The 70,305-nt window shown below is 44.7% G+C and overlaps 2 protein-coding genes, 1 long non-coding RNA gene and 1 pseudogene across 5 annotated transcripts in view; 3 read left to right on the forward strand and 1 right to left on the reverse strand.

Moving 5' to 3' along the window:
* The window catches only part of LOC122095987, a 5,641-nt gene extending 806 nt beyond the window's left edge, over positions 1-4,835 (forward strand). The window contains exons 2-3 of the long non-coding RNA XR_006145229.1: positions 167-356; positions 4,508-4,835. This is a non-coding gene — a long non-coding RNA (uncharacterized LOC122095987). The remainder of the gene's footprint in view (positions 1-166; positions 357-4,507) is intronic.
* An 18,997-nt stretch (positions 4,836-23,832) lies between these two features.
* LOC122095995 lies at positions 23,833-23,904 on the forward strand (annotated as a pseudogene).
* Positions 23,905-28,239: 4,335 nt separating this feature from the next.
* Gucd1 (guanylyl cyclase domain containing 1) lies at positions 28,240-42,238 on the reverse strand. Of its 2 annotated transcripts, none has more exons than XM_042666174.1 (6): positions 42,011-42,238; positions 36,051-36,135; positions 34,999-35,164; positions 33,500-33,591; positions 31,276-31,517; positions 28,240-30,708 (listed from the first exon to the last, which is right to left on the reverse strand). In XM_042666174.1, the coding sequence occupies exons 1-6, from the start codon at positions 42,051-42,053 to the stop codon at positions 30,614-30,616; spliced, it is 723 nt and encodes a 240-aa protein (XP_042522108.1). In that variant the 5' UTR covers positions 42,054-42,238; the 3' UTR covers positions 28,240-30,613. The 2 variants fall into 2 exon arrangements, with proteins under 2 accessions (XP_042522108.1, XP_042522109.1); XM_042666175.1 differs by having other exon boundaries at positions 28,240-30,705; positions 42,011-42,236.
* A 767-nt stretch (positions 42,239-43,005) lies between these two features.
* Positions 43,006-57,089, forward strand: Snrpd3 (small nuclear ribonucleoprotein D3 polypeptide). Of its 2 annotated transcripts, XM_042666177.1 has the most exons (5): positions 43,008-43,114; positions 43,460-43,461; positions 43,832-43,973; positions 54,603-54,795; positions 56,877-57,089. In XM_042666177.1, the coding sequence occupies exons 3-5, from the start codon at positions 43,848-43,850 to the stop codon at positions 56,936-56,938; spliced, it is 381 nt and encodes a 126-aa protein (XP_042522111.1). In that variant the 5' UTR covers positions 43,008-43,114; positions 43,460-43,461; positions 43,832-43,847; the 3' UTR covers positions 56,939-57,089. The 2 variants fall into 2 exon arrangements, with proteins under 2 accessions (XP_042522110.1, XP_042522111.1); XM_042666176.1 differs by lacking the exon at positions 43,460-43,461 and having other exon boundaries at positions 43,006-43,114.
* The last annotated feature ends 13,216 nt before the right edge of the window (positions 57,090-70,305 follow it).

Below are 70,305 nucleotides of genomic sequence, written 5' to 3' on the forward strand. Positions count from 1 at the left end.
CATGCATGCTAGGTAAGCACACTACCACTAAGCTACAGGCTTTTCTTATTTCTTATTTCCTCCATCCTGGGAGGAGGAGGGTCCTAATTGTAACCTCATGCTGCTGGGCTGAGGACAACAGGCAGAGGCCATGTGTGGTGTGGCTCAAACTCCTTTCTCCTTGCAGCTACGCTCTTTGCCTTCTGTACAAAAGAGAAGCACTCATGGACAGGATTTGCTGAGTCAGCAGAGGATGGGCTCATCACTAGGTTCTGTCAGATATATGACATTAACTGTTCCTGGGGGTCACAGTGCACAGCTGTCAGATGGGGCCTTGCACCTTGGAAAATAAACCTGCCTGGTGCTTGTTTTGCCAGGTAAGATTAGATAAGACTATTTGCTACCTTTTTTGTGTGTAAGTGTACTTTCACTTAAGTTTGTAGTGTTTCAGAGCCAAAGAGCCCTAAGTGCAATTGTCACGTGAGGTTGCTGTAGCCCAGAGAGACATTGTGTGATTATTTTTTATTTTTGTGCCAATACTGGGGCTTGAACTCAGAACCTGGATGCTGTCCCTTATACTTTTTGTTCAAGGTGGCCCTCTACCTCTTGAGCCAAAGCTCCACTTCTGGCTTCTTGGTGGTTAATTGGCAACAAGAGTCCCACAACTTTCCTGCCTGGGCTGGCTTTGAACCATGACCCTCAAATCTCAGCCTCCTGAGTAGGTAGGATTACAGGAATGAGCCACTCATGCATGGTTGGCCATAGTAAATCTGGCGAGAGGTGGAGCTAGTGCTCATAGCTTTACCTGCCCCATTTCCCATTTGCTTAATTCTACATAAAACTTGACACATTGCCTGTCTCCTCAGTGTAGATTTTTTTTTCATTTTTAAAATAAAACCTTATCATACATGTGATATGACCTCATTTAAATCAACTGTCCAGAAAGGAAAATGACTAGAGACAAAGCAAATTCATGGTTCTCAGGGAAGAATTCATGGTTCCCTCACGGGAACAAGGAGCATACAGCTTTTGTTTGAAGTGATGAAACATGTCCCAAAATTAGAATGTGATATTTGCTCAACTCTGTGAATATACGAAAAACCACTTAAGTGCACACTTTATTTTTTATTTTTTTATTTTTTTTTGGTCCAGTCGTGGGGCTTGAACTCTGGGCCTGAGCGCTGTCCCTCAACTCTTCAGCTCAAGGCTAGCGCTCTACCACTTGAGCCACAGCGCCACTTCCGGCTTTTTTCTTTTTGCTTATGTGGTGCTGAGGAATCGAACCCAGGGCCTCGAGCATGCAAGGCAAGCGCTCTACCACTGAGCCACCTTCCCAGCCCTTAAGTGCACACTTTAAAGAGCGAGTTTATCCTTGCACTTTACTAAATCTCTTATCAGAAAAACTCAATAACATTCAAAGAGGTGGCAGATTGTGATTTATCTTTATGCTCAGTTCTAACAAAAGCACTACTCCTTTCAATTTTCTGTGCTCTCTTCCAGACTTTCTACATGTATTTAAAGGAGTTTTAGGCAGAGCTGTAGTCATAGTGATTTTTTTTTTATCCATCCTGTGTTCCTATTCTAAACATTGGTATTCTTAGGATAACAGAATAAAAATCTCCTATTCATCAGGTTGTTGACTCTTTGATATGGAGAAAGCAGATCGGAAATTGGACGGGCAGCTATTGCAGTTGATAAGCCTGAACTAAGACTTGTGGGAGGGTGTGAATGAGGACTGGTACTAGAAGGACACTTGTCAGCTTTAAGCAGGAAAAGGGAGCCAAGGCCTCCATGAGCACAGAGATCCTAGTGTTGCCATCCAAAGATACCTTTCCTTCTCCTCTGTCATTAAAGCTAGAGGCAATGATGGACCAATTAGAATAGAGGACACCAGCTGGGACTGTTCACCTTCATGGTCACTAGCTCCTGATGTTCTTGAGACCAAAGGGATTAGTGCCTGCCAAGAATATAATCCCCAAAATTGAGGTGTTAGAAATTTGACTCCTACCCCCATTGTAGGTGTTATGAGGTAGGGCTTTAAGGTATGAGCATTCTACTCTAATAGTGGATTAATTTCAGTGTCTCAAGAGTAGATTTGTTATTAAATAAGTGGGAGCCAGACATGGTAGTACACACCTGTAATCCCAGCACTCAGGAGTTTGAAGCTGAGGATCACCAGCCTAGGCTCTGGCAACCCCTGTGCCCCTGGGCAGGGCTTTCAGGGCTCCTCATTTAATACGGGCAGCAAGTGATGAGATAGCTCCACAAGACCTTGCTTGTTCACTTGGTTCTTCCCTTGAGGCTGAGCACTTGGGTGGTTTCCAGCTTTGCCTCCTAACAAGTAACAGAGCTTTGTGAATTCATATGCAAATATTTTTCTCCTCAACTCACTTCCTCTAAGGCATGATGCCATAGCAAGAGGTGCTGGCTTCCACACTGTGGTCCTGGTGCCCAGGTTTTGGGAGAGCCATTCCCAGTGCTAAGGTGGCGACAGCTGGGGAAGCGTGTTGGCCAGCTCTGAGTGCTGTCAGAATGTGATGTTTAGATTATCTTTGTATTTAAACAAGATGCCCCATCCTCAAGATTGGCATTTCCTCTGCATTTCGAGTTTGCATGGCAGATCTGTGAGCCAGAACACAAGCCCTACCTTCCTTACCTCAGGACCACCACCCTGTATGTGTACCCATAGGTCTGGTTTGGGTCTAGGAGGGATACTATAGAGAAGAAGGAAAATATCAGGCCTTAGATTTTTCCCTCAGAGAATATACAAAGCCCTCATGGTGGCTCGAACAGAAGCAACAGCCACCCTTGGTAATTGCAAGATGAAGAGATTATTGATCATTTACTCACCAGGCCTGCCTGGACCTTTGGGGGGTTGTAAGCTAGAGTATCCTTCTCCTTCTTCCTGCTATATGTAAACATTCCTAGAGCTCCCTAGTAGAACTTGCAGTCTGGGTATGAACTGGTTTCTGGGCACAAAAAAGCTGTTGCTGCAGATCCAGACAGCCCTTCATGCACACAGAGGCCCTCCCTCGACCTGCTGGCTTAGGGTTTTACTAGCCCTAATTAAGCACACAGCATTTACTGAATGTAATAATATCCACATAACTTCTTAGGTTCTCTGCAACCTATTAAAGTTATTGAAAAATAATATTTGTCTTCCTTAGCCAAGAATCATCCAGCCCTCAGTTTTAAGGGTGTGCAGTAAAAATTGTAGCAGGTCTTGGGGAAAGCAATATGTTTTTTGAGCTCTTACAGTGGTCACACTGTAAGACAAGCTAAGGATACTTCTAGAACTGTAAGATGTAGCCAGACTAGTCAAAACTTCTCCTGTCCCTCTCACAATGAATCTCTGGGGCCAACTGAAGCTAGAAATGCAGCCATTGCCAACCACTGTTTCACTTGTGCTATTAACCATGTGGGTGAGGTAAGTCTCCGTGTTCTAGTTGAGGAAGGGAGCTACAGTCCCGTGGTCTTAGTGGGAACATATCACAGGTATCTCCCTGTTTTCCATGTATCCGTGCCACCATTGGGAGGGTACCAGAAGGGGAAAAACTGGCTTCATCTGGTACTATTTTCTGTTTCTCCTTTCCATTCCTTTCCTTTGTCTTTCTTTCTATCTATCCTTTCTTTTTGTTTGTTTGTTTTTTTTCTTTTTTATGTCAGTCCTGGGGCTTGAACTCTGGGCTTGGGTACTGACCCTGAGTTTTGTGACCCAAGGCTAGTGCTCTACCTCTTGAGCCACAGCTCTGCTTCCAGCTTTTTGGTGGTAAATTGGAGATTAGAGTCTCACAGGCTTTCTTGTCCAGGTTGACTTCAAACTGTGATCCTCAGAACTCAGCCTCCTGAGTAGCTAAGATTATAAGCATAAGTCATCGGTACCCAGGTATTTTCTATGCTTTTGTTTCAACTACAATCATTCACTTCTTTCCAAGTGTCTAGTTTCTTACTCTCCCCAAATTGATAGACCTTATGCACTAAATAGTAAGACTTGCAAACAAGGCATTTATTACATCTAACTCTTTCCCTTTTTTTTATTAATCTGATGTCAAATTCTCATTCTGTGTAAGAAAACCAGGGATTGTACACTAAATCTGACTCTGGGAACATAAAGAAACTCTGCAGTTTAGTCAGGCCAACCTTCCTTCCTTCACAGTCTTAAGAACTAGGTGCTCATTGTCCCCTGTCCACTCATTACAAATTCCCTATTGACAAAATCCAGGTGTTGGGCTGGGAAGGTGGCTCAGTGGTAGAGCACTTGCCTTGCATGCCTGAGGCCCTGGGTTCGATTCCTCAGCACCATATAAGCAAAAGAAAAAAGCCAGAAGTGGCGCTGTGGCTCAAGTGGTAGAGCGCTAGCCTTGAGCTGAAGAGCTGAGGGACAGCGCCCAGGTCCAGAGTTCAGGCCCCACGACTGGACCAAAAAAAAAAAAAAAAAAAAAACAAAATCCAGGTGATCACCTGCCTTCTTAAATTCCTTGCTAGCTGAGTGCTCAATTGATAATTTAACAAATTTTCATTTTTCCAGAGACTACAGACCCGTCTACCTCACTTCAACCATTTCTTAGCTAACTGCACTCAGCATGCCCTCTGTTGTTGGTCTGGCCAAGTGATCTGGAATGCACGTCACAGTGGTGCCACCCACTGGCTCCTCTTACCCTGCTATTCCTTCACAGAAGCACTTCCCCAATGAGTTTACTTCTGGCGTCAGAAAGAAAAGTAAGTTACATGGACTCTTGTGTTTGTGGGTCCCACCCTCCCCTTGTCCATCTGCTTCCTCCTGGCAGGGTCTGCCCCACAGCCTAAGTCTTCATGCTGGCAGCTCAGAGGAAACACTGACTCTCTGCTTTGTTGCCTGGGTGAATTTCTGCGGCATGGACAGCAGTCCTGGACTTGTGGCCACCTCATTCCCCTAAAGGGGATCATATGAGAATTGGACAAGACTCCAGACTTCTCCCTAGAATTGGTATGAAAATGGACTATGTGTGAGAACTCTCCATAAGGCTCCCTGCAGCCTGCAAACCTTTCTCCCTCTTTTTTTTTGCTTCTCTCCGCCCCCTAAAGCAAGCTGTACCAATGCCCTTGGATCATAAAAGACTGCCTTGGGTTTCTGGAGTACGTAGTTTGTTGTGAGATACACCACCATAACTCTGCCAGGAAATCTACACCACCAGATTTAATCTCTCTGGATGAAGATGTGAAAGGGCTTTTTTTTTTTTCATTAAGGTCTCTTAATTGCCTGGGGGTCACCCCTGGGAACCTGGACAAAGGGGTGCTAAGATATATCCCTCTTTTGAGTACTCAGATGGCACTCCAGACTTTCAGTATTCACTATCAGTTAGCATACTGGATATGAGCCTATGGAAAAAGCAGTGGAACAAGGGTCTTAGCTAGACAGGTCTGGTCCTGCATCCATAGACTCTTCACACCCCTTGGGAATCCCTTACCCCGTCATGACTAGTGAAGAAGCTAAGGCATGGAGTGGGGGTAATGTGACATAACTGGCATTAGAGGCATGTCCTCTGTTTTCCAAATGAAACACATAGGAAATGGGTCATACCAGAAGCCTCACAACTTCCTGGGGCTGTGGGTGGCCAATGTTGGCAGGGAAAGGCCAACCCAGCTTAAGGGTAACAGAAAGTTTCCCAGGGTCAGAGTGGAATGACACAATGGTCACCTTTGCAGCCTCTCGGTGGATGTTCAGGCAGGAGGAAGCGGGCAAGTCCTTTGGGCTTAGGTGTTTTCCAGACTCTGGGGAGGGTGGTATGGACACCTTATCCTGGTTTCCCTCAGGGTGCCCGTCCCTCTGCAGAGCCCACACTGTGTGTGTGTACAAGCTTGTGATTGCTTCCCTTTGCTTCTTAAAGCTCACCATGACTTCGGCTACTTTTATGGCTCGAGCTATGTGGCAGCCCCTGATGGCAGCCGGACTCCTGGGCTGTCACGTCACCAGGATGGGCTACTAGTTGCTGAGCTCAACCTCAACCTCTGCCAGCAGATGAATGACATGTGGAACTTTAAGGTGGGTGCCCAAGTCCCCTGCCTCCTGCCTCACCATCTTGCCTGTTGGGCCAGAAATTGCAGTTGCCTGGTTTGTACTCAGATGACCTGCAGAGGGTGCCCACTCCCACCTGAGAGTTCCAGGAATGCAGAGAGCCAGGCCTCTGCTTCCCTCCTGCCTGCAGGGATGAGCCACTGGGCTGAAGGATGCGCCTGCAGCAGGCCTCAAGTTCTCCTCTCATCTGATTTAGAGTGCAGCGCCTCCACACAAATTAATCCCAATTTCATTTGTCCAGAGACTAGAGTGGATTGGCTTCTGTAATCTTTTTTTTTCCTTTCCAGGCATTTGCACTTGTTGAAAGATAAATGTGTGTGTCTGGTTCTGTCTGTGACCAGGCTCCACAAAGTAGGCCTGGACAATGGTAGGAAATGGATCATGTAGAGTAACTGGATCCAGGCCTGGCTCTGCCCATTCTGATTTCTGTAGTAGTTTTTCTAGTTTACATTCCCACTAATAGTGTATGAGGGCTCTTTTTTTCCCAGCATCCCCAACAGCATTTGTAGTTGTTTGTTTTCTTAGTGATGGCCAATCTAATGGAATCTAAGTGTGGCTTTGTTTTGCCTTATTGTTGATGGTACTAGTGGTGGTAGTGGTGGTGGTGGTGGTGGTGGTGTGTGTGTGTGTGTGTGTGTGTGTGTGTGTACATGTGCACGTGTACCAGTATTCAAACTTGAATTCAGGGTCTGGGTGTTGTCCCTTAACTTTTTCTTTCAAGGCTAGTGCTCTACTTCTTGAGCTACAGCTCTACTTCTGGCTTTTTGATGGTTAATTGGAAATAAGAATCTTATGGACTTTCCTGCCAGGGCTGACTTTACATCCCAATCCTCAGATCTCAGCCTTCTGAGTATTTAGGATTACAGAGGGTGAGCCACTGATGCCTGGTTGAATCTAAATTTTTTTGTCTTTTTCTTTTTTGGTGCCAGGACTAGGGACTATCCCTTAGCTTTTTTCTCTCAAGGCTGGTGGTTTACCACTTAGGCCAGAGTTCCACTTCTAGCTTTTTGGGGATAAGTCTTATGGATTTTCCTGCCCAGGTTGGCTTTGCATTCAGATCCTCAGATCTCAGTCTTCTGAGTAGTTAAGTTTACTATTGGGTGCCAATGACACCCAGCAGAATCTAAGTGTAGTTTTTGTTTTTTCTTTTTGGCACAGTACTAGGGCTTTAACTCAAGGACTGGGGGCTGTCCCTTAGTTTTTTTTTTTCTCTCTCAAGGTTGGTGCTCTACCATTTGAACCACAGCTTAACTCTGGCTCTTTGCTGGTTAGTTGGAGATAAGGGTCTTACGGACTTTCCTGCCAGCTCTGGCTTCAAACTGTGATCCTCAGATCTCACCCTTCTGCGTAACTAGGAATGTAGACATGAGCCTAACTAGTTTTGTGGGGGTTTTTTGTTTGTTTGTTTTGGGTTTGGTTTTTTTTTTTGCCAGTCCTAGGGCTTGAACTCAGGGCCTGGGCACTGTCTCTCAGCTCTTCAGCTCAAGGTTAGCGCTCTACCACTTGAGCCACAGTGCCACTTCTGGCTTTTTCTGTTTATGTGGTGCTCAGGAATTGAACCCAAGGCCTCATGCATGCAAGGTAAGCACTCTACTACTGAGCCACCTTCCCACCTGCTATATAGTTTTGATTTTCATTTTTTTTATATGACTAAGGAGGTTGAACATTTTTAATGTATTTATTAGCCGTTTGTATTTCTTCTAGGGGTAGCTAAGATTAACACAGGATTCTACCTAACTCAAAAGTCATAGCCATGACTGACAACCACTTCTTATTAACAAGTATGTAGCGAAATTGCTATATACATCAACTCAGCCAAAAAACCTGAGTTCACAATCCTAGCCCTCTTTGCTTCTTGTTGGTGATCTGGAGTAGGCTGGTCCCTTTTCTAGCCTTAGGCTGTCTTCTGAGATTTTTCTTTTTTTTTTTTTTTTGCGGGGGGGGGGAGGGGGGTGTCCGGTAGTGGGGTCTGAACTCTGGGCCTGAGCGCTGTCCCTCAGCTCTTCAGCTCAAGGCTAGCGCTCTACCACTTGAGCCACAGCGCCACTTCCGGCTTTTTTCTTTTTGCTTATGTGGTGCTGAGGAATCGAACCCAGGGCCTCAGGCATGCAAGGCAAGCACTCTACCACTGAGCCACCTTCCCAGCCCTCTTCTGAGATTTTTCAGACTATAGGATACCCTGTTTGCCTTGTGCCTGCATCAAAGGATTCCATATCATCTCCTGGAAGGTACTGATTGCAGGTCTCAGCAGGCTGTCCTGGACTGTGAGAGTGAGCCTGGCACTCATAAACTCCACCTGAATCAGTGCAGAGAGGTCACACTGGAGGTGCTTTTCTATTCCAATCTGGAACTGTTCTGTCAGCCAGCCAGATGAATTCCTGTCCCATGGCTGCCCCCTAGTGGCAAGAGGTGGTGGCAAGTAAGTGACAGACATTTGTAAACAGAAAAGTCCAAATGTTTTGTTTTCAGATGTGAGTTTGCTGAAGATGTCAAACCATACTTACAGCCCCACCATGATGAACAAGTACTTGGTTTCAGCCTCTTCCTGCCAACATGGGGGGAGAGGGGGCGAGCTCCTCTCCCCTCAATGAATGATGAGTTTTACAATGTCCAGAAGAGTTTTTTTTGTTTGTTTGTTTTTTGTTTTTGTTTTTATTGGTCATGGGGCTTGAACTCTGGGCTTGGGTGCTGTCCTTGCACTCTTCAGCTCAAGGCCAGCGCTCTACCGCTTGAGCCACAGCTCCACTTCCGGTTTTCTGGTGGTTAATTGGAGATAAGAGTCTCATGGACCTTCCTGTCCTGGCTGGCTTTGAACCACGATCCTCAGATCTCAGCCTCCTGAGTAGCTAGGATTACAGGCGTGAGCCACTGGCGCCTGGCTGAGTTTTGGTTTTTTGTTTTGTTTAAATATTTTATTGTAGAGCTGGGAATATGGCTTAGTGGTAGAGTGTTTGCAGCTCAGGGACAGTGCCTCTGTGTGTGTGTGTGTGTGTGTGTGTGTGTGTGTGTGTGTGTGTGTGTGTGTGTATTATAACGGTGATGTATAAAGGGATTACAGTTATATAAATTAGGTAGTCGGGCGCCAGTGGCTTCACACCTGTAATTCTAGCTACTCAGGAGGCTGTGATCTGAGGATTGCAGTTTGAAGCCAGTTCAAGCAGAAAAGTCCATGAGACTCTTACCTTCAATAAGCTAATCAGAAAAATTCAGAAGTGGTGCTGTGACTCAAGGTGTAAAGCACTGGCATTGAGCACAAAGAGGCTCAAGGACAGCACTTATACCCTGAGTTTAAGCCCTGGCAAGAGACAAAAAAAATGAGTGTATTTCTTTTTGGTCAGTGTCATCCCTTCCCTCATTCTCTCCCAGTTTTCCCCTCCTATCTCTACCACAAGTTGTATAGTTCCTTTTCAACACAGTGTCCAGTGAGTGCTACTGCTTCATTTGTTTACCTTTTGTCCCCCAGAAGATTTTGTGTGTGTGTGTGTGTGTGTGTGTGTGTGTGTGTGTGTGTCCGGTCGTGGGCCTGAACTCTGGGCCTGGGCGCTGTCCCTCAGCTCTTCAGCTCAAGGCTAGCGCTCTACCACTTGAGCCACAGCACCACTTCCGGATTTTTTTCTTTTTGATTATGTGGTGCTGAGGAATCGAACCCAGGGCCTCAGGCATGCAAGGCAAGTGCTCCACCACTGAGCCACCTTCCCAGCCCTCCCCCAGGAGATTTTTAAATGCACAGGTAGGGGACAGGTATAATGGAGAGTCACAGAAGAAAAATAATGTGATGATAGAAATGTTTTTGAACTAGATTCAGATGATGGTTACACAAAACTGCACATAATTTAAGTACTTCCAGATTATATACTTTAAAATATTTGGTTCAGGACTGGGAATGTGGCTCAGTGGTAGAGTGCTTGCCTTGCATGCATGAGGCTCTGGGTTTGATTTCTCAGTACCATATAAGCAGAAAAAGCCCAAAGTGGCACTGTGGCTCAAGTGGTAGAGCACTAGCCTTGAGCTGAAGAGCTGAGAAACAGTGCCTAGGCACAGAGTTCAGGCCAATGACTGACAAAAAAAAAATTTTTTTTTTGTTTTATTATGCATCAAGTTGGGAAATATGGGGAAGAAAAACAGAAGGGGTGACATTAATCAAGAAATATTGTGTTCACTTACTTCATTGTTGGTGGGAGTGTAAACTTGTTCAACCACTTTGGAAAGCAGTATGGAGGTTCCTCAAAAGACTTCACATAGAACTCCCCTATGACCCAGCAATCCCACTTTTGGGCATTTACCCAAATGTTTACAAACAAGACCACACTAAAGCTACCAGCACAACTATGTTTATTGCAGCATTATTTACCATAGCTAAGATATGGAACCAACCCAGATGCCCCTCAGTAGATGAATGGATCAAGAAAATGTGGTATATATACACAGTGGAATTCTATGCCTCCATCAGAAAGAATGACATTTCCCCATTTGTTAGGAAATGGAAAGACTTGGAAAAAATTATATTAAGTGAAGTAAGCCAGGCCCAAAGAAACATAGGTCCCATGGTTTCCCTTATTTGCAATATCTAGTATATGTATGAGTCAAGCGGAAAAGGTCAGATAATGTGATGTCAGGAAAATGAACCCTTAAATATGTATTTTAATGTTTTTTTTCTTTCATGCATGTGTTTCTAACGCATTTATAAGATTATTTCTTTGTTGCTTTGTATGTCCCTCCCCCACAGTGTAACCCCCGCTTTCACTATATTTGATGTCAGTATAACTTGTGGAGGAGATGGGGACAAACAAGTCGTTTAAGGATTCAGGTGGACCTGTTGCAACAATGAGAAGTACAAAATGTCATGTCAAAAACGAGCTTTACAATGTCGGTGTGTGTGTGGGGGGGGGGGGGGGGAAGGATTGGGTGGGGGGGAGGGGGGAGGCTGGGAAGGGAAGTGAAGGGTAAACAAAGGAGGAGGCTGCAATGCTTGGCAAGAAATGTATGCATTATCCTGCCCCTCTGTACAGTATGTTCTCAAATAAAATAAAATTAAATTAAAAAAAATATATTGTGTTCATAAACTAACCTGCTGAATTGAAACCCCTTTGAATAACTACTTTCCTTTGAATAACTACTGTTTCCTTTGAAGTTATAAGAATTACTCCTTAATTTAAAATGGACCAGGTATTGCTTATGTGGTAGATTTGGAATCAGATACATAGAATTCCAAGACACATTAACTTGAGGGTAATTGTGGGAGTCTATGTCCTTGTGGAGAGAGGGTAAGGGCAGGTGCCAAGTCACAAATGGTGTGGGCAGGGAAACAGTCTTTGCATATGTTGGCCTGGCTTGACTACATCCCCTAGCTATTAACCAAGACATACATCTCAATATGTAAAAGCTTTTGGGCTTCTTGAAATAGTCTCAATACATTCTTAGGCTGGCCTTGTACTCTGAAACTCAAGTAGTAAGATTCATGACTCAGCTTCCCAAGTAGCTGAGACCATAAGCATGAATCACCATGCCCATCCCTGTATGAAGAAGACATCTTTCCTCAATGTAATTAAGGTCTACCACCAGCTGACTAAGCAAATGAGAATGTCCCATAATGCCCGAGTGAGCCTCACTCAATCTGAAATGCCTAAAGAGCAGACCTCAGGCTTCCCCGAAGAAGGAGGAATTCTGTGTGCAGAGAGCAGTTCAGGTCATTGGCAAGCATTCTAAGCTGCCTAGCTGACAGCCTGCCCTGCTGGAGCCATTGAACCTCTCCGGCCAGTCCCCACAATCACTGACTTCATTTCCTTTCAAAGAAGTTTAATGTATATTCTACGGGTTCTGCCTTTGCTTGAGTCTGATTGACACAGGTTGTGGCTACAAGTGCTGCAGATGAATAGAACCACAAAAATGAATTTTTGGCACTGGTTCTGGATTTTCTGTAATTCATCTCTCAGGGAATGGGAACTAAAAGCATTAGTGACACTTTTCAGTGGATCCGTTCTGTGGTATGGTGGCTACCACCATAGAAGTTTACAAGCCTGTGCCTGAAAGTTCTAGCCCATCCTGTGCACCTTGCCCTTACCCCTATTACCATGTAGAAAGGTCCTTGTTCTAAAGCTCCTGATATCCTTTAACCTCTATCCATTCACTAGTTGCTTGGCTTCAGTAGCTGATCTATGACTTGCACATCAGCTTTCTTTCCTTATGTCCAATCTGGACCATGGACTCTTACCTGCTTTGTCCCACGATGTTGTTGAGTGGAAGATTACATGAACTGGGGAGCTCCCTGGCAGTGCATGCAATGTCTGTGTGGGCTTGGTCCCTTACACCAACCATGTGGCAAAAATTCAACCTACAGAGCCACAAATAACAATTGAGCAGCATATCTAGGCTAGTGGATGGTGTTCAGTAATTTTACCCAGTCAGAGAAGGCAGCCTCATGCATTCACAGACCAGTAGCTGAACTGTTTGGACAGCCCCATGTTAGTGCTGGGATGTTCCTGGACAGCTTGTTGGTTGAGAAAACCTGAGGGAGCTGCCTGACCACAACTGTGTTAACCTTAACCTCTCCGTGTACTGCTGCAGGTCTGGAGCCTTCATTGGACCTTACTTCTTCATGCATTCCAGCCCTATAGATATGATGATCTTTTCTGTGGGGGTCCTTTCAGCACCCCAAACCTTCATGATTTCCAGAAGAAGCACAGTCAGCCTCATATAGCGGCTTAGATGACAAGTTGGTGCCTTTATGAAGTGAGTGCTAATGTACCAGATATTATTTGATCATCCATGCCTTTGTTTGCCTAGAAACAGAACAGCCAGGGGCTGGGAAGGTGGCTCAGTGGTAGAGTGCTTGCCTAGCATGCATGAAGCCCTGGGTTTGATTCTTTAGTACCATATAAACAGAAAAAGCAGCAAGTGGAGCTGTGGCTCAAGTGGTAGAGTGTTAGCCTTGAGCAAAAGAAGTTCAGTGGCCAGGCCCTGAATTCAAGTCCCAGGATCGGCAAAAAAAAAAGAACAGCCACACTTTTGTTTTCCTAGAAACAGAATAGTGAGACAAGCCTTTCTCAGGTCGGGTCATTTTAGAGTTGCTGAATTTGTAGATATTCAGTAAACATCAGTGAATTTACTTCTTGGCCTCTGCTGATGCCCTAAGACAGACTCAGTTGAATTGACTTGCATTATGCAGTGTCTGTGGCCTACAGGCCTCAGTTTTGTCACTATAAGAGGTCAAGTGGCAGCTGGCCGTGGTTATTCCCCACCTATAATCCCCAACTACTTAGGAGGGAGAGATCAGAAGGATTGCAGTTTAAAGCTAGCCCACAAATAAAAGTTAGACCTCATTTCAACAAACAAGCTGTGTATAGTAGTGCTTATCTGTAATCCCATCTACATAGAAGGGATAGATGGGTGGTGGGAGGTGAGAGGGTAGGAGGGTCATGGTACAGGTCTTGCTTAGGTAAAGAGTATAAGACTAAGCCAGGCGCCAGTGGCTCACACCTGTAATCCTAGCTTCTCAGGAGGCTGAGATCTGAGGATCGAGGTTCAAAGCCAGCCCAGGCATGAAAAGTCCGTGAGACTCTTATCTCCAATAAACCACAGACACAAAAAAAAAAACCAAAAGTGGTGCTGTGGCTCAAGTGGTAGAGCGCTAGCCTTGAGTTGAAGAGCTGAGGGGCAGTGCCCAGGCCCAGAGTTCAAGCCCCACAACCGATCAAAAAAAAAAAAAAAAAGAGTAAAAGACTGTATCTTTTGTTTTGTTTTGTTTCGTTTTTTTTTTGTTTTGTTTTGTCCGTGGGGCTTGAACTCTGGGCCTGGGCACTATCCCTCAGCTCTTCAGCTCAAGGTGTGCTTTACCGCTTGATCCACTGTGCCACTTCTGGTTTTCTAGTGGTTTTTATTGGAGATAAGAGTCTCATGGACTTTTCGGCCTGGGGTTGGCTTTGAACCGTGATCCTCAGATCTCAGCCTCCTGAGTAGCTAGGATTACAGGCGTGAGCCACCGGCACTCGGCCAAGACTATATCTTTAAAAAATAACTAAAGGGGCCGAGAATGTGGCCTAGTGGTAGAGTGCTTGCTTACCATGCAACATAAACAGAAAAAGCTGGAAGAGGTGCTGTGGTTGAAGTGATAGAGTGCTAGCCTTGAACAAATGAAGCTCAGGAACAGTGCCCAGGCCCTGAGTTCAAGCCCTAGGACTGGCAAAACACACACATACACACACACACACACACACAAAGCAAAAAAGGGCTGGAGGCATAACGCAAACACAAAACCCTGGGTTCAAACTCCAGCACTAGACGAAAAACAAAGAGGGCAGGTGGCAGAGGCTCAAAGTCTCAAGGTTCTTTAGAGTTCTTCCAACCCCGATAAATAATTTTCTTGCTAAATCAAGCATTATTTTATTTTGACATTGCGATTTAACCCAATGAGCTGCACATCTTTCACAATAGCTCTATTTCTGGCACCTGGGATGGAATTAAGAGGCCAAATTACAGTATACAGAAAAGAAAAAAAGAGATAAAGCATTCTCCAGAATATACTATATACTAAACCATAAAACAAGTCTTAATAGGGGCTGGGAAGGTGGCTCAGTGGTAGAGCGCTTGCCTTGCATGTCTGAGGCCCTGGGTTCGATTCCTCAGCATCACATAATCAGAAAAAAAAAAAAACAAACAGAAGTTTTTTGAGCTGTGGCTCAAGTGGTAGAGTGCTAGCCTTGAGCTGAAGAGCTGAGGGACAGCTCCCAGGCCCAGAGTTCAAGCCCCAGGACCGGACCCAAAAACAAAACAAAAAACAATAAAAAAAAAAATCTTAATAAATAAATTAACAATGAGATTAAAAGTAAAGGAAACCCGGAAAACTGAACATTTTTGATCACCAAGGATTAATAGTTTGTGTGTGTGTGTGTGTGTGTGTGTGTGTGTGTGTGTGTGTGTGTGTGTATGTGTGTGTGTAAGAGAGAGAGAGAGAGGGAGAGAGAGAGGGAGTGGGGGAAGGGAGGGAGAGAGAGCATGTGTGCTCCCCAGTCCTGAGACTTGAATTCAGGACCTGAGTGCAATCCTTGAGCTTTTTTTGCTTAAAGCTAGCACTCTACTACTTAAACCACAGCTCCACTTCCATCTTTCTTGATGATTAATTAGAGATAAGAGTCTTTCAAGAAGACTTCCCATGCTCCTGGATAGGCAGAATTAATATAGTGAAAATGGCCATACTGCCAAAATTGATATACGCATTTAATGCAATTCCCATTTAAATCCCAATGACGTATTTTACTGAAATAGAGAAAACAGTCCAAAAATTCATATGGAACAACAAAAGACCTAGAATAGACAAAGCAATTCTAGGCAAAAGAAAGAATACAGGAGGGATCACGATACCGGATTTCAAGCTCCACTATAGAGCCATAATAACAAAGACAGCTTGGTACTGGCACAAAAAGAGACCCGAAGACCGATGGGACAGATTAGAGGACCCAAAAATAAAACTGCATTCGTACAGTCAGTTGATATTTGACAAAGGAGCCAAAGAACAGTGGAAGAATCATAGCCTCTTCAACTATTGGTGCTGGGAAACTGGGCGGCTACATTCAGAAAACTAAAAGTGGACCCTCGCCTGTCACCAGGCACCAACATCAACTCAAAATGAATTAAAGACTTTCACATCAAACCTGACACTCTGAAAATACTGCTGGACAGAGGAGGAGAGACACCTGAACTTAAAGGCACAGGCAGGAACTTCCTGAACAGAGTCACAAGGTCACAACAAATTGGAGAGAGAATCGATAAGCAGGATTATCTTAAAATAAAAAGTTTCTGCACATATAAAGAAATAGCAACCAAACTAGAAAGAAAGCCAACTGCCGGGCGCTGGTGGCTCACGCCTATAATCCTAGCTTCTCAGGAGGCTGAGATCTGAGGATCGCGGTTCAAAGCCAGCCCGGGCAGGAGAGACTGTGAAACTCCTATCTCCAATAAACCACCAGAAAAACCGGAAGTGGCGCTGTAGCTCAAGTGGTAGAGCGCTCGCCTTGAGCTGAAGAGCTGAGGGACAGCGCCCAGGCCCAGAGTTCAAGCCCCACGACCGACAAAAAAAAAAAAGAAAGAAAGAAAGCCAACTAATTGGGAAAAATAGTTACCATCAATATATCAGACAAAGGTCTAATATCCATAATATACAGGGAACTCAAGAGACTAACCCCTCACAAATCTAACAAACCAATTATGAAATGAGCAAGGGAGCTATAAAGAGAGACTTCCCAGAAGAAGAGATAAAAATGGCAAAGAAACACATGAGGACATATTCATCATCCCTGGCTGTAAAAGAAATGCAAATAAAAACACTGAGATACCACCTTACCCCAGTCAGAATGGCTCACATCCTAAAGTCAGCCAATGACAAATGCTGAGGGGATGCTGAGAAAAAGGAACCCTACTGCATTGCTGGTGGGAATGTATACCAATACAACCACTTTGGAAAGCAGTCTGGAGGTACCTCAGAAAGCTAAATATAGACCTCCCCTATGACCCAGCCACACCACTCCTAGGCATCTACCCTGAGCACCAGGAACCAGTATACAAGGGCACATGCACCTCCATATTTATTACAGCACTGTTCACAGTAGGCAAGATATGGAAACAACCCAGATGCCCCACTACTGATGAGTGTGGTACCTATATACAATGGAATATTATGCAGCCATTACAAAGAACAAAATAATGGCATTTGCAGGGAAATGGATGGAACTAGAGCGAATTATTTTGAGCGAGGTAAGACAAGAACAAAGACAAACGGCCCATGGTCTCCCTGATATGTGGATGCTAAAGCCAAAATGCAAGGAGATATGACAAAGTAAACAGGACTCGAGAAACAAAGGAGAGCCACTCATTTTGTCTATCATTGCTAAATGACTCCATATTCTTGAACATAGGTATGGTATACATATATGCACACAATGGAGGGAAGCCAGGAGGAGGACACAGAATAAGTGGGAAACGGAACAACACACAACAAAGGGGCCCATCAGCTGCACTGGACACAGAAGAAAAAGAACTAAGCAACCCAAAGACAGCGATGGGAAGGGAGGAATGAGAGGGAAAGAGGGAACAGCCTACACTAAGCAAAAGGAAAGAAATGTAAACATCACCTGATGTGGAAGAAATCATTGTATTGTCAAAGCTCATAGAATTCACAAACTTTATAGACCATGATAAATACAATTTGCCTTGTCTTTGTGACTTTAACTAAGTATCAGTATTCTACAATACTGTGAAATATGTGAAATTTATGTAATCACCTAATCTCAATTAAAAAAAAAAGAAAAGTGAGAGGAGGGATGGGTTAGGAGGGATGGGTGACAATGTTGTCAGACACCTTGTATTCATATACTGTTTTGTAGAATGGGAACTTCTTTGTACAACTACTTAAAGATAATCATAATAGAAAATGTAAAAAAAAATAAAGAGTCTTTCAAGGCTTTTTTGTCCATGCTGACTTTAAACCAGGATCCTCAGAACTCGGCCGCCTGAGTAGTTAGGATTACAGGCATGAGCTACTAGTGTACAGTAAAGAGGTTAGTTTCTTTTTATAAAGGATCATATTAGGGTTTTGACTGTGGTTAATCCACAGTTTACTATATTTTTAAAATCTTTTATGTCTTAGCCATTTAGGAAAAAACTTTTTTATCATATCAAATCCTAACACACATATTGGTGTGTTTATAAAAACTGTTTTACATATTATATTTTTATTATAATTTTGAATAAAAATTGTTTTATGAAATCCTTGTTTTTTGTTATGTCTTTTACAACAATTTTATTATTAGTTTTTTTTTACTTTTTTTTTTTTGGGTCCGGTCGTGGGGCCTGAACTCTGGGCCTGGGCACTGTCCCTCAGCTCTTCAGCTCAAGGCTAGCGCTCTACCCCTTGAGCCACAGCGCCACTTCCGGCTTTTTTCATTTTGCTTATGTGGTGCTGAGGAATCGAACCCACATGCAAGGCAAGCGCTCTACCACTGAGCCACCTTCCCAGCCCTGGTTTTAATTTCCACCAGTTTTTTCTTTATTATTTTAATTAGAGTTATGTTGCAAGTGTTAGTAAAATGTTAACTTTTTTTTGGAGATACCAAGTAAAGTGTTTGAATTGCTCCCCCTGCTGTTCCAAATCCGCCTCGACCCGCTGGGCTCTTGGGCACCGTCTCTGCCCTCCAGCCCCGCCGCACCGGAAAGCGGCGTGGCTCCCCCCGCGGCGCAGCTCGGAGGGAGTTGAGCCACGGTGCTGCGGATCAGCTACGCCCGAGGTCCGCAGAGCCCAGCCCCGCTCCCGGAGCAGCCCCTTCGGGCCCATGTTGGCCTCCTCCGGCTGGGCGCGCCCGGGCCGCGGCGCCGGTCGGGCTCGGTCCTGGGCGGCGCCAGCCGGGTTTGCTAAGGGGCCACTGGAAAGCAGTCATCTGTGGCAGCGCAACTGTTGAAGTATCCGCCACAACCTTATTTAACGATTTGCTGGGGCTGGGAAGGTGGCTCCAGGCCCAGAGTTCAGGCCCCACGACCCACAACAACAGCAACAATTTGCTACTTCAGCTACTCGAATCTTATCTGACCCCACAGACGAGTTTGCACCCCAATAGCAACACCCTAACAGTTTCCCTTACTTTATTTGAGCACTTCAAATACAATCCATACCAATAACGAACTCCTAGGCCTAATTTTACTAGGCGTGCCCCACACCCAGGGACGCTCACGGGTCATGCCACTTGGTCCGGAGGTGGAGGGTCGCTCCGAGTCGCTGGTGGGAGAAGCGGCCACTTTGCCAGGCAGGCTCCAGTAGCTTGTTGGTCCGACACCGAGTCACCTCGCTCAGGGAGGCCGTCTCTCTGGGTCTCCCGCTGCCCTGGGTTTTTTATATGTTTTAGTCTGGCCCTTTATTTTTGGCTATGTCTGATTACCAGGGCTATCTTGGTAACAGCTTCGCTTCTGGCCAGGTGTGGTTATTGATGAGGGCCGAGCTGGCTTGTCTCTAGCTGAGTTTGGTTATTGATGAGGGCTGGGTTGCCTTGGTGATGGATCTGCAGGCTCCCTGTGTGTGTTTTTTAGCTACCCATTTTATAGTTTTAGCCTTTAACTCTTACAGCTTAGTATTTTATGTTATTTAACAGCACTCATATATTTAATATGTTTTGTTCAATAGTTTAATATTCACAGTCATGTCAATATTCAATAACACACTATGTCAGTGCATACTATGTCAGAATTCTATAAGACACTATGTCAATATTTATCATATTCACCACAAGTAGATAGTGGCCCACTGCTTGTTGGACAGCTTCCAATGTTACCTATTTTTCTGAGCCCCCTCATACAACACTGATTTGTATAATAAAAAGCATATGCTATTTCCAACATCCAGAGTCTAAAAGGTACACAGTCTCATTTTCTTTTTCTTTTCTTTTCCATCAGTCATGGGTTTTGAACTCTGGGCCTAGGCGCTGTCCCTCGGCTCTTCAGTTCAAGGCAAGCGCTCTACCACTTGAGCCACAGTGTCACTTCCAGTTTTCTGGTGGTTTATTGGAGATAAAGAGTCTCACGCACTTTACTGCTGGGGCTGACTTTTAACCATGATCCTCAGATCTCAGCCTCCTGAGTAGCTAGGATTACAGGGATTAGCCACCGACACCCCACCACAGCCTCATTTTCTAGTGGTGGTAAAAGGGCAGAAGAATCAAGAGGCGAGGCAGTTTTTCCCTGATTGCTGGAAGGATTAGGTGTGATGATTATGCCCACTCATTTCCAAGAAACAGAATTTTGTCAGAGATTATCAGTCATCTCTGCTGGTAGTGGTATCATAATGCTACAGACAGGGTATCTGAGGCTGAAGCTCTTATCTTGTTGCCCAACAAGACACCATCTGGGTCATGGAAGTTTTAGATATCAAAATTTAGAGGGATTCACTTAAAACCTGACTTACCCATTTCAGACATATAGGCAGGGTCGTTTATGGTCACAATGGTGTTTGGCTTAGATTTGGTTGGGTAATACTGGGATTGCAATTTAGGGCTTCATGCTTGTTAGAGAGGCATTCAACCACTTGACTCATGCTTCCAGCCCTTTTTGCTCCGGTTAGTTTTGAGACAGAATCTCATTTTTACCCCCAGACTAGCCTGAAAGCCAAGCTTTCCATGTAGCTGGAACAACATGGTGTGTGGGTGTGGGTGTGTGTGTGTGGGTGTGTTTTGTTTTGTTTTTATTTTTGTTTTTGTTTTGCCCATCCTGGGGCTTGAACTTGGGAAGGGCCTGGACTCTGTCCCTAATCCTATCTGTGCTCAAGGCTAGAGCTCTACCAAGATTTGAGCCACAGTGCCAACTTCTGGTCTTTTCTGTTTATGTGGCACTGAGGAATCAAACCCAGGGCTTCCTGCATGCTAGGCAAGCACTCTACCACTAAGCCACATTCCCAAGACCTACAACATGCTTTTTCCTTCTTCTGTTGACAGGTTCTTGCAAATCCTTTTACCCAGGCTAGCCTGGAACCTCTACCCTCCTAATCTCTGCCTCCTGAGTAGCTAGCATTAATCACCGATGTCTAGTCTAAAAATGTTTATTTTGAGACAAGGTTTTGCTATGTAGCCTGGCTAGCCTTGAACTTGTAATCCTCCTGCCTCAGCCTCTCAAGTGTTGGGATTACAAGTCTGTAATTTCCTTTTGTTGTTGTTTCTGTGACAAATACCTGAAAGAATTTATTTTGGCACTTAGTCTCAGAGAGTTTAGTCACTGGGCAGGTGAATGCATCACATTGGGACCAAGGGCAGGATATTACGTCAGTGGGAGTGAATGGCAAAGGATGCTACTTCATGAGAGCCAAAAACATGCTATGGATTTCCAAGGCACCCTCCCCCAATAACCTACTTCCAATAAAATACCCCTACCTTCCAATAATGCTGCCATCCCTGACCGACCTAATTAGGTCAGAGCCTTCAAGATCAAATCACCACTCAATAGCACCACCAGCTGAGAACAAAACCTTCAATATCTGGTGAGCCTTCTAGGCCAGATGTTTTATATCCAACACCCACGCCTGGGTGCCATTCTTTTTGTTTGTTTGTTTTTTTGTTTTTTTTGTCGGTTGTGGGGCTTGAACTCTGGGCCTGGGCGCTGTCCCTCAGTTCTTCAGCTCAAGGCAAGTGCTCTACCGCTTGAACCACAGTGCCACTTCTGGTTTTCTAGTGGTTTATTGGAGATAAAAGTCTCGCGGAGTTTCCTGCCCGGGTTGTCTTTGAACCGAGATCCTCAGATCTCAGCCTCCTGAGTAGCTAAGATTATAGGCGTCAGCCACTGGTAATGAGTACATTTATTATCAAGCATTGTTGCCTCCTCCTTTGTTTCCCCTTCCTATCCCTTCCCATCCCCCTGTCCCTCCCCCTGTGCTAACCTTTTTATGTGAGGATAGGCCTCCAGAAGCCAGCAGCTCCCCAGTATCTGGCTCCAGAATTCAGAGTCCATTTCCTGGTTCTTCTAGCATAGGTCCACCCCATGGTAAACAAGTTTGAGTCTAGCTTGTTGAGTAATGACCTTGGGCAGTTACTGTCCCTCTCTGATCCCCAGTCTGTCCTTTGAACTAGACCTGTACTCACTTGAGGGAGTGTGTGTGTGTATGTGTGTATGTATGGCAGTTCTGGGGCTTCAACTCAGGGTCTGGACACTTGAAACACAGCTATACTTCCAGCTTTTTTTTTGTATTTGGCTAAGTGGAGATAAGAGTCTCATGGACTTTCCTGCCAGGGCTGGCTTCGAACCACTATCCTTAGATCTCAACCTCCTGAGTAGCTAGAATTACGGGTATGAGCCTGGCCTTACTTAAGTTTTTAACATATTTTATGGAAAAACAGTGTTGCATAACAGCACATTTTATGGTCACATAATAATGGATAGCTTCCCCCTGCTATAGGATTATATGGAGCCTTTTCTGCTTACCCAAAATCTCCTAGAGGAAACTGTAGCACAGGATGCCCCATTGCATATAAATTCTTACCACTGGATATATGGACTTATTTCTTTTTCTTTATTTTTTCCTTAGACAATACTTTCTGATGAATAACCTGTAGATCCCAGCAGTTTTAAAAAATTTTATATGTATGTATACATTTAAATTTTTATCAGTTTAAGTCCAAAAACCCATTAGAAGGAAGTTATTCTGCTGTTATTCCCTGAATAAACATTTCCTTTCTGTTACGGATAGCTAAATTCTGGCCTCTGTATCCCTTCCGCTGCCAGCGGCCACATGCTTGGGGCCTGGTTGCTTCATTTTACTCAGGACAAGGACATACTGGTATTTAGAGCTGAGGCCACTGACCTTTTCTGATGGTAGAGACAAACCCCTGGTTACTGATTCACTTCTAGAATACTGCAGAAGTGCTGGAATGACACTTTGAGCTTAGGGTTACAAAGATTGTGACTCCCATCGTGGGCACCATTGGGCTCATCATCATGACTCAGGTTACTAACTGCCAGGACATAAGGACACTTAAGAAACCGGTGGTCAGAATACCCATCAGTGAGCTTGGAGGCAGTTGTTCTATCCCCATTCTAGCCTTGAGAGCACTGTAGCCCTAACCTACAGCTTGACTGAAACAGTATGAGAAATTCAAAGCCAGGGCTGGGAAGGTGGCTCAGTGGTAGAGCGCTTGCCTTGCATATAAGAGGCCCTGGGTTCGATTCCTCAGCACCACATAAGCAAAAAGAAAAAAGCCGGAAGTGGTGCTGTGGCTCAAGTGGTAGAGCGCTAGCCTTGAGCTGAAGAGCTGAGGGACAGCACCTAGGCCCAGAATTCAGGCCCTACAACCGGACCCCCCCCCCCCCCCCCCGCCCCGGCCAAAAAAAAGAAAGAAAGAAATTCAAAGCCAGAGATAGCAGCTTAGCTGCATTCTGATTCATTATCCACAGAAGCTGTGAGATGTTGTTTCAAACTGGTTAAGTTTAATATCATTGTTCATGTAGTAATTTACAACTAGTAAAATTCCACAAAGCCTACTACCATCAATGTATGACTGATCCTATTGGTAAAATTGGTTATATATGTAATGGTGGAAATAATCCATTTTGTGACATGTTCTTTGGAACTGAGGGCTCAGTGTGCTCTGGTGGCCCATAGAGATTATAAGGCGACAGACAGTGATGGCCTCATGAGGTGATATGCAGACAGGAGGTTCATACTGGGGAAGGTGGTACTATAGTCTACCAAACACTAGGTAGGACTAAATAGATTAGCATGGTAGAATGGCATGTGTGGCCTCTGACTCCTGGGTACAGGTATTGGTGTAGTCTCTGGGGCCCAAATCTCTGCCCTAGCTTGGCCTCTTAGCTCTTAATGGGGCTTCTAATTTTAGTATACATGCTGCCAAAGCAAGTACAAGCAAAGTTGTTCAGTTGGTGGTGGTGGCACTGAGGTTTGAACTCAAGGCCTTACACTTACCAGGCAGGTGCTCTACCTCTTATGCTACACCTCCAGCACGTAATGGGATTTCTTGCCGAAGTGCTTAGTCTATAACCTCACTATCCCTACCCTTTACTGCATCCTGGCCTAACCACCCCATCCTATTTTGTCCTTTCTGCTTTAACACCTGCCTCATTATTTGTCTCCTATAATTGCATTTAATCATTTCTCAAATGCCCATGGCCCAGGATGTACTCATCCAGGATAGGGCCCCTCTTTCTAGGGTGGGAAGAGGGCTCAAGCAGAAGTGAAGGGAAGGTCAAACTCACTACCAACTCTATAAGGGGAGGCAAACAGAGTACCTGTATGCTGCCCAGCACATTCTATCTGGGCACCCCAGATACAGAGAAAATAAGCATGGCCCCTGGACAAGGATGACACACAAGTTCATGAGGCTTTCCATAGGTTTAGAAAGAATGGTATTGAATCATTTGCAAAGAAATGGAAGGACCTAGGAAAAAATCATGTTAAGCAAGTCAAGCTCAGAGAGACAAAGGATGTATGTTTTTTTCTCAAATGAAGAAGCTAGATTTAATCTATAAATAAATATACACTTTGGGGTGTTTCCAAGGGCACACAAGAATATTAACTGAAATATGGTAGATTCAGGGGAAAACTCAAAGGTTGTCATTCCTTAGAAAATCTAACTCACAGTCCAACAAAATTAACATCAGGCCGGGTGCCGGTGGCTCACACCTGTAATCCTAGCTACTCAGGAGGCTGAGATCTGAAGATCGTGGTTCATAGCCAGGCCAGGCAGGAAAGTCTGTGACACTCTTATCTCCAGTTAACTACCAGAAAACCAGAAGTGGTGCTGTGGCTCAAGTGATAGAGTGCTAGCCTTGAGCTGAAGAGCTCAGGGACAGTGACCAGGCCCAGAGTTCAAGCCCCATGACTGATTAAAAAAAAAAAAAAAGTTAGCACAAGGAATCAGGTACTCAGAATGGGGGTGAAGGTGGGAGAAGGTAGATGAATAAAGAGAGGAAGTGAGGGGAGGTGCAACCATAAAATTCAACGTATGTAGGGAACTCTGGGGCAGAGCAGTAAGTCAGGAAAGGGTAAAGAGGTTGGAATGATGACTGCGCATGACTGCGCAGTACTCAAAAGGGTGAGAACTGGATCCTCTGGAAAATTCAAACAGACCTTTATACAAATGTGAAAGTTACTACCCTGTTTGTTTACATTAGTGCTGTTTGGACTCTAAAAGCTTGAGACCTTGGAAATAAGACAAATGTTTGTTCTATGGTTAAATGTTTACCACTCCTCTCTGCTTCCTAATGATAAGAAGTCAATTCTGGGGCTGGGAAGGTGGCTCAGTGGTAGAGCGCTTGCCGTGCATGCCTGAGGCCCTGGGTTCGATTCCTCAGCACCACATAAGCAAAATGAAAAAAAGCTGGAAGTGGTGCTGTGGCTCAAGTAGTAGAGCGCTAGCCTTGAGCTGAAGAGCTGAGGGACAGCGCCCAGGCCCAGAGTTCAGGCCCCAGGACCGGACCAAAAAAAAAAAAAAGAAAGAAGTCAATTCTCACTATATGAGGTATACAAACTATACCTCATGTTAATGGTCACAACCACAAGATAGATTCATATCCTATGTTCTGCATGTACCTGTAGTGACCTCCCCTGTACTGAACTAGAAAAATAAACTTGTTTATGGGAGCTCTGGGCTCAGAAGCTGGTGAGCACTGGACCCCTTAGTTCCACACTTTCCTATTCTGTCTTTTCTCATTTCTTCTGCTCCAGTATCCTGTAGTGATGTCCCAGGTTGTGGTTAGCAACAAATGTTTATATCCTGTTTCTTGCTCTATCTTTTTGACCCTCTTCTCCCTTTTAAAGAAATGCTTGCCTTTCTTATTTATTTTAGGTTTTTTTTTTCCTTTTTAAAAATTTGTGCAGGGGCTGGGAAGGTGGCTCAGTGGTAGAGCGCTTGCTTTGCATGCCTGAGGCCCTGGGTTTGATTCCCCAGCACCACATAAGCAAAAAGAAAAAAGCCAGAAGTGGCACTGTGGCTCAAGTAGAGTGCTAGCCTTGAGCTGAAGAGCTGAGGGACAGCGCCCAGGCCCAGAGTTCAGGCCCCACAACCGGACCCAAAAAAAAACAAAACAAAACAAAAATTTATGCAATATGTTTTGAGGTAAAACAGTATTTTTTTCAGATAAATTATTTTATTACCCAGATTTTTTGAATATTTGCTAAAGATTAATTCTTTATCACACAGATGTCCCAAATGGCAGTACCTCATTATTTACTGAACTTTTGTACTTATATTTTTCAGAGGAAAGAGTACTATTGTAAATTGTAAATAGTCAATAAATACCTATTGTATGCAAATCTGTAACTGTTGGCAATGACATCTAGGAAGAAGAGATAAATAAAGTTTATTTCCTGTATAACATTCAAAAAAAAAAGAAAAAGAAAATTGAAGAACCAGGTACGAGTGGTTCATGCCTTGTAATCTTACTTAGGAGGCTAAAATCTGAAGATCATGGTTCAAAGCCAACCCTGGACAGGAAAGTCTGTTCTGTGAGACTTTTTTTTGTCAGTCGTGGGGCTTGAACTCTGGGCCTAGGCGCTGTCCCTCAGATCTTCAGCTCAAGGCAAGAGCTCTACCACTTCAGCCACAGCACCACTTCTGGTTTTCTGGTGGTTTATTAAAGATATGAGTCTCACAGATTTTCCTGCTCGGGCTGGTTTTGAACCTTGATCCTCATATTTCAGCCTCCTGAGTAGCTAGGATTACAGGCCTGAGCCACCAACACCCGGCTGTTCTGTGACTCTTATTTCCAATTACCACAAGTGGCACTATGGTTCAAAGTGCTAGAGTGCTAACCTTGAGCAAAAGAGCTCAGGGGCAGCTACCAGACATGAGTTCAAGCCCTACAGCTGACAAAAAAAAGAAAAAGAAAAAAAATGAGGGAAGTGGGGTTGGGATGGGGGAAAATGATGAAAGAGATGACAAGGGCCAGGTGCTGGTGGCTCGCACCTGTAATCCTAGCTACTCAGGAGGCTGAGATCTAAGGATTGTGGTTTGAAGCCAGCCTGGGCAGGACCACCCTGTGAGAGTCTTATCTCCCATTAACAACTCCAAAGCCAGAAGTGGTTCTGTGGCTCAAGTGGTAGAGCTCTAGCCTTGAGCACAAAGAGGCTCAGGGACAGAACTCAGGCCCTGAGTTCAAGGCCTACAACCAGGAAAAAAAAAGGGATGACCTGGATCAAGATTCATTGTATTGGGGCTGTGAAGGTGGCTCAGTGGTAGAGCACTTGCCTTGCATTCATGAGGCCCTGGGTTCAATTCCTCAGCTCCACATAAACAGAAAAAGCTACAAGTGGTGCTGTGGCTCAAGTGGTAGAGTGTTAGCCTTGAGCTGAAGAGCTGAGGCACAGCACCCAGGCCCAGAGCTCAAGTGCCACGACCAAAAAAAAAAAAAAAAAAAAATTCCTTGTATCCATATAAAATTCGTTGTATCCATATACTACTCTGTTGAATGGCAACTCTTTTATACAACTACTTAAAGATAAAAATAAAATAAAGTCCACAATGTGGAAGTCAGAATTAGGACATTAATTCTGTGGAAGACTTGCTCCCAACCCAAGAAGTTTACTGTGGTTCAATGCCCTGATCCTTTAACAGTTTTTGTTGTTGTTGTTTTTTGGGGTCTGGTCCTGTGGCCTGAACTCTGGGCCTGGGTGCTGTCCCTCAGCTCTTCAGCTCAAAGTTAGTGCTCTACCACTTGAGCCACAGCGCCACTTCTGGCTTTTTTCTTTTTGCTTATGTGGTGCTGAGGAATCGAACCCAGGGCCTCATGCATGCAAGGCAAGTGCTCTACCACTGAGCCACCTTCCCAGCCCAATAGTTCTTTTTTTGTTGTGGTTGTTTTTGTTGGTCATGGGGTTTGAACTCAGGACCTGGGTGCTATTCCTGAGCTTTTTTGCTCAAGGCTAGCACTCTACCACTTTGAACTACCTCTCCACTTCTGGTTTTCTGGTGGTTAATTAGAGATAAGAGTCTCCTGGCCTTTCCTGCCCAGACTGGCTTTGAACCAAAATCCTCAGATCTTAGCCTCTTGAGTATCTAGGATTACAAGTATGAGTCATCAGTATCCAGCTCTTGTAACAGTTTTGAGGCTGCTAGTTCAGCCACAACTTTCAAACATTTCCTTGTTCGTGAGTAGAATTTTGATATAAAATGATTTAAGTGAAATCCTGGAACCCATTACCTGGCAGGTAAGTGCAGTTAGAGTTGGGACACAGGGTACAGGGTACATGAAGGGTTGGAGTCCTGCTCCTGAACTTCCAACTCTGCTCCTTCCTGTGGATCTCAAGTCTCCTTTCTACTTCCTCCTGAAGCCAGCTGTTCTCCACCTTTTTGTCGTTTGTGGGGGGCTGAATTCTGGGCCTGCGTGCTGTCCCTCAGTGCTTTTCAAGGCTGGCATCCTACCACTTGAGCCACAGTGCCACTTCTGGCTTTTTTGTGCTTATGTGGTGCTGAGGAATCGAACCCAGGGCCTCATGCATACAAGGCAAGCACTGTACCACTGAGCCACATTCCCAGCCCGTTCTCCACCTTCTTTAACGAGTAGTCTGAATTCTGACGCCCTTCTACAGCCACTGCCTCTCTAGGCTTTGGATGAACATCAAGGTCTGAGTGGAGGGATTTGTCACAACTAAAATGGGAACCTGCTAGGACCTATGAGATAGGAATCCTGCAGCTTAACACAAGTTCATGAAGGCCAGCCAAGAGATACCATTATTACGCAGTAAGAGTAATGTTTATTGAGAATGGCTCATTACAAATAAAATATATGTATAAAATCTCTGCAATGCAAAAGATCCCTTTCGTCCCCTTGTGGCTGGAGGGAACAAAGCCACTTTCTGTCCCACATGGCTTCAGAGGTTGCACTGACTGGGGTGCAGTGTGAGGATGGGCTAGGCAATTGAGGGTGCCATGTGCTGTGGACAAAGTCCCTGATGTCCAGGCTCTTTTTTCAGTCCCATTTTCATGACTTGTGCAAGAACACAGTGTGGCTTGTGTACTGTCTTTATGATTCTCCTCTGTGTCTTGGGGATGAGCAGGGTTGTGTTGTGTGTGTGTGTTTTGTTAATTTTACCAACAGGTGACCTGTAATCTATAACTTGCTCTGAAAATCCATTATCTGGACCCAAAGACAACATTCCTAAATGTCCTGGATGGAAGAGGTGCTGTGACTACTTTCTGTGGAGGTCACTTCCCAATGACCACCATGCCAGCATGTACACACTTCATGTACATCCACATAGCATGAGGGCTTCACTTGGTCCTGTCAGCTTCCTTCATGAAGTTATTCTTGTGAGAAGTTCACCTGAACCTCTCCTGAGGACACTCACACTTCACAGCAGCTGTGAGTACTAGGGGCTGGAAGTCAGAATTCCCTGGGGCCATGGGTGATCTAGCATTAAGGCAATGAAAATGAAACCAGACAAAAGCTAACTTGAGTGTCTGAAGTCCAGGGTTGCTTCCTAGCTGAAAGCATCTCCCTCTTGGGCCAATGCTGTCCAGTATTGAGGAGCAATATGGGTAGGTGATCTGACAGCCCTTTTAAGCGCAAACTACCTCTGCCCCTCAGAGCTACCAAGATGAGAGAGGGCCACTGGTGGGCAGGAGAAGCAGCTGCTTCCATATCATACCTGGGGTAATAGAAGATCAAGTCCCAGGAATATAGAGATAGTGTGCTATCAGGGTACGCCTGCCTCTTTGCCAGAGGCAGTCCACGAGAGATGGGTGTCCCTAGCCTCTTTGAGAATGACCTATTTCCCTTGTTTCTTAGGTACAGATATAGGTTCAAGATCCAGCTCCACCAGACTTGATAGGCTGTCCCCAATGCTCAAGCCTCCTCCTCTGTAAGGTAAGGGGCCTGGCACTCGGACCACTGGCTAAGCCTCTTCTTTGAAAAAACTTGAGCTAGCCTACCTGCTGTGTGAAAGAGGTACTAGTGGTTCCAAAGTACCTGCAGTCTCACTATTATTGTTTTACTTGAAGGTGACACTCACCCCCCAAAAAAGCAAAATCTTAAATTTCAATAAAATAAACATTCCTGCTTCCAAAAAGAAAAAGCAATCAATTTCTGTCATTGCTACTTGCTGTGCTGTATGATCCTGGTGTTACCACCCTCCTCTGTCAAGACAGAAGGGAGCCAATGTTCTGTGCAAAAGGTCCTTGGCGTGAGTAGTGGGTAGGAGCTGTATGCTGCCTCCTGACCACTGTTCTAGGAGCACAGGCTCTAGCACTCAGCCCCCAGAGACCTGGCGGTCCCCACCCTCACACGACAGCCCCTGCTCTTCAGATTCAGGCTGGTGCCAGAAGGCGTCAAGGAAATAAAAGGCTCTCTCAGGTCTGGGCAGCTGTTGATTCCTGGAGAATTTCTGTTCTACTGGCTAACAGAGCCAGTAGTGGAGCCAGGCCCAGCAACTCCCAAAGGCCCTCCACCCTATGGAACTGTAGTACCCAAAAGGCTGGGAGCATTCCTATGTCTGCGCTGCAGACTGGCTGTGAGGTGTTTTATGCTGCATTAGCCTTGATAGTGGTCACAGAAACTTGTACATGCTGAAGGCAGGAGGCAGTAATAGTGGCATCCACCATTGGGCAGGGTTGGGGAAGGGGGTGCTATGGAACACTTCTAGATCCGGGCTTTAAGGGGTCCAGTTTCTGGGGCCTGGGTTCAGCTGTGCTTTCTCCAAACACAGACGCTGTCTTGACAAGCAGCAGAAGATCACACACTTCTCTCTCCAAGGATCAGTCCTGAGGCCAGAGCTTTCCCCTTGCCAGAAGACAACATGGGTATCCCTAAGGAAGGACTTCATCTGCACACAGTTGGAATTGGGTTTGGGGTCCAGGGGGAGACTCCCCTCAGATGCTCTGGGGATGTCTTCAGCAATCAGCAGGTGTTTAGGGTAAGTGGCATGGTGACGCATAGCACTGGTTGACAAACTAGCTGTACCATAGTTTCCTAGAGTTCTCCAGGGCTTTGTCAGGCAGACTGATGCTACAGTTCTGCATCCTAGCCCCAGAAGCCCCCAGCCTGGGCATCCTGAGTAGACCTGCCTGGCTAGGGGCAGGTAGGCCTGGGCATACCAGGCTCTTACTGTCAGCTGTCCAGGTAGACAAAGAGGATGTCCTCATCTGTGCCATAGCTGGTTCTGGCCTCCTCAAAGTTACTGATGCTGGTGCTGCACATTCCTGCTGAGGGTGGAAAGGGAAGAGTGGGGTCAGTAGGTGGAGGGGAGCTAGGTCTGAATATGTACCACCTGCTTAGCTGCATCTTGGCTCAAGTCTCCCACCCCCAGGAAGTCTTCCTTGACTATTATGGCATCATCAGTTCTTTTGCTGACTCTTACTCATTTTAGCAAATGGAGAAAGTCCAGGGAGAGAAAGAAACATGTTCCAGGCTACATGGACAGGTCAGAGAAGTCTTTCCATGGTCTGAGGACAGATAGCTAGACTTTCTAACAAGTATGCCAGCTATCTTGAAAGGTTGGGAGGGGTGGAGATTACAGCCTGGGTAACTGAGAGAAGACTTGGGCAGGAGTGTGGAGCTAGCGATGTGAGAGGGAGGGGTGGTAAGAGGCCAGCAGAGCTTCGTTTGTGGCTGGTTTGCTTGCATGGCTAGGAGGGCAGTCCAAATGACAGGAACTTAGGAATCAAAGAGCTTTAGGGAGATCCTGGGTTGACTGGGAGGAAGTTGTAGGGACCAGGCATAATGGACAGTGAGCACAGACCAAACTATTCTACCCTGATTCCAGTACTCACGGTCAGCAAAGGCTGGATTGTTGTAGAAGATGCAGCCAGTGGCCCTGTTGTAGCCACGTAGAACGATGAAGTGGCCCTGGTAGTCAGGGGTGCGACAGAAGCAGCGGTGGCCACTGGGAGCGAAGCAGCAGTACTTGACAGGGCTGGAGCACAGGTCACAGTGCAGCACCCCTGAGTTCACCAGCACGATGGCCACATGGCCCTGGGCCAGGTGTGCTTGGATGTCCTGCACACTTACTGTACTGTGGGTAGGAAGGGGGTCAGCTTGTGACATTGATGCTCAGTTCACATCTCTCAAGTGGATGGATCCAAGCTTGTACTCCTGTTCCCTAGTGTTACAATGTTTTAGAGACCTGGCTTTGTCTTCTCTGTGCTCTGAGCTCCTTGCAGAAAAGTTCTTGTTTATTACTGTGACCTGAGCTAAGCATGGGACTAGTGTGTGTTATGTGTGCTGCAGATGGGTGAAAGGAGGAAATACTGAAAACACAAGGATCAGCTGGCCCTGTCAGCAAAAGCAGGCCGGAGGTCAGCTCCAGATGGACCCAACTGAGGGCCACTGGGGCAGCACAAAGAATGCTACACCTAGCCTGGAGCCTGGATCATGAAAAACTATTTCTTATTTACCCCAAATCCTATGTGGTTTATATTGGAAATGACCAGCCCAGTTTAATCTAACTGGATTAGCCAGATGCAAAAACCAAACACTTTTCTGAAAAGCATTTCTTTCTTTCTTTTTTTTTCTAAGACTCTTTGTGACAAAAAGTATCAATCAGAAAAGGCTGACTAAGGGGCTGGGAAGTTGGCTCAGTGGTAGAGCGCTTGCCTTGCATGCATGAGGCCCTGGGTTTGATTCCTCAGCACCACATAAGCAAAAAGAAAAAAGCCGGAAGTGGCGCTGTGGCTCAAGTGGTAGAGTGCTAGCCTTGAGCTGAAGAGCTGAGGGACAGCGCCCAGGGCCAGAGTTCAGGTCCCATGACCGGACCCAAAAAAAAAAAAAAAAAAAAAAAAGGCTGACTGACCTCTTAACCAGGAGGCATATGATTCAACCCACCCTTCTGGTATCCCCTAGTAGCCAGCAACTTCAAGTAAAAACCCAAAAGAAACAGAAGGTGCTTTGGAAGGCCTAAGCTAGGGACGCCATTTGCTGAAAGGGCTGCTTGAATTGGGTCAAGGATTGGCCCAATTCCAATGCCAGCTAAGGTATGAGGTAGTTTGGTTTGCTATCATGGGCAAAGAAATTTACCATTTTCCCACTTGGTACCTGAAACGAAATAGCTGGCAGAGTTTCCAGTGGTATGTACAAGTGGGGATTTCAGTTATGGGGAAAAAATAAGTAGTGGTGGACTGGAAGGGAAGGCTGTAGCTTCTTGCAATCGTGGGGGTAGAAATGCTGGGCTCAGATCACAGCACAGACACAATGATGGGGATGGCCCTGGGTCAGTTTCCCTCCCTGAGAAATGAGACAGGAACAGACATGTTGAGGGTCCTCCCTAAATAAATAGTAGTTACTTTCCTTCTCACATGTATTCATATGGCCAAAGGATGAATAGAAATTTGCTTTTCTATTTTTCTAATTTCCTATCATGTGGTTAAAATTACGTTAACAAGAGACCAAGTATCTGTAAAGAAAGGGACAATTGAGAACAGTGGTCCAGCGAAGGACCACTAGGCTAGGGATTAGAAACGTAGGCTTGCACACGGCCTCCACAGCCAGCCTGGAAAACACCACCGACATCCAGGCAAGAAGCCTATAGTCTGTTTGAACCCAGCCCCCATCATATAGATGAGAATGGGGAGGCCCCAGTAAGGTCACAACTCCTGGGACCAGGTTTCCCTAGGCAGCCTACATACTTGGTCTTCCCTGCTTCCTGTCTCTATCAATCACCTTGCCAGCACATTCTGCAAGCTGTCACTTCTACATTAGGGCTTCTGTGTTCTGTCCTGTGTCATCATCCTATTAATAATCCAACAGCTGGCCAGTGTTTCTCACTCCCCTGTCCCTCCAACACGGGCTCAGGATCCATCCCAGGCCAGAGCTTGAGCTATGTAGCCTCACTGATCACCAGTGTATGGAAAGACTATCAAGGCTCAGATGGACAAAACCAGTACCCACAGCTACCTAGGTAGGAGCCCTAGTTCTTTCTAATTTGTATCCCAGCTTATCCCCATCACCATCACAAAGTCTCCCCATCTGCAGTGTCACTGATGACGAGCGATCACTTACCATTTCTCCACCAGCACCTTGCAGGCCTTGGCTTGTGAGAAGAGTTGGTTCACTCGGGTCTCTTCTGTGTCAAAGTGCTTCCTATAGAAGGACTGGAGAGAGAAAGGCAAGCCAGAGTTGTCACCTACTCCAGCTATCTTCACCCCATTTGGATAAAGTGATATTATGGAGAGAGGGCAAAAAAACACAGAAGCCCTACTACAGGGGAAGTAGCTCATAAAATATGCTGTCTGTATAGGCCATATGAGGTTTGTGACCAGGGAACAGACAGGACCATAGAAGCTGGAAAAGGATACAAGCATGGGCAGCCAAGCTTGCAGAGGACTGGTCACCTTCTGGTAGCCATCTGTAGCAGCCTAAAGCAAATGGGGGCCAGCCCCTTTCTATTCTTCAACCAGTCCAGATACACAGGCCTTTACCCCTCTCTCCCCCCGCCCCCCCCCAACACACAACACACAGGCCTTCTTTATCTGGCCTGGAAGGTTCAAATGAGAGTTAGGATGACTGGGCCATGAAGTCAGCAGCGACTGTGCTCTGCCAAGTTTTGGAGCATAAGCCAAGATCTGCCTCTATGGCAGTTCTGGCTAAAACTAGTTCCGGCTTTGTAAGAAGGTAGAACATATTGGTGTGTTACCACAGCTAGCTATTTTAACATTATTTTTTCAAGAGGAAAAAATAAAAGAAAGACAATCTTGGTTTTCATCAGAATATGAATTACCCAGCCTAGAGCCAGCTGTCCTTGTGAAATAAGAAAATGGGCAAGCAATAGCCATATGAGGTCTGATACACTGTTACGGCCTTGAGCCTCCCTTGTGCTGGTGGATAGTAGGGAAAGATGAAGATTCTCTGGTTTCCATGGAAGGCAGGCTGTTCCTCAAGATTACCTGCCTGTAGCACATCTACTATTGGTCCAGCTTTCTGTATACTTACATGATCACTTAGGTGTCCAGGCCTTGACTGCTTTCTCTTCTAACTAGTATAACTGGATGGCTTATGCTACTGGTTGGCTCCAGTGAGAAGGTACAGTGACTGGCTGCTGACCCACTTCTTTTTTTTTGGTTGGTTGTGGGGCTTGAACTCTGGGCCTGGGCACAGTCTCTCAGATCTTTTAGCTCAAGGTGAGTGCTCTACCATTTGAGCCACAGCGCCACTTCTGGCTTTTTCTGTTTATATGATGCTGAGGAATTGAACCCAGGGTCTCATGCATGCGAAGCAAGCACTCTACCACTGAGCCACCTTCCCAGCCTCTCACCTGATTCTTTTTTTTTTTTTTGGTGGGGAGGGGGGGAGGGAGGAGGCCCGTTCATGGGGCCTGAACTCTGGGCTTGGGCGCTGTCCCTCAGCTCTTCAGCTCAAGGCTAGCACTCTACCACTTGAGCCACAGCGCCACTTCTGGCTTTTTTCTTTTTGCTTATGTGGTGCTGAGGAATCGAACCCAGGGCCTCATGCATGCAAGGCAAGCGCTCTGCCACTGAGCCACCTTCCCAGCCCCCCCTCACCTGATTCTTGTAACCTTTGTCAACACCCAGAGTTTGGGTACAGAAGCGGTGCCTCACACCAAAATGGCGCATCAGATAGGCCAGGTCAATTGTCCAGATGCTCCTGGTCAGCCGCAGCTCTTGTAGGGCACTCTCAAACTCTTCATCGTTCAGATGGCCCAGGTACCTGTGGGTAGACCAGTCAAGGTCAGCTTGCTCTTGAGAAGCTGGATCAGGTCACTCCTGCTCCCAGAAGGCTCTGTCCTTCAGTATGAAACCCTAAAACCTTCCCACATGCTGCCTGAGCACAACCCCAGGGCTGTCAGGGTGCACTCTGCCTGTGACACTATCTAACCTGCAATTCTTGCATTTCTGCCCACTCTGATTTCATTTTCAAAGATGAGGCCCTTAGAACATGAATGGTTTTCAAGGTTTTAGGCACCATTTTGCTAAACCCCTTTTCCATAATCCCAAACATATAACACATAAGGAAGAAGCTGCTCTGTGGCTTCACAGAGCCAACTGAAAACTTTTTTTTTTTTTTTTTGTCAGTCATGGGGTTTGAACTCTGGGCCTGAGTGCTGTCCCTCAGTTCTTCAGCTCAAGGCTAGTGCTCTACCACGTGAGCCACAGCACCATTTTTCTGCTTATGTGGTGCTGTGGAATTGAACCCAGGGCCTCATGCATGCAAAGTAAGCACTCTACCACTGAGCCATCCTCCCAGCCCCTGAAAACTCTTGTACAAGGTAATGTCTATAGTTTCTTTTGGCTTGTTCAAGTTTTTAAAAAAAATATTCATAGAGCATTCAGCTCTATGAATGAGGCTCCTGGGAGGGTGGAGGATATCCTTTCTGCTAGGCTTGGGTCCCTACGACTTTCCTGGCCATTCCAAGTTCTAGGCATTAGCACAAGTGGAGACCCGGGCAGCTGATCTACCCTTTGTTTACATTTACAAATGCAATAATGGAAGGTGGGTCTCCTACAAGCCTCAAAGATAGACACATAAACAAATGAATCCCGAAAGAGGTTTCCTGTGTGTCCCTTGAGCCATAATAGGCGATATGTACACTCACCGTAGCACCATCCTGGAGCAGGCCAGGCCACAGTCCCAGTGGTACAGCTGTTGGATGATGGGCACAGGTAATTGCACAAAATCCCCTGCACAGAAACACAGGAAGGTCTCAGGCCTCAGTACTGTGCTTGCATTGCCACCCCTGCTGAAGACACCCCTATCACCTACCACTTAGACTCTGAGAGCTCAAGAGCCTTCCCACGGCTATTCATTCTCTTTACACTATTGATGGTTCCCAAATAACAGCCAGATCATATTGGCTCTACTGAAAATCCTCCTGTGGGCTGGATCTGATATCTTTCAGGACACCACCACCATGGTTGCTGCCCTAGTGTATTCTGCTTCCTCTCCAGCACCAGGCTACCAGCCAGGCAGAACCACTTGTCATAAGCCCTTACATCGGTGGCCTTGCATACCACTGCCTGGATGCTTCTGGCTCTCCAGAAGACAAATGTCTTCCCCTGAACCTCACTCCTTTGAAGTGTTGCCCCTCTCAGGCCTGGTCCAGGCATTTCCTTCTGAGTCCTTCTTTTGGGAGGAATTCCAAGGAGACAAGGGTAAGGGCTGTTTTCCTTCCTAGTTTTAAACCAAGATCAACAATGTGTGAAGGCTCTTATAGCCCCCAGAATCATCAATGTGTGACAGCAATTGTTAGGAGGAGGTAACTGTCATACAAGCTGTATAAGTAGAATTCTCCCACAAGCTCTATCCACCACTGTCTCTGGCAACTTCTTAGTTTGTCCTTGCCAGGCTATGAAGTGAAGCAGAAAGGGCCAAATGTAGGTGTTTTAGTCAGAGCTTTGCCTCAGATTAGGTTTGGGTGGAGTAACCAATTTCCTCTCATTGGACAGAATTTGGCAAGTCCTAAAGTGGGGGACTTTGGTCTGATTTGGTCATTCAGTTGACAAATATTTTCCAAGAGCCTTGTAAATGTATGACTGTGTACTCTGGTGCAGTGATACCAGAAGCAAGGTCCTTGTCCTGATGGAAAACAAAAACAAATATAAGAGATAACCAACAGGCTCAGCTAGGAAAATGATGGGGATGTGCATCAGAGAGCTGACAGTCAGGGAGGTGACAGTCATGAAGACGGCGAACAGCATGTGCTGTTCGCACATGGCCTTCCTAATTTGCTCTATCATGAATCTGGGCAAAGTTCAGAGTCTAGATGAGCATGATGGGGGTGCACCTGTAATCTCAGTACTCAGAAGGCTTAAGTAGAAGGCTAACCAACTTGAGTTTGAGGCTAACCTGGACTATATAGTAAGATGTGCCAAAGGAGGAAAAATGCTCAAAGTTGGGTCACACATCCAAGGTTATGCAAGTGCCCACAGGAGGCAGAATAATAAGGCAAACAGGCCACCTGTTGAGTTACCCTGACACTTGATTCCTCTATGAAATGTACTACCAAAGATACTACCCACAGAGTGCCAAGAGAACTTGGGACAACAATGTACAGAAAGCTTTTTACAGCTGCTGATATGAACCTTGCTTCTCAAAAGGAACCTCTAAAAGTTAACTTTGGGCTGGGAAGGTGGCTCAGTGGCAGAGTGCTTGCCTCGCATGCATGAGGCCCTTGATTCGATTCCTCATCACCACATAAACAGAAAAAGCCAGAAGTGGCGCTGTGGCTCAAGTGGTAGAGCACTAGCCTTGAGCTGAAGAGTTGAGAGAGAGTGACCAGGCCCAGAGTTCAAACCCGGCGACCAACCAAAAAAAAAAAAAAAAATTTGCCTTCACTGAAAACTCTTGTAACACTGCCTCCTGCTACTGCCATGGATTCAGTTCTTACTCCTGCCTGTCCTCTGCCCCAGATTCTTCCCCCTCATTTATCTCTGCATATAGCAGCAAAAGAAATTCCAGCCATGGTTTCCCATTGCTGCTAGATAAAGTTCTCACCTCTTACTATAGCTTGTAGATCCCTGCCTAATCTGGACCTGCTACCCTCACCTCAGCCCTCTGCATTCCAGTTGCTCTGTGAACCCTATACCTTCTTTCTAGTCTAGTGCCTTTCCATGTTTGCCACCCGGTCTGGATTCCTCTCTTCCCATTGCTGTTGTCACTGAGGTCCCCAGATCCAAATCTGGTGTGTTCTCTTTCCCCTCACTATGGCTTTGTCATGAAGAGTGTCCTCCACCGTGACATATTTTTTTTTCTTCCTCATTGCTTAGAGAAAGTAACAATGAAAGAGAAGCTACTCTTTCTCCCACTAGATTTTTAAGCTTCCCGAGGGATAATGACATGGCTTGAGGGTGCTTCCCCAGCCTCACACAAAATTTACATTGAAACATAATTCCCCACTGCAGTACTATTAAGAGATGAGACCTTTGTGGGAGTGAGTTAGGAACAGATTAGGTCTCCCCAGCCCTTCTGATCTACTATGTGAAGACGTGGCATCTCTCCCCTTCCCATCCCTTCCTGCCAGGTGAAGACATTTGGATGAAGAACTATCATGAAGAATGGGCCTTTATAAGACTCAGACCAAGCCAGGCACCAGTGGCTCACGCCTGTAACCCTAGCTACTGTGGAGGCTGAGATCTGAGGATCAGAGTTCAGAGCCAGCCCGGGCAGGAAAGTCTGTGAGACTCTTATCTCCAATAAACCACCAGAAAACCAGAAGTGGCACTGTGGCTCAAGTGGTAGAGTGCTAGTCTTGAGCTGAGGAGCTGAGGGACAACACTCAGGCTCAGAGTTTAAATCCAACAACTGACCAAAAAAAAAAAAAGACACAGAACATGGTGGCATTTTGATCCTGGACTTTCCACTTATTAAGCACTCACTGTATACTAGGTTTGAAAACACAAAGATGACTGGAAACTCAAACCCTGATCTCCAGGGACTTATATTCTAAAATAGTTCCCCATAATGTTCTAGTGGAAAAGAGCTCTTTGCAAGATGTAGTGCTGTCAGGGTAGATGTCTTCCCTTTTCAGATCCCTCATTGTGACTGTATACAACTTTTTGCTTTTCTCTACTCCACAGCTTTTGCTCTTGCTGAACCCTTAACTCTGGAAATTTCTGTCCCATCTCTGAACATCCAAATGTTCTATCTAGTCTCTCTCCCTCTGAAGGCCCCTCAATGTGGAGTCCTTAAGGTATTACATGTTTTCCCACTGGACAGAGAATTCTATGGTGGCAGGTGGGGACAGGATTGCATTTGCCTTCCTGTCAGCTAGGAGTATTCAGACACGTTTATAGTTTTCTTTCCTTTCTGTCTTCGTCTTCCCCGCCCCCCCCCTGCCCCCCCAGTACTGGGGCTTGAACCCAGGGCCTGGGTGCTACAGGTCCTTTAGATTTTTTGCCAAAGGTTAGCACTCTATCACTTGAATCACAGCTCCACTCGGCTTTTTGCTGGTTAATTGGAGATAAGAGTTTCAGGGACTTTCCTGCCAGTGCTGGCTTTGAACATCACTCCTTAGATCTCTGCCTCCTGAGCAGCTAGGATTATATGTGTAAGCCACTGATGCCTACCTAGGCCTTAACCTTTGACATGATCCGGACTAGATATCACTGCAGTTTCCTCTGCCCCAGGCTTCTAAACTACCCCTAGGAAGTTAAGGATTCCCTCTCTATACCGTGGCTGGGCTCTGGCACTAATTGGGCCCTCTTCTGCCAGACTTTGACCTTGTCTATGTCTTCTATGGCCAGCTACAAAATATGGTACAGGACAGTTGCTAGGTCCCTGGCAAACTTAGCTACCCTTCATGAGCCCTGGAACCCCTTTGTCCTGAGGTCCCACAGGATAAACATGACCACATAGCCCTCCCTGTCTTGACACAGCAGGTTAGCATGTAGTAAGAGGGAGATGTAACTGTGGGGATTGATAAGGTTAGGTGAGGCTTTGGCATTTATTCTGATAAATATAGACCTCAGAGACCAAAGCCACTGCCAGATGTTGATGTTTAGAGCCAAGGGACTACTCCATCTGTTAAGAAAGTCCTGGCTTTACACTACTTTAAGATAATTTTTTAAAAAAGAAAAAAAACATAAAACACAAGAACAAACAAGAATTATGTCATTGCAGGAAAATGGAGAAAACTGAAAGTCACCATGTCGAGTACACACACACACACACACACACACACACACACACACACTGGAATTCTATGCTTCCATCAGAAAGAATGACTGCCCCTTCATAAGGAAATGGAAAGACTTGGAAAAAAATCATGTTAAGTGAAGTAGGCCAAACCCAAAGAAACATAGGTCTCATGGTTTCCCTTATTTGCAATAGCCAGTGTATTTCTAGGATAATCTTAGCAGAGGAGCAGAGTAGCTCACTAGCTATGACCATATAAGATGATCCTAAGGAAATGAACTCCAAGACATGGGCACAGATGTTTTTCTTTGTTGTTGTTGTTTTTAATGTACTATGTGGTTTTTTTGTTTCTTTTGTATGTTCTTCCCCCTATGGTATATCCTCTGTTGTAACTGTGTTTGATTTTGGCACCCTGGTATTATGTATATGTTTATTTGAATTAGGGAAGGGAAGGAGAACAACAGACAAAGGACAAGGGGGCAACCAATCTAACAGTGAGATACACAAAACAAAATGTTAGAGATGATCTGTACAACTTGGGGGGAGGTGTTGGGAGGATGAAAAGTAGGAGAAAATTGAGGGAAGGGGTAACAAGGTTGGCAAGAAATGTACTCTTTACCTTACTTATGTAACTGAAACTCCCTCTGTATACCACCCTGACAATAAAAAATAATAAATTAAACTAGAAACAAACAAAAAGAAAGTCCTGGCTTAGTTCAGCTGTCATTAGGGAAGGAAGACTGTTCTTGAACACTTAACCTCTTTAAGCCTCAATTTGCTCACCTGCAAAAGTGCAAATAACAGCAGTAATTACTTAACTAAGAAAAATAACAGACAGCCAGGTGCTAGTGCTCACGCCTGTAATCCTAGCTACTCAGGAGGCTTAGATCTGAGGATCGCGGTTCAAAGCCAGCCAGGGCAAGGAAAGTCCGTGAAACTCTTATCTCCAATAAAACCACTAGAAAACTGGAAGTGGTGCTGTGGCTCAAGCGGTAGAGTGCTCGCCTTGAGCTGAAGGGCACAGGGACAGCGCCCAAGCCCAGAGTTCAAGCCCCACGACCGACCAAAAGAAAAAAGAAAAAAGAAAAAAAATAACGACATATAGACAATTTAGCACAGTGCCTGTCTCTTAGCTCCCTACAAGTGTGAACCATTACTGGCTGAAGCTCAGGAAAGGCAAATAGCTTATAAAAGATGAGAGAGTTAGGAAATTAGAAGAGTAGAGCTGTAAATCCCAGTACAGGTTCAGGCTCAATTCCATTCTGTAATCATAAAAGAGACTACTCCTCAGGTGTGATGTTACTGTCCTATTAACACCTTAGGGATAGGATCCAGGTAGCTTTTGATCTCTTTCCTGAGATGTTCACTTATCTCACAGTTAGTAACATCAAACCTGTGCCTTAAGCACAGCAAGAATTATGACTTCCTCCTTTCTCCACTTCTTGGACAAGCAAAGGGCTCTGACCCCTTGATACAGAAGGAATCCTAAAGTGAAGATCTGTAGCCAGCCAAACAAGCGGCCAAGTCTGGGAAGTCGTGAAAAGACTCTCCCATTGCCCAGAGCTATAGGACAGTTCTCTCGGATTCTCGGCCTCAGGATCTTCATAGATCCCAGAGGGGAAGGCTCTCCCAAAACAGGACTTTTCGCTTCTGGGAAAGGTGACGCCAGGGCCATCCAGACCTTCCCACAAGGCCGCCATAAGGCATTTCAGTCCTGGGAGAATCAGGAAACCCCAAATGAACTAAGGTAGAAAGAGGGAGCCCAGGCAGAGGTGTCCTCCTGGCTAGGTTCATGCTCGAAGCTTCTTAGTCAGGGCTGAGGCCGAAGTCGGCCCAAGGTCGCGCGGCCGAACCCTGCCCTGCGTTAGGGCGGGTCCCCCTCGGTCCCCGGGGTGAGGGCTGGGTCCTCAGGGAGGCACTGACCGGGCTCGAGCGGCGACCCTGCTGCCTCCGCCTGCGTCCTCATGACCCGAGTGGCGCGGGGCGCCCATGGCCCCAACCCGGCGCAGGTTGCAGCTTCGGCTTCGGCTGCGCTGGGAACGCGGCCGGTGCGTGTCAGATTCCTGGGGCGCCACCGTGGTGGATAGAAGGGGAGGCGGCGGCTGGGCCGCCCCAAGCCCCGCCCCGGCCCTTCCAGACCTGAGGCTCCGCTCCTTACTTAAGCCCGCCCTTTCCCTGCCCCAAACTTCGGTTCCTAGAGGTCCCAGCCTCCTGATTTATGCCTGTCCCTGCCATTCACAGTCTCGACTTTTAGACGGTCCCGCCCTCTTTCTCAATCCTCGCTCTGATTCGCAGGCCCTTCCCTGACGTATTCCCAGGAAGCCACACCCCTTTCTCTCAACTCCGCCCGGAGGGCCGGGCGCGCGTGAACGCAGACTCTTTAGTGACTCTTCCCCTTTCCATCTCCAGACTTGTTTGCTTGCCACCCCAGGTGTCTGATTCTGTCTAATGTTTTATAGAGGCTCCAGGCAACCTTTCTCTAGCGGTCTTTATTTGTTCCGAGCCGGGCTCGGCTACACTCTACATCTCAGTTTGCTTTGTCTATATTTTTCCTTGCTTAAGATGCCCCTTACCTGACGATGACAGGATCCACAGGGTAACTTGTGAGGGGAGGCCCTGGCCCTCAGTCCCGCATCCTCTCGTTCCCGAGTCGAGGGTCCAAGCCCCGGATCTCCGCCTTGCTGTCCAGCCGGTCCTTGGTGTGGGGTGTTTGGAAGTGCAAGCATCCCCATCTCCTCGCCGGCTCACGGGTTGAGGTTTCCGGCAGCCCCGCCCGCCGTTATCTGCTGTCTCCGGACACCGGAACTGCAGTGCCCGAGCCCATGTTTCCTAGCCGGCGAGGTGAGGCAGTGGCGTAGATCAGACCGCGCTTCTAGCTGGGCGAAAGGAAAGGGGCGGGCCCTGCGCACGGCATTTTGGGAACGCTTGGCATTCTGGGAGCGCGGGGCCCGCCATTCGCTTGCCTCACGCTTTCGCCGTCGCAACATTTGTCCCAGAACCGAAGAGTAGGCGTGTAGGCCTCAGTCGGTGAGGAGAGGCCGAGGGCGGCCAGAGGAGACCGAGGGCGGGCAAGAGGAAGCCTTGGGGCTGGGAGCGGGAGAGGCTGGTGCTCAGCGGGGCTGGGAGAGGGAGGAGGGCGGGAAGTCTCGGGCACCCAAACATTGCCATCGCTTCTCTAGCTTTGGGAACGGTTATTGGTTTGCTCCCCAAATATGTGGTTTTTCACACTGTAACTCTCTGGGTCAGCGTTTTTCGAAGCATCCAGGCAAATCATCGTGAAATCGTTCCTCGCAGATTTTCTCTTTCTCCGAAAAGTCCCTGTGCATCTGTATCTTTTCCTGTCTCCTCGTGCCTCGCTGCTGCAGGCGTTAGAAGTTACTCGACTTTTAAACTTGTATGTTCCATCCATCTTGTAAATGCGACTGCTTTTTCACCGGATCTTGCAGTGTTCCCTCACTGGCTTCAGTATAAAATCCGAACTCGTGGCTGAAAGCCATGGATCCTCACCGAAGGAGCCAACCTCGTCTTCCCCTTGGTCTCTTAAACACACACGATGATTTCAATCTTCTCAATAAAAGGTTCTTAATGAGAACAAGTCAAGCACTGGTGGTTCTTCCTTTTCCATGATCATTTTCTGCTTATAGCATGATAACACTATGATGTTTTTCTCTTTTAGTTTTGGTTTTGTGGAATGCCAGGCTTTTTCAGTCTCTATAAGATGGCTTTTTGTCTTTCTCATTATAGCACTCTTCCTGCCAAGATGTCGATTGGTGTGCCAATTAAAGTCCTGCATGAAGCTGAGGGCCATATTGTTACATGTGAGACAAACACCGGTGAGGTATATCGAGGAAAGCTTATTGAAGCAGAGGACAACATGAACTGCCAGGTACTCTACTTTAGCTTGAGGCTATGGAGGGACTGTGGGCCTTTATCTTAGAGGTCAGTAAGGGAGTGATTTGAGCTGGAGGTCTGTATGAAGTTGTTCTCATTCATCAGTCATTTGTTGGATTGCTAACGTGTGACTGTTTCTTTTATAGCCTCTGGCACTGTGTGTGTGTATCTGTATATGTACAAGTATGTTGAGGGAGTGTGTGTGTGTGTTAGCCTGGGGCTTGAACTTGGCCTGAGTACTGTCCCTGAGCTGTTTTGTCCAAAGCTTGTGCTCTACAACTTGAGCCACAGTTGTTTTTGTTTTTTGTTTGTTTGTTTGTTTTTTGTCCCGTCGTGGGGCCTGAACTCTGTGCCTGCGTGCTGTCCCTCAGCTCTTTAACTCAAGGCTATCACTCTACCACTTGAGCCACAGTATCACTTCTGGCTTTTTTCTTTTTGCTTATTTGGTGCTGAGGAATCGAACCCAGGGCCTCATGCGTGCAAGGCAAGCGCTCAACCACTAGCCACCTTCCCAGCCCCTTGAGCCACATTTTTACATCTTTTTTTTGTGTGTGTGGTTAATTAGAAATAAGAGTCTTATGGCTTTTCTTGCCCAGACTTGCTTCAAACTTTGATCCCCAGGTATCAGCCTCCTGAATAGCTTGGATTATAGGCATGAGCCACAGGTGTCTGGCTCCCTTCCCCCCCTTTTTAAATTAGTATACATTAGTTGTGAAAGGGAAGGATTCTCTGGGACATTTCACTTATATATAAACATATCCTAATTAATTTCAACCCCCTCTTATCACTCTCCTTTACCTCTATAACCTCCTTTTTAAAACTGTTCAACCATATTCATGGTCATTTATCCCTCTTCTCTAAAAGAGACTTAGTCTCTAGGATTATTAATCCTGAATATCTAGTATTAAGTTTAACATTACAAAGTGTGTCAACATGCACACACATAAGCAGATACATAAGGTTGAATACATGCCTTAGAAGTAAGAGGGCCTGGGGCTGGGAAGGTGGCTCAGTGGTAGAGTGCTTGCCTTGCATGCCCGAGGCCCTGGGTTCGATTCCTAAGCACCACATAAGCAAAAAGGAAAAAGCCGGAAGTGGCGTTGTGGCTCAAGTGGTAGAGTGCTAGCCTTGAGCTGAAGAGCTGAGGGACAGTGCCCAGACCCAGAGTTCGGGCCCCACGACCAGACCAAAAAAAAAAAAGAAGAAGTAAGAGGGCCTTTGTAGCCAAGTACAAAGCCCAGTATTGCCAAAAAAGAAAAAAAAAGAAGTGTATGAACACTTTATGTATGTGTGCTGATATAGGCTTATTTGTGCTTTGCTTTGACAGTCACATCTGGCATTCTACCAGTGAGCTTCCTGCTTTTTAATTTGTGGTTAATTAAAGATAAGAGGCTCTTGGATTTGTCTGCCAAGATTCTCAGATCTCAGCTTTCTGAGCAGTTAGGCTATAGATGTGAGCTACTAGTGCCCAACTCAATACATAGTTTTTGTGTAAAAAAGGGGGGGGGGATGGTGTTGTTTGAGTCCTCTGAGGTATAGATTCTAAGACAATTAGATTTCTTGGAGAAATGGAAATGAAGGATAATAGTGAGGGAACAGAAATAGACAGGAAAGCTCAGTCTGGGATGATCTGATTGGGGAAAGAAGGGGAGAATGAGAAGAGGGTTGAGCAGCTCACACTGGCAGCTTTAGGGATGTCTCAGCCAGATAGAGATGGCTTCTGTGAGACAGAAGTGACCTAACTTCATTCAGTATTCCCATTGAGGGCAGTCATTGGCTGGTAGCTTCTGGAGGCTGGCCTCAAGGAAGTGCTGGGGAAGATCTTAGAAGTAGCAACTGAAGGCTGGCAGCTCCCCACACATCCTACAGCTTACTGTCTCCTGAATAGTATGAAGCAGCAGGGTCCTAATACTTCCCCAGTGATAATACTTGTCAAGACAAGGGTTATAAAGCATCAATAAGTTATTTGTGTGAACAGCCAGTTTTTTTTTTTTTGGTCAGTCATGGGGCTTGAACTCTGGGCCTGGGCACTGTCCCTCAGCTCTTCAACTCAAGGCTAATGCTCTACCATTGCACATGTTAACATATTCAGTATAACACCTTTTACTGTTTTCCAGATGAGAAAACAAAGTTGGAGATACTGTGTCTTATCTAGGGTCACATATACATCAAGTGTCTTGTAGAGTTTGTTCATTTATTTGTGATTTCTTTGTAGTTTTGAGCATCTATTGTCTCCTGCCAGATGGACCAATTTAAGCAGTTCCCTGGCATACAGGGTGGCAGACATCTGGTGACTTAGGTTAATCTTCAGTGTCTGAGAGATGGACCATTGGATGATGTGGGAGTGTTATCTTTTTAGGAGCTTGGACAGTGGTGGTAAAGGAACCTATGGCTTCATATATGGTATATACGTATTTACAACATGCCCAGTGTGGTTTTTTGTTTTGTTTTTTTGTCAATCCTGGGGCTTGAACTCAGGGCCTGGGCACTGTCCCTGAACTTCCTTTGCTAAGGATACCACTTGAGCCATAGCACCACTTCGGCTTTTTCTGTTTATGTGGTACTAAGGAATCAAACCCAGGGCTTTGTGAATACTAGGCAAGCATGCATGCCTAGAGGGATTGAGGAATCTTTTTTTTTTTTTTTTTGCTGGTTGTGGGACTTGAACTCTGGGCCTGGGTGCTGTCCTGCGCTCTTCAGCTCAGTGCTATTGCTCTACCACTTGAAACACAGCGCCACTTCCATCTTTTTCTGCTTATGTGGTGCTGAGGAATCAAACCCAGGGCCTTATGCATGCGAGGCAAGCACTCTACCACAGAGCCACCTTCCCAGCCCCAGTTGGGGAATCTTGATATATGGTTCTACCACTTGAGCCATAGTACCACTTCCAGTTTTCTAATGGTTAATTGGAGATAAGAGTCTCATGGACTTTCCTGCCAGGGCTGGCTTTGAACCATGATCTTCAGATCTCAGCCTCTTGAGTAGCTAGGATTATGGGCATGAGCCACCAGTGCCTGGCTTCTACTTGGCTTCTTTTAGCAGAGGGACCTAAGGAAGTACAGCAGACATTGTGCAGTTAAGTGTTCCTCCCATTTGTGAGCTGTCACTTCATAACTCCAGTCCTCTGGCTGACAGCATCCTTACCTATTTTAAGGCACTTTAGCTTGTTAAATAGAATGAAAAGCTTAGGGTAGTGACTCGTAATATATTTATTCAACTGCTGAATTTATATGATTAACTACTGAGCTCCCAGGGCCTAAGACTGTCCCAAGATGATACCATCAGGCCAGAGTTGTTATATACCTCAGATATACCAACTATAATGTCAAGTTGTCTGACCTGATAACTTCAGTGATCTCAGAATGCAGTCCCTGGGGGCTGGGAATGTAGCACAGTGGTAAGAGTGCTTACCTTGCATGCATGAGGCCCTGGGTTTGATTCCTTAGCACTACATAAGCAGAAAAAAGCCGGAAATGGCACTGTGGCTCAAGTGGCAGAGTGCTAGCCTTGAGCTGAAGAGCTGAGGGACAGCACCCAGGCCCAGAGTTCAGGCCCCACAACCCACAAAAAGAAAAAAAAAAGGAAAGAAATGCAGTCCCTGTAATGCAGAATAGACATACTGGTGTTAGATATGTCTAGAATCAGGTTGCAGATCACTACCTGCTGTGATTTAACTTTCGACCACCTTCACCCTCTGTCTTCCCTTGGCTCTTAGAGTCTATAATATAGGAAATGTGATAGGTGACTAGTAGGGACCAGTTACCTGCCTGTATTGTTTCGCTAGGACAACCACAACAAATTTTTGTAGACCAGGTGATATAACCAACCAAAGTCTGTTTTCTGAAATGTCTGAAGTCTGGAATCTGAGATGTTGCCTGGGTTAGTTCCTTATGAGGGAAGATTTTTTTTTTTTTTTAGCCTTTCTTTTAGTTATCAATGGCATCTTCTGTCTTTTTTTTTCCACAGTATTTTTTTTGGGGGGGGGGGGTCTTTTCTTTTTTGGCACTGGGGATTGAACCCAGGACATTGCACGTGCTAGGCAAGTGCTTTGCCACTGAGCTACTTCCCAGTCCCCTCTCGCCCCCTTTTTTGGTTGTGGGGCTTGAACTCTGGGCCTGAGCACTGTCCCTGAGCTCTTCAGCTCAAGGCTAGCATTCTACCACTTGAGCCACAGCACCACTTCCAGTTTTCTGGTGTTTTATTGGAGATAAGAGTCTCACGGACTTTCCTGCCTGGGCTGGCTTTGAACCGTGATCCTCAGATCTCAGCCTTCTGAGTAGCTAGGATTATAGGCATGAGCCACCAGCACCCGGTCTAGTCCCTTAATTGCTAACATGGTATATACCTAACATTGATAATGTATTTTTTTCAAACTGGCTGGATTTTTATATTGTTTTATTAAAATCTGCTTACAGAGGGCTGGGAAGGTGGCTCAGTGGTAGAGCGCTTGCCTTGCATGATCGAGGCCCTGGGTTCGATTCCTCAGCACCACATAAGCAAAAAGAAAAAAGCCGGAAGTGGCACTGTGGCTCAAGTGGTAGAGCACTAGCCTTGAGCTGAAGAGCTGAGGGACAGAGCCCAGGCCCAGAGTTCAGGCCCCACGACCGACAAAAAAAATAACAACAACAACAAAAAAAGAATGTTTCCTTGTTGGGAATGTGGCTGAGCAGTAGAGTACTTGCCTAGCATGCATGAAGCCCTGGGTTTGATTCTTCAGTATCACATAAACAGAAAAAACCAGAAATGGCACTGTAGCTCAAGTGGTAGAGTGCTAGCCTTGAGCAAAAGGAGCTTAGGGGCAGTGCCCGGGCCCTGAGTTCAAGCCCCAGAACTGGCAAGGAGGGAGGGGAGAAAGGAAAAAAGGAAAAGAAATTTTAAAAAAAAAATTGTGGGAGGGGTCTGGTCATGGGGCCTGAACTCTGGGCCTGGGCACTGTCTCTCAGCTCTTCAGCTCAAGGCTAGCGCTCTACCACTTGAGCCACAACGCCGCTTCCAGCTTTTTTCTTTTTGCTTATGTGTGCTGAGGAATCGAACCCAGGGCCTCATGCATGCAAGGCAAGCTCTCTACCACTGAGCCACCTTCCCAGCCCCTAAAAAAATACTTCTAGTCAGACATTTGATAAAGTATTAAAAACCATCAGGGGCTAGGGATATAGCTCAGTGATAGAGCACTTGCCCAGCATCACAGAAATAAATACTAGAAATGCTATGGGGAATAATAAGCATATAAGTTTTATTTTGTTATCTAGGCGGTTTTCTGTAGCCTTTTGGGGGAGTCCTTCATAGTTGCAGAACTTTTGGTAGTGCTAAGAATCCTCTGTTCCAACTATGGACAGTGTTCAAGCACTTAGGATATCACATACTTTTTTATGATGGAAGGTTATTATATTTAGTATATATTCTTTTCAGGAAGTGTTACTGTGCCAATTAAGTAGACACTTATTATGCAAAAATGATAGCATTATTAATAATCAGGCATGCAGGTTAATAAACAATAAAAACCATCTATCTGAATATGGTAGGTAATGCCTGTAATCCTAGTTATGAAAGTAGAGATGAAGAAGATTATAGTTTGAGGCCACGCTGGACAAAATCTCAACAAAAAACCAGCCAGGTATGGTAATACATACCTGTAATCTAAGTGGTGTGGAAGCATGAGTAGCGCTCATCATAGTCTGAAGTTTGGCCCTGCAAAAAGCTTGAGATTCCTGAAAATAACCGAAAGCAAAAAGGGCTGGAGGCGTGGCTTAAGGCTCCTACAATACCACCAAGAAAGAAAAAAATGTCCAAAGTTGGAAATAAAATTAATGATGCTGGGCTGGGAAGGTGGCTCAGTGGTGGAGTGCTTGCCTTGCATGCATGTGGCCCTGGGTTTGATTCCTCAGCACCACATAAGCAAAAAGAAAAAAGCCAGAAGTGGCCCTGTGGCTCAAGTGGTAGAGCACTAGCCTTGAGCTGAAGAGCTGAGGGACAGCGCCCAGGCCCAGAGTTCAGGCCCCACAACCAGACCCCCCAAAAAAAATTAATGATGCTATTGAAGGGTTCTTTGCTGCACTGCCAGTAGAAGTGTAAACTAGTATATTTTTTTTTCCTGGAAATGCATGTATTTAACGTGTTAGTATGTATGAATTTTTTTTTTTTTTTTGCCAGTCCTGGGGCTTGTATTCAGGGCCTGGGTACTGTCCCTAAGCTGCTTTTGCTCAAGGCTGGCACTCTACCACTTAAGCCACAGTGCCACTTCCAGCTTTTTCTGTTTATGTGGTACTGAGGACCTTGAACCCAGGGCTTTATGCGTGCTAGGCAAGAACTGGATCACTAAAGCACACTCCTAGCCCCATATGGATAAATTTTTGTGCCGTTTTGTGTAGGAGTTCTATTTCTAGGAACCAGTTCAAAATTGTGGACAAAAGTTTATGTGCCAGGAATATCATAGTACTATTTAAAACTGAAAGCCAAAGTATCTTTTACTAGAACTTAATAAAATTACTTGTTGGAAGTGGCGCTGTGGCTCAAGTGGTAGAGCGCTAGCCTTGAGCTGAAGAGCTGAGGGACAGCGCCCAGGCCCAGAGTTCAAGCCCCACAACCAAAAATAAATAAATAAATAAATAAAATAAAATAAAATTACTTGTTTTTGAAATGGTAATTGGGCACGGTAGAAAATGAGTGTCTGTTAAGTTTATGGTAAATATAAAGAAAGAAGAGAATAATGGCTAAGTGCTTGTAGGTTTGAAACCAGCCAGGGTAGACAAATCCAAGAGACTCTTATCTCCAACTAACCAGCAAAAACCCTAGAAGTGAAAGTATGGGTCAAGTGATAGAGCTCCAACCTTGAGGGAAAAAGCTCAGTGAGGATATGAGGTCCTGGGTCTAAAAAGAAGACAGTATTGGTCAAATCAGTTTCACTGTACACAAAGTGACCAGATTCTGTATTGGGAAAAAGTGGTTAATAGGTTCTGCCAAAAGCTGAGACTTTGATGTGACTCTTCATCACTGAGATTACTGGTTAAATGACCCTACATCCAGCTCTTTGCTGCTTAATTGAAGATATGTCTCTTGGATTTGTCTGCCTGGACTGGCTTTGAACTTAGGTCCTCAGATCTCAGCTTCTTGAGTTGCAAGGATTATAGGCATGAGCCATCTGTGTCCAACTTATTTTAAACTTTTGAGTTTTAAAAGTGAAATATGATAGAATATCTTTAAACTATACACATTATTTTCTGGATTGATTTTTTTTTTTTTTTCTTTTTTTGCCAGTCTGGGGGCTTGAACTCAGGGCCTGGGCACTGTCTCTGAGCTTCTTTTTGCTCAAGGCTAGCACTCTACCACTTGAGCCACAGCACCACTGCTGGACTTTTCTGTTTATGTGGTACTGAAGAATTGAACCCAGGGCTTCATGTAAGCACTCCTAAGCCACATTCCCAACTCCCTATTTTAGAGTAGATTGCATTCATTGTACTTCTTTGCCCTTACCCTACAACACTTGGGTGTAAGTGGATGGTATAAGCTGGTATTCCAGTGGCAACTAAACATCATGGCAACTAAATTGTGTGTGTGTGAACTTGTCCTATAGAGTGTAAACTTTTATTTTGTTTTGTTTTGTTTTTTTTGCCAGTCATGGGGCTTGGGCGCTGTCCCTCAGCTCTTCAGCTCAAGGCTAGCACTCTATCTCTTGAGCCACAGCACCACTTCCGGCTTGCTTTGCTTATGTGGTGCTGAGGAATGGAGCCCAGGGCCTCATGCATGCAAGGCAAGCACTCTGCCACTGAACCACCTTTCCAGCCCCAGAGTGTATACTTTTAGTATGTTGATAGTCCTGAACAGTTTGAAAAGCCATTTCAAACTCACTTTCCTACTGTATTGTCAACATTGCTTACTACTGATACCACATTTTTTAGGGATGTGCCCCACATCAAGCAAGCCATCAGTTCTATAGTGTTCCACAGTTGGGTGTCCCCATTAGTCAGTACTGGCACTATCTGTATGGAGATAGCGTCAGATATCACAGTTCAAGAACTTAGTCCTCAATACTGCCCCTGTTAGGTACCAACTGCAAGCCCCAGATTGTTTTGCCTGCCCTTCTGGCCAACTGCTTATAAAATTTGGGATTCTTACCCAGGTTTTGATTAGTTGGCTCAAGCAGCTCATAACTTGGAAAAAACACTTAAATGTTTACCAGCTTATAAGGATATTGCAAAGGATACAGATGAAGAGGTAGATGTGTAGGGCAAGATATGGAGGAAGGCTGTGGAGCTTCCTTCCCTTCCTTAGATGCACAGCCTCCAGAAATCTCCACATGATCTGTTAACTGTGGGCTTTCTAGTTCTTATTCTCTAGGGTTTTATGAAAATTTCCATTGCATAGGCCCAACTGAAGCATGGTGGCCATGTAGAATGAAGGTTTGAGCTAATGCTAATAAAGAGGGAGGCACTCCCCCTGCCCTTCTTTTTTTTTTTTTCTTTTTAAGTACCTGAAGATAAACCTAGAGCTTTGTGCATCTAAGCAAGTACCCTACGCTTTTTTGCTCAAGGCTAGCACTCTACCACTTGAGCCATACCTCCACTTCTGGCTTTGTACTGATTAAGTGTAGATTTTCCTGCAATGGCCGGCTTCTGAACTGAGATCCTCAAATCTTAACCCCCTGAATAGTTAGAATTACAGGCATAAACCACTGGTACCAGTCTAGACATTTTAACTGTCAGTTATGTGTGACATTTCCTAAACTGCTGTTATTTGATAGGTAATTGTTACAATATTTAGACTTTGTCTTGCTTGATTTTCTCTTTAGCAATTCTAGGAAATATATAGTTTGTTGCAGTGGTTAAGAGTATAGATTTAAGCCAGGTGCCGGTGGCTCACGCCTGTAATCCTAGCTACTCAGGAGGCTGAGATATGAGGATCGTGGTTCAAAGCCAGCCTGGGCAGGAAAGTCTGTGAAACTCTTATCTCCAATAAACCACCAGAAAACCGGAAGTAGCACTGTAGCTCAAGTGGTAGAGCACTCGCCTTGAGCTGAAGAGCTCAGGGACAGCAATCAGGCCCAGAGTTCAAGCCCCACAACCAACAACAACAACAACAAAAAAAGAGTATAGATTTAGGGTCAGACCTGGGTTCAGACTCCAGCCAAGCAACATAGGTGGCACTGTGACTTTGAGCAGTAGATAAAGTGAAGAAGTTAATATCTAATCTGTATTCAGGAAATATTGGCCTTGTACTTTTCTCATAGGGGAGAGAACTGGGACTCAAAATTCTGGAGATATATTCTGGCTTGTACCTGGCAGAAGCTGCTCTTGTTATAGGCCTTTAGGCCATTTCTGTGTCTTCTGAGAAGCCACAAATGTATCTGGTATTATGGAGTCTGGATGGGATTGAGGTTTCTCTATAGGATAGACCAACCATAACTGTATTTATGTTTATTTGTGGCACCAGAGGTTGTATATTCTTTAAGGAGGGAAGCTATATGGCAAGGACTTTGGAACTGTGTGAAAATTTAAAGAAGTAGGGGTATTGTTGAGTCCCCAGGTTGACAGGGAACACAAAAGCCCTGTTGCCCTGACGGTAAAACAGGAGCAGTAAATGGAAGCTCTGGAAACCATTCTAGCTACATAGATAAGAGCAGGGACAGCCCCAGAGCACTGCTGGTCTTTTCTCACGCTTGAGTTTTTAAGCAGAAACCAACTGGTCAGTTAGTGCTTGAAGGACAAGTGAGTGTACGATGGCAACAAGCAGAAGAGAAATCAAAGAAGACAGAACATCTCTGCCATGTGGACATTACCCATCTGGATAAATTATAGTCCTCTCATCCAGATGACTCATAAAGCTACTTCTGGTACACATGGCACCTATTGAATTTAGTACTGGCAGATTTGTGTTACCTTTCCATACCCTGTAAGCCTCCAGGCTGGTTTTTCCTAGAGGCCCCTTCCTCCATCTATTCATGTTATCTATTTAAGGAGCTGCCGTAGTTCTGGCAATTTTTCTTCTGTCCACAACTTTGAGTGATACCCTTGATCTCATATTCCTGCTGAGGTTTTTGTTTTCCATGTGGAAGCTCTTATATTGCAGGTCTGGAGAACAGGCACTACTGCCTCTACTTCTTAGTCCCTTATTATTTGCCCTTTCTAAAACACATACTTTGTGAGAGTCAGAACTGTGTCTGGTATAGGCTCATGACTTTCAAGGTGGTTTTTGTGGTCTTAAGTACCAGGTGGTTGGTTGCATGGGAGGATGTGAGTTGAAACCCAGTTAGGGCTCAACAAAATCAACAGCTCTTCACACACTGACTCAGGAAGCAATACTGGCTTAGCCAGTTCTAATCTGGAATCCTCAGCTTTCCACCTGTTTGACCTTGGACAAGTGTCTAGAATTTTTGTTTTGTTTTTAATATGTAAAAATGGGAGAGTTTACACCTGCCCTGGACATGTTGTGAAAACCATTTATGTGAGGTTCTTTATGAAGTCCCTGGGGCCACACATGAAACACAAACTCTTAGTATGTTTTACCAGCTCTATCTCTTTTATGTCACAATGTCAGTTTTTGCATTTCTAGACTTTCTGGTCAAAGCTTCCCCTTTTTATGTATCTGAGTACCATTGACCTTACTGATGAGCCTGGTGATTTCCTTCCAGATGTCCAACATCACAGTCACGTACAGAGATGGCCGAGTGGCACAGCTGGAGCAGGTATACATCCGTGGCAGCAAGATCCGCTTTCTGATATTGCCTGATATGCTAAAAAATGCACCAATGTTAAAGAGCATGAAAAATAAAAACCAAGGCTCGGGGGCTGGCCGTGGAAAAGCTGCTATTCTGAAGGCCCAAGGTAGGTGCCCCTCTTGCTCTGCTTGCTCTGGTTTTAAAATAGGGGCTTACCTTGCATCTTTGAGGAAAGAGCCCTGTTATTGCCTGGGACAGGAATGAACCAGATTTCAGCTGTCTCCCCACTCCCAGCCTTGCTAGGCCATGAGGAGTGAGGGGAACCTTACCCTTGTAGTTGCTTTGTCTCACCTGATCCAAATACAAGGCTTAATGCAAAATCCAAAGTTAGCTCCTTAGGGAAAAAGTGAAGTCCTTGTTTAATTGAAAGAAAACGAGTCCTATAATGGATTTCTAGAAGGTACTTCCCTTTGCAAAAATTCTGTAAGGAACCTGGGAAGGCTTGCTCTTATCTAGTGTGCTTTGCAGACTCCCTAGTGGGGTAGCATTCCTACAGAGAATGGGTAATGTGTTGATACCCAGCATAGTTCCAGATAAACAAGCAGGTATGAGCCAGCCTTTAAATACTGTTGGGGCTGGGCTTCTAGTTTCAAGGCTTCTTAAGTTTGAAAAGAAATCCTTCCTTTAGCACATATTATAAGTGGTACCAATCTGTCCCCAGTGACTCAGAGCCTGTAAGTTCTGTCATTAATCAGATGAGGAAGCAAGTGTGGTCCTTAGTAACTGCCTTAGTGAGGTCTGGCAGTATGGCTGAAGATGAAGTCCTTGGCTTCAAACTCGAATACCACCAAAAAATGAAGACACTTTCTTCATACTTGGGGAAATGATTAGTAGATGGGGAAGTCCCTGGACTCCATCAGTAGCTTTAGGTGAATGTTTTCATGTGAGGTAGCTTTTGAGTTTAAAGTCTAATCCTTCAAAATGCCCTGGTTGGAGGGCAGGTGGGTGGAGAGACCCGATGAGAAAACCTTGCTCTTCATCTCCTTGGAGATACGCTGCCCTCATTGTCATAGAGTGGCTGGCTATTCCATCTTCCCAGCCAAAGGGACACCAATGTAGCATACTGCTACATTAGCAAGAACTTGGTGGTAATTGCTCAGATCTACTGACTCCTGCCTGGGCCACCTGTGCTTCTCTCAGGCCCTGACTCTAGTCTTATCAGCAGGTGTGTAGGTTTCTGTGCGGTTTTCTTCTCCCTTTAATATAGCCCCAGGCTGTCTGGGAGAGCAGAGAGTAATAAGACTCCTGTTAATATACATCCAAATATTTCATCTGTTCTGCAAATCTTCTTGTACCCTCCTAGATCCCTTGGGTCACAGAGAACAACAGTGTTCTTTTGTTCTTTGTATGAGATGGTTATTTTATCCTTGCTATTAAATATATCTTTTATACAGAGACACTCGAAAGAATTCTTTAAATTTGCTACCAGAATTAACAGATGTTAACATTTAACACTTAATATACTTTAGAATAATAAAAATGAGCCAGGTATCTATGGCATATGCCTGTAATCCTAACTACTCAAGAGGCTGAGATCTAAGCATCATAATTCAAATCCAGCCTAGGCAGGAAATTTTTTTTTTGCAGGGAGAGGGGTCGGTGGTCATGGGGCTTGAACTTTGGGTCTGGGTGCTATCCCTGAGCTCTTCAGTTCAAGTCTAGCGCTCTACCACTTGAGCTACACCACCACTTCCAGTTTTCTGGTGGTTAATTGAAGAGTCTCATGGACTTTCATGCCTGGGCTGGCTTTGAACCATGATCCTCAGATCTCAGCCTCCTGAGTAGCTAGGATTACAGGCATGAACCACCAGCACCTGGCTTAGGAAATCTTATATCCAATTAACTACCAGAAAACAGAAAGTGATGCTGTGGCTCAAAGTGGTAGAGTGCTAGCTTTCAGTGAAAAGCTCAAGACCCTGAGTTTATTTAAAAAAAAAAAAGAATATTAAACGCATCTATAATGGTTTAGTAGCTCACCCTAGACCAACTCTGAGAATTCATCTCTCTGTGGTTCTCAGACTATCTTTGCTGTGGGTGCTGGCTGCTAGTGTTAGCCCTTCTTTGGGTCTCCACACTGCCTGTGAAGTATAAAGGACTAAAGTGGTGTTGGACCAGGTGTGGCCTTTGATATCCATTCCAGAGCTAATGTCCAGGGCTCCATTGACCTGTCTTTGTTGTCTCTTCCAGTGGCTGCAAGAGGAAGAGGACGTGGAATGGGACGTGGAAACATCTTCCAGAAACGAAGATAATTTTCTCTGTAAAACAGAACTTAGCCTTTTCTTTTTCTGTAGATTATCTGAGTTTATCTGGGTGGGTACCTATATGTATGTTTTCTTTTGACATCATTTTTTTTAGATCAGAAGAACTGTTAAACTAAATAAATCTGATTATGTTGTTTGGGTTTTTTGACTGTATGTTCATTTAGGAATTTGCTTTGGTAGTGGGTTAAGTTTTGACACCCTAGAAGATCTGGGAGAATGCCAGCATTTTGAAATAGCAGTTACTGATGAATTCAAGCTTCTATTCCAGGCCTTATGAGTTACCAGAGCATCTCCTTGTTGTCGCTAATATAGAAAAAAAAAATAACTAAAAAGGATAAGTGGGTATACAAAGTAAATAACTGTGACCAGAAAAGACAAATATTGAAAGAGCTGCTTGAAGTTTCATAGTGTTGCCATGAGTTTGGTTCAGGAGCTATAGTATAAACCTTCAAGAGGAAAAGGGATCCATTATTGGCTCCCTAAACAGGATTGTTAGCTTGTTATAAAAAACCACTACTCTTGGTTTATTACTGGTTCATTAAATATATTCACTTAAATAATAGAAAAAGGAAATCCAAACACTTGAGTTAAGCTCTTCCAACACATTTACATGACATGCTAGTGGCCCCTGCAGGCAGAGCTACTCCATAGAGGGTTCTGGGATTGCTGACTGTTTCAAATGAACTTAAGTCACTGAGAATAGAATTAAAGAATTAATTTGTTTTAGATTTGACTGGGAGTTAATTTACAAAGTTTCTGGTGGAGGAAAAGAAACTTAGAGGGCTAGAATGTAGCTTAGTGATAGACCACTTAACTAGTATATATAAGGCCATGGGTTCAGACTCCAGCACCACAAAGGAAGAATTAACATTGAATTAACATACACCTTGGGTTTCTTCTGGCTTTTTCTGCTTATGTGGTGCTGAGGAAGCGAGCCTAGGACCTCATGCATGCAAGTCAAGCACTCTACCACTGAGCCACCTTCCCAGCCCCCACCTTGGGTTTGTTTGGCATGTATAAATGGAATTTTTTAGGCAGTGACTATTGCTCCCTAATAATGCTTCCATTACTTTTCCTCATTCCTGCTAGTAACCTTGGCTTACAGATTGTGATTTATGACTTATTAATGAAGCCTATGTACTGAGTAAGCAGTACCAGCTAGGGATCCTGTTAGAAAAGAAGATTGTAGCCAGGCATTGGTGACTCACATCTGTAATGCTGACTACTCAGGAGGCTTGAGATCTGAGGACTGAGGTTCAAAGCCATTCCAGGCATAAGATTCTTAGAGTTAATCACCAAAAAATCCAGAGGTGGAGCTGTTGCCCAAGTAGTAGAATGTTACCCTCAAGCCAGAAAGCACAGGGACAGCATCTAGGCCCTGAATTCAACCCCAGAATTGACACAAAGAAAAAGACTAGCCTGGTGCCCGAGGCTCACGCCTGTAAGCTACTCAGGAGGCTAAGATCTGAGGATCATGGTTCAAAACCAGCCCAGGCAGGAAAGTGTGAGACCCTTATTTCCAATTAACCACTAGAAAACTGGAAGTGGCATTGTGGATCAAGGGTAGAGTGTTTGCCTTGAGCTGAAGAGCTCAGGGGCATCCTGCAGGCCCAAAGTTCAAGCCTCACAACAGACAAAAAAAAAGGATGGTAAGGCAAGGGTATGGCTTAATATATATGTATGTACTTGGAGTAGAGCCCAGGAATCTGCCATTTAAACAATGTATTTGTGCCCTAATTTTTTTTTTTTTATCTTTTTTTTTTTTTATTGTAAAGCTACTATACAGAGGGTTACAGTTACATGAGTGAGGTTATGAGTACACTTCCTCTTGAACATTGTTACCCCCTCCATTGTTTTCCTAACTAATTTTTGATTCAGTAGTTCTGAGGTCATGATTTGACCTTAGATTAAAGTATATTTAAATTATTTTTAATTTTTATTTTTTGTTTTGTGGGGCTTGAACTCTGGGCTTGCGCGCTGTCCTTCAGCTCTTCAACTCAAGGCTAGCACTCTACCATTTGAGCCACAGCGCCACTTTTCTAGTGGTTTATAGGAGATAAGAGTCTCACAGACTTTCCCGCCCTGGCTGGCTTTGAACTGTGATCCTCAGATCTCAGCCTCCTGAGTAGCTAGGGTTACAGGCGAGAGCCACCAGCACCCGGCTAAGTATATTTAAATTTTACATACTTCTTTTCTTAGATGGGAATCCCACTCACTGTTGGATAAGCTAGTGTCAAACTCCTGGACAGCAATCATCCCTCAGCCTCCTGAGTAGCTAGGACTACAGGTGCATACTACTACCAGACCATAACCTGCATTTTAGAGAGAATGGGGGAGTCAGTTACCATACACATTGGAAACAAATAGTGCTGCAAGGTTTATTATTAAAAAACAAAAACAGCTGCTCTACCCTGCTTGCCCTAATCCCTTTTGGTTCAATTTAAATGTTCTTACTGGCCATAGTGGTACATACTTGTAATCCCAGCAAAGCAGAGATGGAAGTTCAAGGCTAGTCTGGACTACATAGACTGTCTTAAGGAAAAAAAGAATTCATTATGTTTGTGTGGCCAGTCCTTGCAGTTTCAGTTTTAGGCATTGAAATTCTTATTCCTCCCCTACATCCTTCCTGATTACAATTCTTAGTCTTTGATATTGTTAGATTATGACTGGTTAAATTGTCACTATTGATCTGTAGGTTAGATTATTGTGCAACTTTTCCCTTCAGTTAATTATCCCCTCACATTTTTATTGGCTTTGTTTTTTCTATGCCACTAGTTGGACTCTAGTCTTAGCTAATGACTTGACATCATGTGTTTGTACTTGTCCCGCCCTAGTCTAAATTGTGTTGTCTCCTCCATCAAACACGTGCCCCACATGCTGAGGTCATCCAGGTTTCCCACACCATCTGTTAAGCTCCTCTTTCCTCTTACAGCCTCTTTCTCTTTCCATTTAATACCTAGTCCTGGGAAAGTATTGTTTTTAGGTCCGGTCGTGTGGCCTGAACTCTGGGCCTGGGTGCTGTCCCTCAGCTCTTCAGCTCAAGGCTAGCACTCTACCACTTAAGCCACAGCACCACTTCCGGCTTTTTTTTTCTTTTTGGTTATGTGGTGCTGAGGAATCGAACCCAGGGCCTCATGCATGCAAGGCAAGCGCTCTACCACTGAGCCACCTTCCCAGCCCTCTGGGAAAGTATTGTATCTGGGGTATTTGAGAAGTAGTTTGCTTGTTTGAAATACTATATATCTAAAATCATTCTTTCACACTTGATTAGGTATGAAAATCTAAGTTGGAATTAGTTTGTCTTCAAAGTTTTGAAGGCATGGCATCTTTGTACCATTTTTATAAGAGCTAAAGCCATTCTTAGTTGTGATTCTTTGTATATGGACTTTTGTTTTCCCCCTTCTATTACAATGTTCTGAGATTGTACCATAAGAAGGTCTGTTTCCATAAAGCATTGAGCTAAGCCCTTGAGCTCTTTGAAGATGAACTTGTCCTTCAGTACTGGGAAGTTTTCTTTTTTTCTTTTTCCTGTTTACAGTATACTTTATTTTTTTGTACATTTTTTATTGTAAAAATGTTGTACAGGGGGGTTAGTTACATGAGCATGGTAATGAGTACATTTCCTATTGAGCATTGTTGCCTCCTCTCTTGTTTTCCCCCTACCATCCCTTTCCTCCCACCTCCACAACTACACCCCCCCCAAAGTTGTAAAGTTCATTTTCATAGTGTTTTGTGTATTTCATTGTTACAATGGGTCAACCTGTATCCTTACTTAAGCATTTTGTTTTTTCCCTTTGCCTCCCCAAATTAGAGAAATGTATATACAAGATGCAGGGCACCAACGTCAAATACATTGAAAATAGGGGTTATACCATGGGGAAGAAACATACAAAGCAACAGAAAAATCACATGGTACGTTATAAATACATTAGAAACAATAACAAGAAAGAAAAAAGATGTTTGTGTCCCTACCTTAGGATTCATTTTGCTTAACATCCTTTTATATAGTCTTATGTACATAGCTTTTGGCCTTTTCTGTTTGCCCTACACATGTACTAGTTACTTCAAATAAGGGAAACCGTGGGACCTATGTTTCTTTGGGTTTGGCTTACTTCACAATATAATTACTTCCAAGACTTTCGAAACAAATGGGGCAATATCATTCTTTCTGATGGACGCATGTATATCACATTTTCTCATTCATCTGAGATGCATCTGGGTTGGTTCCATATCTTAGCTATGTAAATAATTCTGTGATAAACATAGTTGTGCTGATAGCCTCCGTATGGCCTTGTTTGTGATAGTTTGGGTAAATGCTCAAAAGTGGGATTGCTGGGTCATAGGGGAGCTCTATGTGGAGTCCTTTGAGGAACCTCCTTACTGCTTTCCAAAGTGGTTGAACAAGTTTACACTCCCACCAACAATGCAGTAAGGTTTCCTTCTGTCCACATCCCCTCCAGCATCTGTTGTTATTAGATTTCTTGATTATAGCCATTCTAACTGGGATGAGGTGGAATTTCAATGTTGTTTTTATTTGCATTTCTTTTATGGCTAGAGAGGTTGAGCATTTCTTAATGAGTCTATTGGCCATTCTTATTTCCTCTTCAGCGAAGTTGCTCTTTAGCTCAAGGCGAGCACTCTACCGCTTGAGCTACAGCGCTACTTCCGGTTTTCTAGTGGTTTATTGGAGATAAGAGTCTCACAGACTTTCCTGCCGGGGCTGGCTTTGAACTGTGATCCTCAAATATCAGCCTCCTGAATAGCTAGGATTACAGGCATGAGCCACCAGCGCCCAGCTCAGAGAAGTTTCTCTTTAAATCTTTAGCCCACTTATTTATTGGGTAATTGTTTGTTTGAGGATTTGTTGTTAGGGGATTTAGTTTTTTAAGTTCCAAGTATATTTTAGCTATGAGACCCTTGTCCATTGTATGGCTAGTAAAGATCTTCCAGTCTGTGGGCTTTCTATTAATCTTGCTAGCTATGTCCTTTGCCATGCAGAAGCTCTGCAGCTAAATGAAATGGGAAGTTTTCTTGAATTGCTTGTTAATAGTCTCCTTTCCTTAGTTTGTGATTTTATTTCCTGGATTTTTTTTTTTTTCGTCAGTTGTGGGACCTGAACTCTGGGCCTAGGTGCTGTCACTCAGCTCAAGGCTCAAGGCTAGTGCTACCACTTGAGACACAACGCCACTTCTGGCTTTTTCTGCTTATGTGGTGCTGAGAAATCGAGCCCAGGGCCTCATGCATGCAAGACAAACACTCTACCACTGAGCCACCTTCCCAGTCCAAGCCCCTGAATTTATTTCTTTCCTTCCTTCCTTCCTTCCTTTCTTTTTTTTTTTATTTTTATTTCTTATTGTGAACATACTGTACAGAGGGGTTACAATTACATGGGCAAGATAATGAGTACATTTCTTATCAAGCATTGCAGCCTCCTCCTTTGTTTACCCTTCACATCCCTTCCCAGCCTCCCCCACCTTTTTTTTTCTTTCTTTCTTTCTTTTTCTTTCTTTCTTTCTTTCTTTCTTTCTTTCTTTCTTTCTTTCTTTCTTTCCATTCTTTCTTCCTTTCTTTCCTTCCTTCCTTTCTTTCTTTCTTTCTTTCTTTCTTTCTTTTTCTTTCTTTCTTTCTTTCTTTCTTTCTTTCTTTCTTTCTTTCTTTCTTTCTTTCTTTCTTTCTTTCTTTCTTTCTTTCTTTCTTTCTTTCTTTCTTTCTTTCTTCCCTTCCCTTCCCTTCCCTTCCCTTCCCTTCCCTTCCCTCCCTCCTCCCTTCCTTCCTTCTTTCTTCTTTTTTTTTTGTGGGTCCCTAGGCCTTTGACCTCTAGACCTGGGTTCTGTCCCAAAGCTCCTTTTGCTCAAGGCTAGCACTCTACCACTTGAGATACAGTACCACTTTGTTTTTTCTTTTTTTTTTTTGGTCCGGTCGTGGGGCCTGAACTCTGGGCCTGGGCACTGTCCCTCACCTCTTCAGCTCAAGGCTAGCGCTCTACCACTTGAGCCACAGCGCCACTTCTGGCTTTTTTTCTTATGTGGTGCTGAGGAATCAAACCCAGGGCCTCTGGCATGCAAGGCAAGCACTCTACCACTGAGCCACCTTCCCAGCCCTTCAGTTTTTTCTATGATTAATTGGAGATAAGATTCTCACAGACTTTCCTGCCTGGGCTGACTTTAAATTGTGATCCTTAGATCTCAAGCCTTCTGAGATTACAGGAAGAAGCCCTGTACCTGGCTTAAAATTCCTGTTATTCAGACTTAAATCTGTTTTATATTGCATCATCCCCAAATTCCTGTTTTCCTCTCCTGCCATTTTCTTTTTATCTCCTTTATAGAAGATTATTTGATACTCTGATTTTTCTGTTTTCTTGTTTTTTGTTTTTTTTGTAGGTTGTGGGGCTTAAACTCTGGGCCTGGGCACTGTCCTCAGCTCTTCAGCTCAAGGCTAGCGCTCTACCACTTGAGCCACAGTGCCACTTCCTCTGTTTTCTTTTTCTTTTTTTTTTGTCGGTTGTGGGGCTTGAACTCTGGGTCTGGGCACTGTCCCTCAGCTCTTCAGCTCAAGGCTAGCGCTTTACCACTTGAACCACAGCGCCACTTTTTCTGCTTATGTGGTGCTTCATGCATGCAAGGTAAGCACTCTACCACTGATTCACCTTCCCAGCCTGATACTCTGGTTATTTTGTAATTATAACTTGTTACTTGGTTGTAACATCTTATCTCTGAGAACATTAATATGCTTGAAGCTCTCATTACCCTACCCTATGCTTTTCTTCATTTTTGTTTTTCATATAGTCTTATTACAGACTGTTGTTTGTTTATATTTAAGAGTAAGAGCCAGGCACTGGTGGCTCATGCGAATAACCCTAGCTACTCAAGAGGCTGAGATCTCAGGATTGCAATTCAAAGCCATCTCCTGGCAGGAAAGTCCATGAGACTCTGGAAAAAACTTTCAATATTGTTTTAGGATGATTTTTTTGTGCCAAGAGTTAAGTGTGGGAAGAGAGCTGGGGAATTTTAGCATTCTTTTATATTCTAATATATATAAGAATATGGATCTTTATCTATCTATAATATATATATATATTAGAATATGGATCTCTGGGAAGATCATCTGGCCAAGAAACCTAGAGAATAAGCTTCCTATTTTTTGCTAATGTTTGGAGATGCAGTCCATATGTGGATCTGAATGTTTAAGCATGTTCCTTTTAAAGTAAAATGTATATTTTCTTTGAAACTATGTTACTAGAAAGAGATTAGAAACTGAAGGATGGTTAACCATAGATGACAGCCGAGATTTAACATGTCTGGTTCTGGTAGCACCAATGCCTTTAGTTATTTGTGTGTGTGTATATGTGTGTGTGTGTGCATACACTAGGGCTTGTACTCAGATCCTGGACACTGTTCCTGAACTTTTTTGTTTAAGGCCAGTGCTCTACCATTTGAACCACAGCTCCACTTCCAGCTCTTTTTTTTTTTTTTGTCGGTCATGGGGCTTGCACTCTGGGTCTGGGTGCTGTCCCTGAGCTCTTCAGCTTAAGGTGAGTGTCTACCACTTAAGTCATAGTCCAGTTTGCTGTTGGTTAATTGGAGATAAGAGTCTCACTGACTTTCCTGCCCAGGCTGGCTTTGAACCATGATCCTCAGATCTCAGCCTCCCAAGAAGCAAGGATTACAAGCTTTTTGGTGATTAGTGAGATAACAGTCTCTTGTAATTTCCTGCCTGGGCTGTCTGTCTTGATTAGAATTGTAATCCTCAGATCTCAGTCTCCTGAATAGCTAGGATTACAGGCGTGAACCACCAGCATCCAGGTACCACTTCCATTTCTCTCCAAGACCCTGGTTTCTTGTCTCTGAAGGAAGGGTTTAGATTTACTTGATTTCATAGTACAAATTATGTCACAGTACAAAATTATGTCTAATTTTTCTTGCTGGGTATTGCATAACCTTAAAAAGTAATAATCACGCACAATTATTTTTCTACTAGCCAAAAAAGGAGGTGATTGCCTGGATTTTATGATAGTGCCCGAAAAACAGAACAGACAAATGCATGATCTTGTTTCTAAGGAGAATAATCCCTATGAAATAGGAAATAAAGAGAATTGTGAAATTGCTCCAGCTGCCAGGCAGTGGCAATAGGGAGGTAACACCGAAGTGGATCCTGCCAGCCTTTCTGGATTGAAAAGTGAAAGATAAGAATTCAGAGAATAGGGGCTGGAAGGTGACTCAGTGGTAGAGCGCTTGCCTTGCATGTATGAGGCCCTCGGTTCGATTCCTCAACACCACATAAGCAGAAAAAGCCGGAAGTGGGGCTGAGGCTCAGGTGGTAGAGTGCTGGTCAACAGCTGAAGAGCTGGGGGACAGCTCCCAGGCCGAGTTCAGGCCCCACAACTGACAAAAAAAAAGAATTCAGAGAATAGCAGAGAAGAAAACTAGAAAACTCAGAGAAAGGCAGAGACTTCCTCTTTAATATTCAGCAGTATACAGATCAGTATATGATCACAAGAAAAGGACCATATAAATTCCAAGATGATGACGTAATAGGGCTGGGAATAGTGCCTTTTATACCAGCAGATAAAAATTCAAAGCATAATATTTTAAAATACACAAGGATTTTTTTTTTTTTTTTTTTGCCAGTCCTGGAGCTTAAATTCAGGGCCTGTCCACTGTCCCTGAGCTGCTTTTGCTCAAAGCTAGCACTCTACCACTTGAGCCACAGCACCACTTCCAACTTTTTCTGTGTATGTGGTACTGAGAAATGGAACCCAAGGCTTCATGCATGCAAAGTAAGCATTCTTTTACCACATTCTCAGCCCCAAGGATTTATTTATTTACTTATTTATTTACTTATTTTTGCTGGTCATGGGGCCTGAACTCCAGCCTGGGCACTGTCCCTAAGTTTTTCAGCTCAAGGCTAATGCTCTACCACTTGAGCCATAGTGCCACTTCTGGCTTTTTCTGCTTATGTGGTACTTCATGCGTGTAAGGCAAGCACTCTACCACCTTCCCAGCCCCAGCCCCAAGGATTTTGTTTTAATCTGATATCATACAGTGACATACATTGAGGCAATTACTTGCAAAGAATGTTATAGTTTCCAAAAGAAGAGAGCATACCATACAACAGGGCTTTATTGGAGAGGAATCAGGGTGTGTCATGAGGCAGAATGATCAAGGGGAGAGCATGGCCCAGAGCCTTGATTGCAATTTCTGCTTGAAGGAATGAGAAAGACAGGGTAAAGATCTTTGAACTATTTCAGAGGATTATAGGGGTCATCTTCATTTTTCAAATTCTTGGCCCTGGGATTATTTAGGGCAGGAGAAATAACTGACCTAGTGTGAGTTAGATGAAAGGAAATGGATCGAAGTACAGATCTTTGGTTGGTATGAAAATGAAAGGCATATCCTGGCACCAGTGGCTCACACTTGTAATCCTAGCTACTCAGGAGGCTAAGATCTGAGGATCACTGTTCAAAGCTAGACTGGGTAGGAAAGTCAGTCATCTCCAATAAACCACCAGAAAACCGGAAGTGGTGCTATGGCTCAAGTGGTAGAGCACTAGCCTTGAGCTGAAGAGCTCAGGGATGCACCTAGGTGCAAAGTTCAAGCCCCACGACTGACCAAAAAAAAAGCAAGCAAGCAAATAAATAAATAGCATGCTATCTGACAAATCATTTACATTCTCAACAAGTTTACTAATCCTAGCACCAGTATTCTTGGATTAGCAAGGCCCCCAGATGCCAAAGCATCATGAAATAGGTAAAGGAAGTAAACAGGATTAATTCTAAGAGTCAGGAAGGTCTTGTCTCAAAACTGAGGAATATTTAGGCGGAACATTATCTGGACTGTGGCAACCTGCAGCGACCAGAACAAGATAATAACAGGCTCCAGACCATGGAATTGAGGTTTGGGGCACGCGGGGGCTGAAGTCTTCTGCTAGCTTCAGATCTTTTGGGACCATTTTGCAAGGTATTTATTGAGTAGGGTACAGGTGCATACACAGAAAGTGAAGTCACAAACACCAATGATGGGATATAATGTTAATCCTTTAAGTCACAAGCACCAATCATGTGATTCAATTTTACTCAAGTAAGAAATAACCTCTTTATCTTTTCTTTTTTTTTTTGGCGGGGTTGGGGGGGTGTCAGTCATGGGGCTTGAATTCTGGGTCTGGGCTCTGTCCCTCAGTTCTTCAGCTTAAGGTGAGCGCTCTACCACTTGAGCCACAGTGCCACTTCTGGTGTTTTGGTGGTTAAATGGAGATAAGAGTCTCACAGACTTAACTGCCCTGGCAGGCTTTGAACCATGATCCTCAGATCTCATCTTCCTGAGTAACTAGGATTACAGGCATGAGCCACCAGCACCCAGCTTTATCTTAAGAAGCAGGTATAAGCAGCAAATGACTTAATGGTTAGCATAGATTTTTGTCTATCTGCATATTCCCAGAAAGTTTGGTATGGAAATAGCCCAAACCTGGGTAGAAGTGTGACTTTCCTTCAAGCTAGAAAACTCTCAGCATTCTGAGAGTTTATGTGAGGAGGAGGCATTTCATCCTCTCAATCCTTTTGGGTCTCACAGCTCAGCTTTTGGGGGACTCTTACACTAGATCTACATAATAAGTCATAAAAACAAGTCTTGAGCCAGGTGCCAGTAGCTCACGCCTATAATCCTAGCTACTCAGAAGGCTGAGATCTGAGGATCATGGTTCAAAGCCAGCCCAGGCAGGAAAGTCCATGAGACTCTTATCTCTGATAAACCACCAGAAAACTGGAAGTGGCACTGTGGTTCAAATGGTAGAACACTAGCCTCGAGCTGAAGAGTTCAGGAACAGTGCCCAGGCCCAGAATTCAAGCCCCAAGACTGACAAAAAAAAAGTCTTGAACAGATCAAGTTTTCTTCTATGCTAGCTACTAAAGGTGTGGTTCAGTGGTAGATTCCCAGCCTAGTAAGCTTAAAACCTTGAGTTCAAATCCTGTACCACCACCATCACACACACACACACACACACACACACACACACACACACACACACACACACATTTCCATACCACCACCATCACACACACACACATTTCCAAGCCAATGAAGTATATCCAACAATAAGACTCAGATTTAATATAGCTAGTACCAGTGGTTTGTACTCCCAACTATTCAGAAGGCTGAGTTCCAGAGATTCAAAATTCAAAATTTAGCCAGTGATAAAATGTCTAAAAATGTGCATCTCTTAAAGGAACTCTATGCCAGGCTGAAGGCATAGCCCAAGTTGTAGAGCACCAGCCTAGTAAGCAAGTCAGCAACTGAGAGGTTTAGAATGAGTTCAAACTCAGTATCAGAGAACACACACACACACACACACACACACACACACACGCGCGGCGCGCGCGCGCGCTAGGAATGTGGCTTAGTGGTAGAGTGCTTGCCTAGCATGCATGATGCTCTCAGTTTGAGTCCCAAGAACCACATAAACAGAAAAAGCTGGAAATGGTGCTGTGATTCAAGTTGGTAGAGTGCTAGCCTTGAGCAAAAGAAGTTCAGGGACAGTACCCAGGCCCTGAGTTCAAGCCCCAGGACTGGCAAAAAAAAAAAAAAAATCCAGCGTCCTATCAAAGATTAGATACGTGGAGAGACCGGAAGGCACAGCCCATAATGAAGAGAGTAAAATTAAGAGACCCAAAATGGATACAGATATTAAATTAGCAGAGAAGGATATGAAAAAGTCATAACTATATTGTGTATATTCAAAAACTGTATAAAGGTAAGGGGAATGGAGTAGGGAGAAACAGGGAAGATCAAAAGTCAAAACTGAACCATGTGCTAGTGGCTCATGCCTGTAATCCTAGCTACTCATGAAACTGAGATCTGAGAGTTGTGGTTCAAAACCAGCCTGGGCAGAAAGTCTCTGAGACATTAATCTCCAATTAACCAGCAAAGTGCTGAAGTGAAGCTGTGGCTCAAGTGGTGGAGTACTAGCAACGTAAAAGAAAAAGGAAATGACTGGGGTTGGAGGCATGACTCAGTTAGTGCCTAGCTAATAAGCAAAAGTATCAGGTGCCAAGTTCAAATCCTAGTCTTTTTTGTTTTGTTTTGTTTTTGGGTCCAGTTGTGGGGCCTGAACTCTGGGCCTGGGCGCTGTCCCTCAGCTCTTCAGCTCAAGGCTAGGGCTCTACCACTTGAGCCACAGCGCCACTTCTGGCTTTTTTCTTTTTGCTTATGTGGTGCTGAGGAATTGAATCGAACACAGGGCCTCATGCATGCAAGGCAAGCGCTCTACCACTGAGCCACCTTCCCAGCCCTCAAATCCTAGTCTTAAACCAAAATAATAATTATTATTATTATCCCAAGATAAGGTAGAATAAGTGGAACAACAAAAATAACAAGGAAACAAATAACAAGACGATAGGTTCAAGCCTAACTACATCAGTAAACACATTAAATTTGTGGTATATTTACACTGACAAAAAGTCAACTATTTGTAATCAAAGCACTGGGAGGTAGAAGAAGGAGGATTTTGAGTTCAAGACCAGCCTGAACTATACAGTAAGATCCTGTCTCCAAACACATTGAGAGCCAGGTGCCAGTGGCTCATACCTGTAATCCTAGCTTACTAAGGAGGCTGAGGAACATGATTCAAAGCCAGCCTGGGCAGGAAAGTCTGTGAAACTCTTTTTTTTTTTTTTTTTTTGGGTCCGGTCGTGGGGCCTGAACTCTGGGCCTGGGCGCTGTCCCTCAGCTCTTCAGCTCAAGGCTACCACTTGAGCCACAGTACCACTTCCGGCTTTTTTCTTATGTGGTGCTGAGGAATTGAACCCAGGGCCTCAAGCATGCAAGGCAAGTGCTCTACCACTGAGCCACCTTCCCAGCCCTGTGAAACTCTTATCTCCAATTAACCACCAGAAAACCAGAAATGTCCCTCAGCTGAAGAGCTGAGGGACAGTGCCCAGGCCCAGAGTTCAAGCCCTACGACCGACAAAAACTAACAAGAAAACATTGAGGATGTAATTTTGTACTCTTGTGGTTGCCTAATATTTGTAAAATCCTGGGTTTAATCCCCAGTCCCACCTTCACACAGCTTGGGATTATCAAATTGAAGTTAAAAAAAAAAGAGCTAACTATATGCTACTTATAATAAACATGTTTTAGATATTAAAAAAAGAGCTAACTATATTCTACTTATAATAAACATGTTTTAGATATAAAAAATAAAGTAGAAATAAAAGGGCAGAAAATGATACATATGATGGGCACTGGTGGCTCACGCCTGTAATCCTAGCTAGTCAGAAGGCTGCCAGCCTCGGCAGGAAAGTCCATGAAATTCTTCTCTTCAATAACCCACCAGAAAACCAGAAGTGGTGCTTTAGCTCAAGTAGT

This window comes from Dipodomys spectabilis, unplaced genomic scaffold, assembly GCF_019054845.1.
Source record: "Dipodomys spectabilis isolate Male_0828 unplaced genomic scaffold, ASM1905484v1 ptg000363l, whole genome shotgun sequence".
Classification (NCBI taxonomy): Eukaryota; Metazoa; Chordata; class Mammalia; order Rodentia; family Heteromyidae; genus Dipodomys; species Dipodomys spectabilis.

Excerpts from the sequence above, each read along its gene's own strand:
- Gucd1 (XM_042666174.1), bottom strand. The coding sequence starts at position 42,053 with ATGAGGACGCAGGCGGAGGCAGCAGGGTCGCCGCTCGAGCCCG. Across the intron at positions 36,136-42,010 it reads AGGGTCGCCGCTCGAGCCCG|GGGATTTTGTGCAATTACCT; the intron begins GTCAGTGCCTCC and ends GTTTCTGTGCAG. Across the intron at positions 31,518-33,499 it reads AAGGTGCTGGTGGAGAAATG|TACAGTAAGTGTGCAGGACA; the intron begins GTAAGTGATCGC and ends TCCTACCCACAG.
- Snrpd3 (XM_042666176.1), top strand. The coding sequence starts at position 43,848 with ATGTCGATTGGTGTGCCAATTAAAGTCCTGCATGAAGCTGAGGGCCAT. Across the intron at positions 43,974-54,602 it reads AGGACAACATGAACTGCCAG|ATGTCCAACATCACAGTCAC; the intron begins GTACTCTACTTT and ends ATTTCCTTCCAG. Across the intron at positions 54,796-56,876 it reads TGCTATTCTGAAGGCCCAAG|TGGCTGCAAGAGGAAGAGGA; the intron begins GTAGGTGCCCCT and ends TGTCTCTTCCAG.